The 72,089-nt window shown below is 36.5% G+C and overlaps 4 protein-coding genes and 1 long non-coding RNA gene across 12 annotated transcripts in view; 4 read left to right on the plus strand and 1 right to left on the minus strand.

Moving 5' to 3' along the window:
* The first annotated feature begins 10,053 nt into the window (after nt 1–10,053).
* On the plus strand, nt 10,054–19,798 carry LOC107818810 (uncharacterized). 7 transcript variants are annotated; one of them, XM_075234870.1, is made up of 6 exons: nt 10,110–10,650; nt 11,080–11,189; nt 11,282–12,123; nt 12,280–12,804; nt 18,229–18,711; nt 19,419–19,798. In XM_075234870.1, exons 2-6 carry the CDS (start codon nt 11,168–11,170, stop codon nt 19,737–19,739), a joined length of 2,193 nt encoding a protein of 730 aa, XP_075090971.1. In that variant the 5' UTR covers nt 10,110–10,650; nt 11,080–11,167; the 3' UTR covers nt 19,740–19,798. The 7 variants fall into 7 exon arrangements, with proteins under 7 accessions (XP_075090968.1, XP_075090966.1, XP_075090967.1 ...); XM_075234867.1 differs by lacking the exon at nt 11,080–11,189 and having other exon boundaries at nt 10,054–10,650; nt 11,190–12,123; nt 18,262–18,711; XM_075234865.1 differs by lacking the exon at nt 11,080–11,189 and having other exon boundaries at nt 10,055–10,650; nt 11,190–12,123.
* A 1,725-nt stretch (nt 19,799–21,523) lies between these two features.
* On the plus strand, nt 21,524–23,793 carry LOC107824684 (stem-specific protein TSJT1). Of its 2 annotated transcripts, NM_001425949.1 has the most exons (5): nt 21,524–21,845; nt 22,031–22,271; nt 22,818–22,938; nt 23,021–23,243; nt 23,571–23,793. In NM_001425949.1, exons 1-4 carry the CDS (start codon nt 21,640–21,642, stop codon nt 23,218–23,220), a joined length of 768 nt encoding a protein of 255 aa, NP_001412878.1. In that variant the 5' UTR covers nt 21,524–21,639; the 3' UTR covers nt 23,221–23,243; nt 23,571–23,793. The 2 variants fall into 2 exon arrangements, with proteins under 2 accessions (NP_001412878.1, NP_001412877.1); NM_001425948.1 differs by lacking the exon at nt 23,571–23,793 and having other exon boundaries at nt 23,021–23,436.
* Nucleotides 23,794–23,825: 32 nt separating this feature from the next.
* LOC107824681 (anther-specific protein TA-29) lies at nt 23,826–24,791 on the minus strand. Its single transcript, XM_016651477.1, has one exon. The coding sequence runs from the start codon at nt 24,789–24,791 to the stop codon at nt 23,826–23,828; it is 966 nt and encodes a 321-aa protein (XP_016506963.1).
* A 40,806-nt stretch (nt 24,792–65,597) lies between these two features.
* Nucleotides 65,598–70,146, plus strand: LOC107824685 (monothiol glutaredoxin-S17-like). Its single transcript, XM_016651483.2, has 3 exons — nt 65,598–65,852; nt 66,658–66,732; nt 68,628–70,146. Exons 1-3 carry the CDS (start codon nt 65,673–65,675, stop codon nt 69,816–69,818), a joined length of 1,446 nt encoding a protein of 481 aa, XP_016506969.1. The 5' UTR covers nt 65,598–65,672; the 3' UTR covers nt 69,819–70,146.
* Nucleotides 70,147–70,822: 676 nt separating this feature from the next.
* The window catches only part of LOC142171609 (uncharacterized), a 2,427-nt gene continuing 1,160 nt past the window's right edge, over nt 70,823–72,089 (plus strand). The window contains exon 1 of the long non-coding RNA XR_012701416.1: nt 70,823–71,002. This is a non-coding gene — a long non-coding RNA (uncharacterized LOC142171609). The remainder of the gene's footprint in view (nt 71,003–72,089) is intronic.

Genomic DNA, 72,089 nt, shown 5'->3' on the forward strand with positions numbered 1-72,089 from the left:
AAAGCCTCAAATGGTGCCATCGGAATGCTAGCATGATAGCTATTGTTGTATGCAAATTCTATAAGTGGTAAATAATCATCCTAACTACCTTTGAAGTCCAGCACACAAGCACGCAACATATCCTCAAGCGTTTGAATAGTCCGATCTGCCTGTCCGTCAGTCTGCGGGTGAAAGGCCGTACTAAGATTTACCTGAGTACCCAAACCTTGCTGAAATTTCTTCCAAAAATTAGCAGTGAATTGTGCTCCCCGATCAGAAATGATAGAAACTGGGGTGCCATGCAACCTGACTATTTCTTTGATATACAACTGAGCATACTGCTCCACAGTGTTGGTGGACTTAACCGGTAAAAAGTGTGCAGATTTCGTGAGTCGATCCACAATTACCCAAATTGAGTCAAACTTGCGCGGAGTGCGCGGTAATCCTACCACAAAGTCCATATTAATCATTTCCCACTTCCACATTGGAATTTCTATGTTCTGTGCCAACCCACCGGGCCTTTGGTGTTCGGCCTTCACTTGCTGACAATTCGGACATCTTGCCACAAAGTCCGCCACATTTCTCTTCATATCATTCCACCAATAGACTTCCTTAATATCATGATACATTTTTGTAGAACCTGGGTGCACAGAATACCTCTTATTCTGTGAGCTTCAGTCAAAATTCTTTAACGGAGACCCAAACTAGCCAATCGGTGGACTTCTTTGGATAATGGCCTTTGATATGCCTCCAAGTGTGCTAAGCTACCCATAGATTTTCGGTTGAGAGCATCTGCCACAACGTTAGCCTTCCCTGGATGGTATAAAATATCAATGTCATAATCCTTGAGTAATTCAAGCCATCTTCTCTGCCTCAAATTCAATTCCTTCTGTTTGAAAATATATTGAAGGCTCTTATGGTCCGTGAATATATCCACATGGACCCCAGATAAATAATGACGCCAAATTTTCAATGCAAATACCACCGCCGTAAGTTCTAAATCATGTGTTGGATAGTTCTTTTCATGATTCTTTAATTGACTAGAAGCATAAGCTATCATCTTTCCATGTTGCATTAATACACACCCAAGCCCGATTCTTGAAGCATCACAATATACCACAAATCCATCTATACCCTCTGGTAGAGTCAACACCGGTGCCGTAGTCAATCTTAGTTTTAATTTTTGGAAACTCTTTTCACAAGCATCTGACCATTGGAACTTAATTGCCTTCTGCGTCAGTTTAGTCAATGGAGAGGCAAGAGTAGAAAATCCCTCCACAAACTTTCTGTAATACCCAGCTAAGCCTAAGAAACTGCGAATCTCTGTTGGAGTTGTAGGCCTCGACCAATTTTTCACCGCTGAAATTTTCTTAGGATCAACCTTTATTCCCTCACTAGAGACTACATGACCCAAGAATATAACCGATTCAAGCCAAAATTTACACTTTGAAAACTTTGCATATAACTGGTGCTGCTGCATGGTTTGCAAAACTACCTAAGATGATCGGCATGATTTTCTCGACTATGTGAATATATAAGAATATCGTCAATAAACACTATCACAAAGAGTCGAGGAATGGCTTAAAAATTCGATTCATAAGATCCATGAAGACTGCTGGGGCATTTGTTAGCCCAAAAGACATCACCAGAAATTCAAAATGCCCATACCGGGTCGTAAAAGCTATTTTCGGAATATCCCGCTCCCTGATCTTCAATTGGTGATACCCGGATCGTAAATCAATTTTGGAGAAATACTTAGCACATTGCAATTGGTCAAACAAGTCATCTATCCTTAGCAGTGGGTACTTATTTTTGATTATTACCTTATTAAGCTGCCGATAGTCAATACACATACGTAGTGACCCATCTTTCTTTCTTACAAAGAGAACAGGTGCGCCCCAAGGCGACACACTAGGTCGGATGAAACACTTTTCTAACAAATCTTTCAATTGTTCCTTTAGATCCTTCAATTCTGCCGGTGCCATTCTGTAGGGTGGAATAGATATAGGATGTATGTCTGGCATCACATCAATCCCAAAATCAATCTCCCTGTCTGGTGGGATCCCAGGGAGTTCATCCAGAAAGACTCCCCGAAATTCATTCACAACAGGCACAGACTCAAGTGTAGGTGCCTCGACATCGATGTCCGTAACCCGGATCAAATGGTAAATACATCCCTTGTTGATTATCTTTTTGGCCTTAAGGTAATAAATAAACCTACCCCTCGGCACTATATAATCGCCCTTCCACTCAAGAACTGGCTCATTTGGAAATTCGAACTTAACAATTCTGGTTCGGCAATCAAGCTTAGCAAAACATGAATAAATCCAATCCATCCCCATTATCACATCAAAATCGACCATTCTCAATTCAATAAGATCGGTCACGGTGTCTCGACCACGCAATGTGATAACATAATCCCTATAAACCCGCACGGCCAAAATAGACTCACCAACCGGAGTAGATACAGAGAACGGCTCATAAAGCTGTTCTGGTTCTATCCCAAATTCCATAGCAACATAAGGTGTGACATATGACAAAGTGGAACCGGGATCAATAAGAGCATATACATCATGAGATTGGACAGTTAATATACCTGTGACAACATCTGGAGAAGCCTCTGATTCCTGACGTCTCCGCATAGCATAAAATCTACTGGGTCCTCCCAAATTTTGTGCACCACCTCTAGTTGCACCATGCCCTGCGGGTGCTGGGGTGCCTCGAGCTAGAGGTGTTGTGGATGTAGTAGCTGCAGAATTAGTTGGTTGTGTCGTGCCTCTGCCCATATTTCGGCGGGATGAGCGGCAATCTCTCTGAATGTGACCCCGCAAACCACACCCATAGCATACTGGTAGGTCCATGAAACAGGACCCAAAGTGCATCCTCCCATACTTAGAGCATGGACGCCTCCGCTGCTGAAACCTTCTGTCGGGCCGACCCTACTGGTGGGGTCCCCTATTGACCTGACTGGATCCAGATGACTGTGCACCCATCGAAGACTGGGCGAATGATTGGGATGGTCCAGATGACGCTCCCCTGAATGCTGACCTACCACCACCACCGGGAGAACCACCAAAGTTGCCCGCGGACCGGGCCTTGCTGCTACTCTGACGCTCCATTCTATTCTTCAATTTGCGGGTCTCTGTGGCTTGAGAAAATACCACCATCTTACCATAGTTCATATCAGAATTCAAGGCAGCTGTAGAGTCCTCATTGATAACCAAGGGGCTAAGGCCATGTACAAACTGGCGTACTCTAGCCTCCATAGTGGGCAACATGTGAATAACATATTTGGACAGGCGCGCAAACTCCATATGATGCTCCCACACATTCATATTGCCCTGCTTCAGGCTTTCAAACTCAGCGGCACGAGCTTCCTTAGTTTTGGCAGGCAAGAAATGATCCATAAAGGTATCTGTGAACTCACCCCACCTTGCTGGAGGGCTTCCCTCCTCACGGGATTCCTCCCACAACTCAAACCAAGAATAGGCCACCCCTTTCAGGCGGTAAGAGGCCAACTCTACTCCCTCCGTCTCTGTAGCATGCATAACCCTGAGAGTTTTGTGCATCTCATCAATGAAGTCCTGGGGGTCCTCCTCGGGATCAGTACCCGTAAACACTGGAGGATCTAATTGAAGAAACTTGTTCACCCTAGAACTAGCAGATTCCCCTGGATGACTGGAAGAAATAGGCCCAACACTCGATCTCTGGACCTGAGAAGCCACTAACTGTGTCAACATTTGTATGGCTCCCCTAATATCAATATCAGACACACCAAAATCGGAAGTTGGAGCTGGAGGTGGAACTGGAATATCAGTTGGAGGAACTGTTGCACCTTCTGTAGGTGTAGGGACAGGTGTGGTCTGATCAGTTGTAGTAGAGTCAGGCAATGTAGTAACTGGAGGAATATTCTCACTCCTCGGGTGCTCACCCGCATCATCAATTATAGGGTCAACTGTCACTCCTAGGGTGACATTGGCTTTTTGGCTAGTTCTTGCCTTCTTCTTAGGTGCCATGTACTGAAAATTAGAGCAACGCAGGAGTTAAAGGAGGAACAATCTTATAACCAGTTTTATTGCACGATCAAGAACATGAAAGAAGGGTATTATTCCTAAATGCCCAAGTAGCATCCTAATTATAGATGTGGTCGACAACACACCGATAATAAGGACTTTACCAGACACGGCTCTGAGACATCCTAGGACACTTTAAAACCTTAGGCTCTGATACCAAGTTTGTCACGCCCCAAAACCGAGAAGCGCGACCGACGCTCAACCGAGTGAACCCGGCCGAGCAAGCCTATATATATATATATATATATATATATATATATATATATATATATATATATATATATATATATATATATATATATATATATATATATATATATATATATATATATATATATATATATATATATATATATATATTAATCAAACAATAAAGTGATCACGTCTGCAATACCAATTCATTTCCAATAGCTTCATCATTTTTAAAGTCTCAACGGACAGGTAATACAACCACAACATAACATATTTTGTCTTCCCCAGCACCAATACACAACCCACACTATGTCTACAGAGCCTCTATAGATAAAGAAGAGTACAATGATAATGCCGGCAACAAGGCCCCGGCTATACCCCAAACAAAATACACAAAGAACAAAGGATTCATGACCCCGGAATGAAGTGGGGCTCACCAAGTCAGCTGGGAAGAAGGTGTACTGCTATCACTGATCAATGTCTCCTGATGTGGAACCACCTGCATCCATTTAATAATGCAGAGCCCCCGGCAAAAGGGGGACGTTAGTACCGTCGAATAGTACTAGTATGAAAACTAAACACCAATTTAAGAATTTAAAAATATAAGATAATTATGATGAACCAGTGCGGCAATAAAATAATATAGATAACTGTCTCAACCATAGCAAGCTTATTAAAAGCTATCAACAACATTTATAGGATTTAAGATGAGATCCTATGTAACCATCTTCACACAAAGCGGTCCCGCCGCCTCACCCGATGTATGCAGATGGAGGTGTACATACAATACTACAACTCTAATCAAGCGGCCCTGCCGCTTCACCCCAATGTATGCGGGTGAATGTGTAGCCACAGTACCAAGAACCTACACAAAGCGGCTATGACGCCTCACCCCAATGTATACGGGTGAAAATGCATCAACGATACCAATACCAACACAAAGCGGTCGTACCGCCTCACCCCAATGTTAGCGGGTGGAGGTGCAGTCCTACAATACCATAATCCCTACACAAAGCGGTCATGCCGCCTCACCCCAATATATATGCGGGTGGAGGTGTATCACAATCATAATCTCTATACCATAATCCCTACACAAAGCGGTCATGCCGCCTCACCCCCAATGTATGCGGGTGAAGGTGTATTACAATCAAAATCTCTACACAACTTGGCATAATACCTTTCACATAAATCACGACTAGAAATTATAACATATGGATACGTAATCCATAGTTTGGGACACATCCTCAATTTATAATGCAATATGATAAGAGCATTTGAAATACAAATTGGACATATATCTTCATCACAAAACTTATCGGAATACTCGATTTATAATCAACATCTTGGAACTCACAAGGATAATGAAAATTCCAACTCTTAAAGAAGAGTTTAGCCAACATACCTCAAATTCTTCCCTTAATAATACTACAACGAAGCACTACACTAATCAACTTCAATCTACAATAACAACATCCAATGAGACCAATATTAGTAACAAATCCCATAGATTCAATGTATTAATAAATTTCATCGCCAAGATTACCATTCACCTTCTCCCTTATTTTCTCAAAAGTACCATTCATGCCATGAACTAGATTTTTATAATCCAATCTTTCAACCCTTAAAACTTACAACAAATGCTTCAAATACTTATAACTACTCATATAAAATGAGTTTGAAGCATTAGAATTACCTCTAGTAGATCAATCTTGAAAAATTATAACTTTGGTAATTTTTGTGTTCTTGAGGATTTGATGATGAAATCTTGTATTTGGATGTAAGAATGATGTTAGAAATCATGTATATTGAGTAATAATCAACCCAAAATATCATTAACAGCTTACCTTGGTTGATTGGACTTGATTTGAGCTCAAAATCGTCCCTTCACCTCAAGAACCCTAACCCCCAAATACTCAAAATATCCCTCTTCCCCGACCTTGTATTTATAGGCCCAGATTTTTGGGTTTCGGATGCGGTCCTGGATGCTTCGCATCCCCACTTCACTCCTCTTTGAAGCTCAGATGTGGACCTGGACGCTATGGCAACACTTCACTGCCAGCCTCTCTTTCGGACGCGGCTTCGGATGTTTCGCATCCGCAGGCTCTTCCGTCAGCCTTTGGTAATTTGATCATAACTTTTTGTAGGAATGTCCGAATGACGAATGGTTTGAAGCGTTAAAAACTAGACTCAAATGGCTTTAATTTTATAGGTAGATAACCTTATAAGTCGTTATACTTTGGTAGCAGAATACGTTTGAAGTAGGATCTTATACGAATTGAGACATCCTTTCCACTTAATGTATCCTACTTGTTCCACACGAATTCTTTCCATTCACAAAACTCCTTATTATGTTTCAACACACCTTAAACATATACATTTCATTTCGAAATAATGTGGTTCTATCCCATAGTTCTCCTTTAATACTCTAACACGTTATTCCCAAATACCGTTGGCGTACTTTAAAATATTAAATCGTTAGAAAATTTTTTTGGGGCCTTACATTTTTCTAGTAAGGTTTTGACGAGGCATAATACCTTTTAATGAACATCCAAGGGGGAGTGCTATGAAAATAATTATATTGTGGATGTCCATTTATTCCGCTATAGATAATCATTCTGAAGAAGATTATCCATTTAGTACTCTGTTGAAGTTTATCTACAAGCAACTGATGCAGGCAGGTTGCAAGCAACTCAATGAAATGATATGCAACAACTTCTTATTAAACAGGCAGATTGCAAGCAGCTCATGCAGACAGCTTACAAGCAGCTAAAGAAAAGCCTTGCAGCTGCTTCCTGAAAAGTCTCGCAACTGTTTCCTTTCTTCTATAAATAGAGGAGTTTTCAGTTCATTATATACATAAGTTTGAAGTTTGAATAATATATTAGTTTCTCTCTATAATTGTCTTTACTTTACAGTTTTTATTTTATAACAGAACTATAGTTAACCGGATTTTATCATATAAAGGGAAACTTTTTAGTTGTTCTAGAATTCTAAATATTAGGACTTCCTACCTGGTTTAATTAGGAAAGATTTATAAAACTAAAATTTTAGTTGATTCTAAATTACTAAATATTAGGAAAATAACTTAAATTATAGTTTTTTCACATGTGAAATTTATTTTTAAAGGGTAAAAAAGGCGAACGACATTCCGTTAAGGAGTTTCGTGCTTTTATTATAGTACTAGTTTCTATGAACGTGCGTTGCACGATAACAATTGCACGTTAATTTTCGAGCGCTAAAATTTTGGTATTCATACTTTTCACGTAAATTCTCAATTAATTATTTATATATATTAAGGAACCAAAAGTTAAGTTTACCTAAAATATTATATATATGAATGCAACAGTTGATGTGAAAGAAAATGTAACAATCTTCAAATGTTATTACACTTACATTATACTTGAATTTAAAATAATTCGACATCACGTCTGAACTTGCAAATGATATATGTATTAATAGTATAGACATAAAAAATATAATCGTATCTTACCTTATACTTTTTTATATACGATATTTTTGGGTTTGTTCCCTTATGATATTTTGGCTGCTTGTTATGATTGAAACTCTTATTGTCGATATTGATATTCTTTTTGAAAATGCGACATATAATAGTCAATGTAATAAAATATGTTGCATCAAATATAGTCCAACACTTAAAAATATTTGGCTATGTGTTATTTTCAGACAAATTTAAGAGGATATCATTCATTTTCTGTAGTAAAAGTTGAATTTTATATAAGGTTCCCCATAAGTATTTCGTCCCAAATAACTAATTCTGCTTCAATATTTAGCACCACCACTCTATTATATTGTTGGCATCTTTTTTGTCCTTTTGATATAAAAAAGAGTTGTTACAAATAGTATTATAGAAAGAATAAAATGAACATAATCTGCTCATAATAGTCTAGAAGTAATATTCCTACATAACATATAAAAAGATCAATTTCAGAACGTGTGCATGCGATATACATTGAAAAAAACCAACGAACCTTTGAACAAAAGAGCAGAAGCTGGATAGTATTGCCAGAGAAATTGCCTATATTTGTAATCTTAGAGCTCCACATGGAGTTAGGAACATAGTACAACAACTTATGTTTTAGCAATAGCTTTCTGTTAGGGATGCTATTTGAGTAGTTTGGATAAAAGTTGTGATCGCTTAGCTACGGTTATGTATTTTTTTATGGTGATTAATAAAATAAATTTAATTACCAAAAAGAGATCAATTTCCTTTTTTTTTAATGCAAAAAGACTATTATAAGACAAAATTAGAGCAATATGAATATAGAGCAATTGAATTTTTCTAAAATATTTATTTCATATTTTTTCAGAAATAGTTCACAAAGTTTTAAATAACATCCTAAAGCTGTACAATCAAAATTTTGATTTGTAAAATATATTTCTTACATCAAAATTTGGTTTTGATTCATTTGCAATGTATTATAACTGTTTGATTTTTTTGACTTTCTTTCACTCCAATATTAATTTTATATATTTCCATTCATTTGTTCACAACACTAATCGCAATAAATGAACAATAATGTCAAAAATTGAATTAAACATAGTTATATTCCTACAGTGTTTGATCTCGATTTTCATAATTTAATTTTATTGAAGTAAAATATTGTCATTTTAAATTTTAAAAATAAATAAACAAATAACGATTAAGCCAAGCGTATTAGATTTTATGCTTATTATGGTTAGATTATAAATTGAGTAATAAATATAGCTTGGAGAAATTTTTTGTCTTGTTTTATTTTGGTTTGAACGGGTTGATTTCTTAGAGTTCAAAGGCAATTGGTATTTGGTAGTAGAAATCAAATTATGATTAGGATGGTATAAAGGAGTATTTTATCCAATTATGGAATTGTTTCTTTGAAGTAAAATTTTATATTTTAGAATAGATTGAGTCCCAACAGAAAAAAGGTTACATAGTCATAACCCAAAATTATATTTATACCCATCATTAAATTGCTACAAAACGAAAATATTAACTTTAAAGGGCAAAAAGGTCGATCAATTTGTCGGGGATATTTTCGTCTCTCAACATTTAGCTTCCTAACATTCGTGCTTTTATAATAATATAGATAGATAGATAGATATAGATATATATAAATATAAATAGATACATTTATATCTACTATCTATTCCAGTTTTAATAGATTTTTATATATGATTCTATGTTGCACATAAAAAATTATGGGTTTATTCGAACCGAGTATTAGAATACTAGATCCGCCACATAATATAAGTGTAGGATTTCGTCCATACCAAAATTTACCCGCACATGTACTTCAACACCTCGACAAAAGAGTTAGTTTCACTTGTACAAAAGTGCTCAAGAAGAAAGTGTATACTAATTAAATGTAAAAAAGTTATCAAATTCGTTAATTTTATGAATTAAATTCAAAAGAAGAGAAATGCTTAAAAGAAGTTGGACATGTAACCTAATATAGAAGTGATATTCTCAAAGGTGCTCATGTTTTCTACATTCTCTTTCTCCGTTATTCATGGATGAAAAAAATTAACTCATATTTACATCAATTCAATAAAATACATAATATTTATATGCATCATATCATTTAATCTTAATTAATTATATACCTTCTCACCTCAATTTGATCACATAATCATCTAAATTAATACTTATAATTTAATGTAAAAAACTAAGTTGAATAAGTGTTTTTCCATTCATGCGCCAACTTGTACACCAGATATTAAAAAGAAAAAGAAAAGGAAAAAAAGAAGAAAGAAGCCTACGGGAAAAAAAAAAATTGATAACTCACAGTACCGCTGTGTATCTAAACACAGAAGATCCAAACCCAGCCTTCCCTCCATTTTAGAGCAACTGGATAACACAACACACATAACTCAGCAAAAAAAAAAAAAAACAATTCAAAACTCAATCTTCAATGAACCTCTTAAACTGCAAATTCAACAACACTCTCCTCACCAATCATCTTCCTCCACGTCATACCTCGCTCTACAACCCTCGTGCAACTCGGTTCTCCGTCCGCTTCTCATCCGAGTCAACTCACAGAGTCAAACTCGCCGAGTCACTCCAATCCGAGACCCTGAAGCTTCTAGAATGGCCCGCCGTCTGTCGCCAGCTCTCCGCCTTCACTTCCACATCCATGGGCTTCGCTGCCGCACAATCTGCTCTGATTCCGGTGGGTAAAACTCCTGAAGAGAGCGGGAAACTCCTCTCTCAGACCTCCGCCGCCGTGGCAGTTCCTCGGCCGTTGGATTTCTCCGGAATTGAGGATGTTTCCCCTATTGTTAATGCTTCCATTGCCGGCGGAGTACTCTCAATTCGTGAGCTTTGCTCTGTGAAACGGACCTTGGGAGCGGCGAGGCTTTTGCTCCAACAGTTGGAGGAAATTGCTTCGCTGAGTGATTTTTCTGACAGGTGTATTGCTGTATTTGATACTCCACTTAACTATTGACATACGGATTTTTTTTAATTATTTTTTTTGATTTTTTTGGCTCATGTTTCTCACATCATTGCATGATATCTTTTCGCTCTTAATTAAAAGTCTCGTCTGAAAATTGAGAATCTTTTCGGAAGGAGTGTTTCACTCCTCCTCAATGAAAATTCGAACTAGTCGGACACTCGGACCATTGAATTTCGGATATTAAAGTAAACAAAAAGTTCTTTCCTTTTGTATTGGTGGTTCATTTTTTCCCTTTTTAAAAAAAATGATGTTTGAAACCCAAGAATTTCTTGATTATGAATATGAGTTCTTATAAAGTTAAATCCAAAGATGAATTCACGTAGAGTGTGCTTGCCCTTTATTTTCTATGCCTTCTGAGAATGCCTTCCTACTCCCAATTGCAGTTAACTCAAAATGGCGAAGCTTGTCTCATGTGGTAGTGATGGATTCTCATGAAGTGCCATTTAAATAGTATTGAGCAGTTTCATTAGAATGTCTAATTATGTTCAAACAGGTACTCTCCTCTGAAGGAAATTCTTCACAATTGTGATTTTCTTGTGGAATTGGAGCAAAAAATAGAATTCTGTATTGATTGCAGCTTTTCAGCAATCCTTGACAGAGCTAGTGAAGATTTGGAAATTATAAGGTCTGAGAGAAAACGGAACATGGGAAATCTAGAATCATTGTTGAAGCAATTATCAACTCAAGTTTTTCAGGGTGGGGGATTTGACAGACCTTTAGTAACCAAGCGCCGTTCAAGACTGTGTGTTGCTGTCAGAGCTTCCCATAGATCTTTGCTTCCTAATGCCGTAATCCTAGATACGAGCAGTAGTGGATCTACATATTTCATGGAACCTAAAGAGGCAGTTGAGTTGAACAACATGGAAGTTAAGCTTTCTAGTTCTGAGAGGATTGAGGAGCAAACAATTTTGAGTTTGCTTACATCGGAAATAGCTGAATCTAATATGAAAATAAAACACTTATTAGATAGAATATTGGAAATTGATCTTGCATTTGCAAGAGCTGCTCATGCTCAATGGATAGGTGGTGCCTGTCCAGCTTTAAGTTCAAGAAATTGTAACAATTCCCAATCTGAACTTTTATCTATAGATGTAGAAGGGATACGGCATCCATTGCTTCTTGAGTCCTCTTTGAGAAACTTGTCCACTGATGTGTTCCCAAGGTCGCCTGATTTGGATCAGGGAAATGGTGTCATGAATTTTGAAACAAAATCTAGTGCACATTTCCCTGTGCCCATCGATATTAAAGTTGGTCATGGAACAAAGGTTGTTGTCATCTCGGGCCCTAATACTGGAGGGAAAACGGCTTCAATGAAGACTCTAGGACTGGCTTCTATGATGTTGAAAGCCGGTATGTATTTGCCTGCCCAAAATCAACCACGGCTTCCATGGTTTGATCTCATTCTGGCAGACATAGGAGACCAGCAGGTACTTGGTTTTGCTATACACCCATCTTCCCTCTATCACCCATCTCTGCTGCATATCTTTTTCAATTTAACCCAGTTGAGATTTCCTTTCCTTCTTCATTGTCTTGTTTTTTTTCTTTCGCGCCAAAATTGAACTTTTTTATTTTGCCTGCTGAAGTCTCTGGAACAAAGTCTGTCAACCTTTAGTGGGCACATTTCACGGCTTCGTGAGATTCTGGAAGTCGCTTCTAGAGAATCTTTAGTTCTTATTGATGAAATCGGAAGTGGGACCGATCCTTCAGAAGGTGTAGCACTTTCAGAAAGCATTCTGCAATATCTCAAGGACAGGGTTAATTTAGCTGTTATAACTACCCACTATGCAGATTTAACTCGCTTAAAAGAAAAGGACAATCGGTTTGAAACTGCAGCAACAGAGTTTTCCTTGGAGACTCTACAGCCTACCTATCGGATTCTTTGGGGAAGCAAGGGAGAATCGAATGCCTTAAATATTGCAAAATCAATGGGCTTTGATGAAAGAATAATTGACCGAGCAGTATTATGGGTGAACAAATTGACACCGGACAAGCAGCAGGAGCAGAAGGGATTACTTTATCGTTCACTAATTGAAGAAAGTGACAGACTAGAATATCAAGCAATGGAAGCTGCTTCTCTTCATTCAGATATTATGAACATTTATAATGAGGTATATTCTGAAGCTTTTCCTGAATTCATACTCCCATTCATATAAGTGGGGTACAAACTCAACGAACTCATAGCAGATGCCAAGTGATTACTAAATCCTGGAGCTGGTCAATTTGATGTTTGAACTTTGTTTTGTTTTTCGAATAAAAACCGCCATGATCAGAATTTGTATAAGATCAAAATTTGTGGCTGCTATGATTCTCCCCCCCAAAAAAAAAAAAAATCACATCTAGGTGGCTTCTTGATCTTCCATCTTGGCTGTGTCAAAGGCCCTACAAAAGTCAAGGTTGAGTCGGTACATATGATTTGTATGCACCGGCTTGAGGGGGAGTGTTAGTTTACAGCATGTATATAGTGTAGTATTGTCCCACATTGGTAGAAGAGTAGTATGTCCTTGTATAGTATAGCTATAAATAAGGACCTCTTGTATTGTATTGTTCATCCAATATCAATAACATATTTTCTCCCGTGCCTTCTCACATGGTATCAGAGCAATTGTGAGAGACTTATCGCTGTGCATAAAATTCCAGCGATTCCGGGAAAGAGAAATCGCTGTGCATAAATTCCAGCGATTCCGGGAAAGAGAAATCAGTACTTTTTTAAGGTTGTTTTCTACCTGCTTCATTTCTGTCAGTGTTGTGCAAAATCCAACACTACCACAAGAGTCGTCACTGTCCGGCGACCAAACCCCAGTGAAAAACTCCGGCAGCAGCCTCCTCACGCGCCTCCACGCGCCACCAGAAGCTCACGCGCGTGAGCTCACGCGCCGGCGCGTACGACCACTTCCGGCCATTTTTTGAAAATCTTCCTTTAGAACAGTTGGGTCGCCTGGTAATTCCGATCCTACCTCTACTGTTTTCATTTCATTCCGACAATTTTGAGTTTTTTCCGGCAGCTACAGTACTATTCCGGCAGCTACAGTATTTCAGTATTCTGTTTCTGTGTTTCCGTACACTGTTTGAGTGGATTACAGTTGATTCTTTCTCCTATTTGGTAATAATTTGCAACAATGTCTTTGGGATTTGATGCTTTTGGATCTAGAAACATGAGTTCTGGAAGCTCTAGTGCTATTATTACCTCGGAACCTTTAATGGGAGGTTCAAACTACTTAGCTTGGGCTTCATCTGTCGAGTTATGGTGTAGAGGTCAAGGTGTTCAAGATCATCTAATCAAACAGTCTAGCGATGGAAATGAAAAGGCAATAGCACTTTGGGCAAAAATCGATGCTCAGTTATATAGTATCTTGTGGCGATCTATTGATTCCAAGTTGATGCCTTTGTTTCGTCCATTCCAGACATGTTATTTGGTTTGGGCAAAGGCACACACCTTATACACTAATGACATATCTCGCTTCTATGATGTGATATCACGGATGACAAATTTAAAGAAGCAGGAATTGGACATGTCTACTTACTTGGGTCAAGTACAGGCAGTCATGGAGGAATTTGAGAAGTTGATGCCAGTTTCTGCTAGTGTGGAAAAACAACAAGAGCAGCGACAGAAAATGTTTCTCGTTCTTACCCTCGCTGGACTTCCTAATGATCTTGATTCAGTACGCGACCAGATTTTGGCTAGTCCGTCTGTCCCGACAGTTGATGAATTATTCTCTCGATTACTCCGCCTTGCTGCAGCACCAAGTCTACCAGTAATCTCATCACAGATACTTGATTCCTTTGTTTTTGCATCCCAGACAATGGATGTTCGGGCATCTCAAACTATGGAGCATAGACGAGGAGGAGGTCGTTTTGGAAGATCTAGACCCAAGTGTTCTTATTGTCACAAACTTGGACACACTCGTGAAATATGCTATTCCTTACATGGTCGTCCACCCAAAAATGCTTACATTGCTCAAACCGAGACTCCAGGTAACCAAGGATTTTCTTTATCTAAAGAAGAATATAATGAGCTCCTTCAGTATCGAGCAAGTAAGCAGACATCTCCACAAGTAGCCTCAGTTGCTCAGACTGATACTTCTGTTACTGGTAATTCTTTTGCTTGTGTTTCCCAGTCTAACACTTTTGGCCCATGGGTCATGGACTCCGGCGCTTCTGATCACATCTCTGGTAATATATCACTTTTGTCAAATATTGTATATTCACAGTCTCTTCCCACTGTTACTTTAGCCAATGGATGTCAAACTAAGGCAAAAGGAGTTGGACAAGCTAATCCCTTGTCTTCTATCACCCTAGATTCCGTTCTTTATGTCCCTGACTGTCCTTTTAGTCTTGCATCTGTTAGTCGTTTGACTCGTGCCCTCCATTGTGGTATATATTTTATTGACGATTCTTTTATTATGCAGGACCGCAGTACGGGACAGACAATTGGTACAGGACGTGAATCAGAAGGCCTTTACTACCTTAACTCACTCAGTCCTTCCACAACATGTCTAGTTACAGATCCTCCAGATCTAATCCACAGACGTTTAGGACATCCGAGTTTATCCAAACTTCAGAAGATGGTGCCTAGTTTATCTAGTTTGTCTACATTAGATTGTGAGTCGTGTCAACTTGGGAAACATACCCGAGCCTCCTTTTCGCGTAGTGTTGAGAGTCATGCAGGGTCTGTCTTCTCCTTAGTTCATTCTGATATATGGGGTCCTAGTAGAGTCAGTTCATCATTTGGATTTCGTTATTTTGTCAGTTTCATTGATGATTATTCAAGATGTACTTGGCTTTTCTTAATGAAAGATTGTTCTGAGTTATTTTCTATATTCCAGAGTTTCTGTGCTGAAATCAAAAACCAATTTGGTGTTTCTATTCGCATTTTTCGCAGTGATAATGCCTTAGAATATTTATCTTCTCAATTTCAGCAGTTTATGACTTCTCAAGGAATTATTCATCAGACATCTTGTCCTTATACCCCTCAGCAAAATGGGGTTGCTGAGAGAAAGAATAGGCACCTTATTGAGACTGCTCGCACACTTCTAATTGAATCTCGTGTTCCGTTGCGTTTTTGGGGCGATGCAGTTCTCATAGCTTGTTATTTGATTAATCGGATGCCTTCATCTCCCATCAAGAATCAGATTCCGCATTCAGTATTGTTTTCCCAGTCACCCTTATACTCTCTTCCACCTCGTGTTTTTGGGAGCACGTGTTTTGTTCATAACTTAGCCCCTGGGAAAGATAAGTTAGCTCCTCGTGCTCTCAAGTGTGTCTTCCTTGGTTATTCTCGTGTTCGGAAGGGATATCGTTGTTATCCTCCAGATCTTCGTAGGTACCTTATGTCAGCTGACGTCACATTTTTTGAGTCTAAACCTTTCTTTACCTCTGCTGACCACCATGATATATCTGAGGTCTTACCTATACCGACCTTTGAGGAGTTTACTATAGCTCCTCCTCCACCTTCGACCATAGAGGTTTCATCCATACCAACTGTTGAGGAGTCTAGTGTTGTTCCCCCTAGTTCCCCAGCCACAGGAACACCACTCTTGACTTATCATCGTCGTTTGCGTCTTCCATCAGGCCCAACTGGTTCTCGTCCTGACCATGCTCCTGCTGCGGACCCTGCTCCTAGTACACCGATTGCACTACGGAAAGGTATACGGACCACCCTTACCCCTAAACCTCATTATATCGGTTTGAGCTATCATCGTCTGTCATCTCCCCATTATGCTTTTATATCTTTTTTGTCCTCGGTTTCTATCCCTAAGTCTACAGGTGAAGCGTTGTCTCATTCAGGATGGCGACAGGCTATGAGTGACGAGATGCCTGCTTTACATACAAGTGGTACTTGGGAGCTTGTTGCTCTTCCCTCAGATAAATCTACTGTTGGTTGTCGTTGGGTTTATGCAGTCAAAGTTGGTCCCGATGGACAGATTGATCGACTTAAGGCCCGTCTTGTTGCCAAAGGATATACTCAGATATTTGGGCTCGATTACAGTGATACCTTCTCTCCCGTGGCTAAAGTGGCTTCAGTCCGCCTTTTTCTATCCATGGCTGCGGTTCGTCATTGGCCCCTCTATCAGCTGGACATTAAAAATGCCTTTCTTCACGGTGATCTTGAGGATGAGGTTTATATGGAGCAACCACCTGGTTTTGTTGCTCAGGGGAGTCTCGTGGCCTTGTATGTCGCTTGCGTCGGTCACTTTATGGTCTAAAGCAGTCTCCTCGAGCCTAGTTTGGTAAGTTCAACACGGTTATCCAGGAGTTTGGCATGATTCGTAGTGAAGCTGATCACTCTGTGTTTTATCGGCACTCTGCTTCAAGTCTCTGTATTTATCTGGTAGTCTATGTTGGTAGTCTATGTTGATGATATTGTTATTACTGGCAATGATCAGGATGATATTACCAATCTGAAGCAGCATCTCTTCCAGCACTTCCAAACTAAGGATCTAGGCAGATTGAAGTACTTTCTAGGTATTGAGGTTGCCCAGTCTAGCGCGGGTATTGTTATTTCTCAAAGAAAATATGCTTTAGACATTCTTGAGGAGACGGGGATGATAGGTTGCAGACCTGTTGACACTCCGATGGATCCGAATTCTAAACTTATGCCAGGACAGGGGGAGCCGCTTAGCGATCCTGCAAGTTATAGGCGGCTGGTTGGAAAATTAAATTATCTCACAGTGACTAGACCCGACATTTCTTATCCTGTGAGTGTTGTAAGTCAGTTTATGAATTCTCCCTGTGATAGTCATTAGGATGCAGTTGTCCGCATTATTCGATATATAAAATCGGCTCCAGGCAAAGGGTTACTCTTTGAGGATCGAGGTCATGAGCAGAATATTGGATACTCAGATGCTGATTGGGCAGGATCACCTTCTAATAGACGTTCTACGTCTGGATATTGTGTTTTAGTAGGAGGAAATTTGGTGTCCTGGAAGAGCAAGAAACATAATGTAGTTGCTCGGTCTAGTGCAGAAGCAGAATATCGAGCAATGGCTATGGCAACATGTGAGCTAGTTTGGACTAAACAATTGCTCAAGGAGTTGAAATTTGGTGAAATCAGTTGGATGGAACTTGTGTGCGATAATCAAGCTGCCCTTCATATTGCATCAAATCCGGTGTTCCATGAGAGAACTAAACACATTGAGATTGATTGTCACTTCGTCAGAGAAAAGATACTTTCAGGAGAGATTGCTACAAAGTTTGTGAGGTCGAATGATCAACTTGCAGATATTTTCACCAAGTCTCTCACTGGTCCTCGTATTGGTTATATATGTAACAAGTTCGGTACATATGATTTGTATGCACCTGCTTGAGGGGAGTGTTAGTTTACAGCATGTATATAGTGTAGTATTGTCCCACGAGTAGTATGTCCTTGTATAGTATAGCTATAAATAAGGACCTCTTGTATTGTATTGCTCATCCAATATCAATAACATATTTTCTCCCGTACCTTCTCACAGATTTATTTTGGGAAGATGCTGCTGGACAACCTTAGAGATATTGTTGTTAACCATTATTTTGAATTTGACTATTATCTTCAGTATTTTCTTTTTTCCTTTTTCCATGCAATGAAGATCAACAAGGAAGCACAAGATCTAGAGGGACGTGAAGAAGCCATCAAAGCAAAGGAAACGCATGAAATCCAACAGGAAGTGAGGACTGTGAAAAATGAGATCCACACTATAGTAGAGAAGTTTGAGAGCCAACTCAGAAATGCAAGTGCTGACGAGATTAATCCACTTGTGAAAAAAGCTGAATCTGCTATTGCATCGATAGTTGAAGCTCATCAGCCTAGTAAAGATTCTCTATTCAGAGAAATAGGCCAGAGCCTTTACACACCTCAGATCGGAGAACAAGTATATGTGAAGGCCTTTGGAAATAAGTTAGCCACTGTAGTTGAGGAACCTGGGGATGATGACAGTATCCTTGTTCAATATGGAAAAATCAGAGTCCGCGTGGGCAAACGTAGTGTAAGACCCATTCCCCCTGATGCTTCTTCCGGTGCAGCTGTCCTGAAAACCCAGGTTTGCCAACTCTGAGTTCTTTCTTCTCTCTTTCTGTTGTAAGTATAAAACTATAAATATATATACTACATAATACACCATACACATACATGAAACATAGGCACCACTATGAGACTGGTGATTGAAAGTTTTTAAAGAAACGAGGTAGACCTAAAATCTCAGGGAAGAAAGTAGACCTACAATCTCTTGGATTCCATGTGGACTTATCGAAAAGTAAGGTACAACGGAAGATTTGGATTCATATAGGTGATAGCAATTAGTTTTGATTGAGATTTAGTCATGGTGGTATGCTACTTTAGCTCCAACTTTTGGTAGGAGTCATTTAGCCTCATAGAGATTATGCCAGCAGAAAATATAGAGAACGTCAGTGCTAGAAAACCTAACATCTTAAATATTCAACTGAGACCGGTAGAAGCGGTGTAACATAAATTGATTATCAATTATATGCATATGAGGCTAGTTTTTAAGTATATGACAATCAGGTAGTTCATTTTTGAGCTTGGAACTTATAATCCTAGCTTAGATACTTGCCTTATCTTATAAAATGAATGGAGTTGCATGTTTTAGTAAAGACGAGTATCTTGAGAATTTCGCATGTGAGTTAGGTTCGTTTCACATATATCTGATATATACTCGTGCTTGGCTGTTTCTCACTTGGTAAAAACATGGGGAATGAAAGAAAAAGTTAATCATGATCGATGATGTAGGTACAGCGGATCAAGAGTCTTAGGGACCTTGGAAGTCTTGCTGAAGCAGGCAAAAATCAACAGGATTCTTATGGCCCTGTGCTGCAGACATCTAAAAACACCATAGACTTGCGTGGCCTGAGAGTGGAGGATGCTTCGCACCAGCTCAACATGGCTATTGACTCAAGAGCGCCTAATTCTGTTCTTTTTGTTATTCATGGGATGGGCACTGGGGTTGTAAAAGAATCTGCACATAAATTACTAAGAGATCATCCTCGTGTTGTTAAGTTTGAACAGGAAAGTCCTATGAATTATGGTTGTACAGTTGCTTATATCAAATGAAACACTTCTCAAAACCCAGGTAAAGGTAATATACACACTGAATGGTGTTTATCTGACAATTCTTGTCTTGTACAGGCTTATCTTTTGGGCTTGTTCTCTCTTTCTCTTAAAAACCCAGAAGCACACTCGTGAAATGTTAGTTCAAATTATGATCTCTTAACCGTTGAACTATTTCATTGGAATGCGGAAGTGTTCTCTAAATAAATTGCTGTATTTCCAAAACTTGCTTGCCGCTCTATTGAAAATTTCTAATTCAACACTCGCTGTGGGTTTATTAGTTTTTGTACTGCGCACAAAGTTACTCGAGCAGCTTTCACTGTGAAAATTAAAATGTATAAATAAGAAAAACAAATGCTTTTCCATTGATAACGAAGAAGGAATCTTTGATACAAATTGCATTAGAAGACTGAGCTAGCGTTTGGCCATAGATTCTCAAATTTGTTCTGAAAAATCTGATTTGGGCGAAGTTTGGTTTGAAGATGAAAATGTGTTTGGACATCAGTTTTCAAAACATATTTTTCAAATTTATTTTGAAAAAATATGAAATATGATTTATACCCACAAGTTTTAAAAACTATTACAAATACCCAACATTACCATTATCAATAACATTCATTATATTATCGCAAACCATAGTATTGAACATGAATAAATTTGATACAAAATTATCATTTTTATAATGAACTGCATGATACACTATCACGTGATCGAGAAGACGAAGTAACATTGTTACAAAATAATAAATAGTGGGCTCTTTTATAAAATACAAAAGTTTGGGGCAATTTTTAAAAAATGTAATAGTGATATTTTGGCTCAAAACCAGCTCTTGATTTTACCGAAATGTAGGTAAAATCTATGGCCAAACATATGTTTGCCAAATAAAATCCAAATTTATTTTGACAAAATCTATGGCCAAACGGGTCACAAGCTAATCTCGTTTGCGGGGGTAACTTTCAAACAAAAAACCATTCTTTTCTCATTTCCGCTAATGGTTATGTCCCACAGATTTTGCTGTTTTCAAATAATGTCTCAATCGGGAATTACATTATCTTATTATCTCTTCCTATTAGTCAAATTACATCAAAATAATGCATACATGAAAGATACCTTGACGTCGACCTCCACTGAAAAAAAGCTTAATTAGTTTCATCATTGAAAGAACAGAAAGCTTGAAATAGCATTATTACGTGCTTTCTGAGACTTCGTTGCATAGGCAAATAATTTTGGGTTTAAGTGGATCAATTATTTAGAAGAGTCCAGTATTGCCTGCTTCTCGAAGTGCGTAAAGTCATATACTGCTAGCTTCAGCCTTCTGTATTTAGATAAAACTTTCTTGGCTTGTTTCTACTGTCATATTCATGATCTAAAATCCAGACACAAATTCAAGATTTAAATTTTATGGGTTCAACTTTTAAATTTTTTTAGCGTTGAACCTAAAGTTATGAGTTTATATTCATTATTTTTATAATTTTAATAAACTTTTACTCCGCATTAAAAGTTATACATTCAATTGTTAACCCACTGCATGTATGCACCTTTCTAAAACTACTAGTATATCATATTTTCTGGTACTTCAAAACCATGTTCCAAGACATCTATCCCATCAATGAAAGAAATAAAGAAATTTTGTTTACAAATTCCCAAAGTAATTATTCGCCCATAAAATATTAAAGTAGTACCATCTTGAACAAAGGAGAGTGTGACAGATGCACTATCACTTTGTTGATGCCACGTCAGTACTTTGTTTTCAGTTACAAGAGTCTTTTGGATAAGCATGTCAGCTGCAAGTCTTCTATATTATAAGTACATAGAATGTGCTTTCCTGGGATTTTTATGGTTCTTGAAAAAAGAAATTAGCTTGGGATTCTTGAAATTTTTCTAGCTTTTACTTTGTCCAAACATGTTGGCTGTGTTTGAGCAATCCATTGGTAGGCCACCTCCAGAGTTGAGCCTTCCTCAAGCAGGTATACAGAAAAAGGAGGCTAAAACAAGGGAAGAGATTGCAGAAAGTTTCAAAACATGGAAGCAAGACTCAACTTTTTACCACCTTTTCAATGGGAATTTCATGGCTTTTTCTCATGGAAATGAAAACCCTTTACAACCAAGGTATTGATGTTTAGTACTAGTAATAGTAACATGTTTTGTTTTTTTCTTTTTGGGCACATTGATTAGTATACTAAAAGGGTGAACTTTTCTTAAAAACTAGTGTAGTATTTCAAGATTGAAGCAATAGCAAGGTGACTATAAATGAAGTTGTCTGAGCTTGTTTTGTTTTGTTTTGTTTACATTAGGTCTATTGTTGTGATGGATGATGTCTTCTGCATATTCTCTGGGGCTTTAGATAACACTTTTGATTTGAGAAAACATTATGGTCTTTCAAGACAAGCCACAGAGGCTATGATTATGGTTGAAGCTTACAAAGTTTTAAGGGATCGGGCGCCATACCCTCCTGATCAAGTCATCAAAGAACTTGAAGGCAAATTTGCTTTCATTCTGTTTGACTCAAAAGCTTCTACTCTTTTTCTTGCCAGGGTGAGTCACAATGCTTTTTCTCACATAATTGATCTCTTTCTTAGCTTATTGAACATTCATATTAACCATTTCCATGATCCATAACTTGGTCTGTTTCTTTAAACTTAACTATACACCATGATCAACATAGTATTTTTAGAAGAGTTTAAGTTTGGTGCCCTGACGACATAAAAAATGTTTATACAATCATGTCATTTATAAGGATTAAGGGCAGCCCGGTGCACTAAGCTCCCGCTATGCGCGGGGTCCGGGAAGAGCTGGACATCAAGAGTCTATTATACGCAGTCTTACCATGCATTTCTGTAAGAGGTTGTTTTCATGGTTCGAACCCGTGATGTCCTGATCACATGGTAGCAACTTTACCAGTTATGTCACTTATAAGGTAATTACATGATAAACATTAGTTGGAAACCGGGTAAAAGTGGTAACTAACCTTCTATCACATGTTAAACTAGGTTAAACTACACTAAAAAAATCTTTATATTGTCAATGTATATAACTTAAATCCTTTTTAGGATAAACTTAATGTTGCTCTAAGCAATGTAGGATCGCGATGGATGTGTGCCGTTACACTGGGGAACTGCTGCAGATGGGTCTTTAGTATGTTCCGATGATTCAGAGTTCATTCAAGCTTCTTGTGGAAAATTCTATACCCCATTTCCTCCAGGTTTCTTAATCAAATCCTCAAGTTTGATTCAATCTTTTTTGGATATCAAGCAAAATTTAATGTATAAAAGCTGATTGAACAGGGTGTATCTTCATAAGTGACACTGGACTAATAAGCTTTGATCATCCACTGCACAAAGTAAAAGCAATTGCACGCGAAGATGATGAAGGAAACATCAATGCTGTGATTTTCCAGGTGGATTTGTACACCAAACTCCACAGCATTCCACGCCGGGGAAGTGCTGCCAATTGGGCAGGTGCCACTGTGGTTGAAGGAGACTGAAGGCTTAAAACTTTGTTTTGAGGGTAAATTGACAATCTTCCTGAGTTTGAGTGTAATAATGTTAAATTACAAATGATATGCTACTTTATGGCCATCTTGTTGAAATAATCTTAAATCATATGTTGCTCCTACGAAATCAATCCAATCATCTGATCAATAGCTTTCAGCATTATGTTCATTCATTTCACATTTTCCCAGTTTGCTTCCTTAATTTGATAAATCAAAAAGTTCTGTGATTCCTATAGATTATTTTCCTGGTACTATTAAATTGTGACTGCTTCGCGATCTTTAAATTATTTCATCCTTTAAATATGAGTTTCCTGATTCTTCCTTTCATTTTCTAACTACAGAGAAATTGCTGAATGCTGATTGACATTAGGCAAAGTAACAACAAATATATTCAGCATTATATTCCAAATACTAGTAGCAAGTCTATTTTTACAGTGCATGAGGAGGTTTAGCAAATTGTCCAACTGATTATATCCCAATCCACTGTAAACTAGTTTTATTTAAGTTCGTTGGAAGTGAGTATTCTTAGACAGTGTATACAGTTTTTTGGCTGAAGCTACATATATAGTTCCTTTTTTTTTGGTTTGTGGGAGAGCCTAGTTTATGATGTCTTCGTCTTTATGCTGCTTTGACTGATGATGCGCTTCCTCCTCATCACTCCTTTCTACTATATGATCATGTCGGTTCTCATGTTTGTGTTGCATTGGAGAAACAAAGTGTAGAAGAAGTTCATTACAATCTTCACTTTCACACATATCTGGCCTACATCTGTAAGGTCCATCGAATCGTGATAATCCTGAGATATGGAATTCAGTTATTCCTCCACTAGGATTGTTGGCAGGACATGCATAACCACAGCCCGGGGGACAGCCAAAACCAGGGTCACAGCCATCGTTACTACAACCAGGGGCATCAGAACCACCACCTCCTCCGCCACCACCACCACCCCAAGCACCAAAACCAATTCCAAAACCGCCAACTCCTCCCACAGTGAGACCTATACCTCGGCGTCCTCCATATCTTAGATGTTCTTGTTTATTGTCATGTTTGTCTTGCATTGGGAAAACAAAGTGTAGGAGAAGCTCATTACAGTCTTTACTGTCACACATATTTGGCCCTGGCTTGCAACGGTATAGTCTAGCGGATTGTGATATTCCTGTGATTTTGGATTCAGTCATTCCTCCAGTAGGAATATCGGCCGGACACACATAGCCACAACCAGGGGAATAGACTGGGACACCAAAGACAGGTTTAGGTAGGAAACCAAAGCCAGGGACAGTGCAACCATGGATACTGCAGCCAGGGTTATAACCGTAGTTAGGGGTGTCAGAACCACCACCATCTCCACCACCTCCACCACCACCGGCCCAACCACCACCAATGCCAAATCCACCGCCTCCTCCAAAGCCTTTGGCGTCGATATTACTCAGAGTGTGAGCTTTGAGGTTGTCATGATCAGCTTCCTTAGCCTTAATTGCATCAGAGGTAACAGGCTGGCCAGAGCATATTGCTAAGCTTAGCAAAATCATAAAAGAAATGAAAACCCATTTTGGAGCTACCATTTTAGCTAATTTCTTTAAGTAAAAACTTTGATTTGAGTGATGATGTTGTACTGTTACACTTGCACCACAAGGGCATATATAGAGCACAAGACATACACAACAACTTGCAAAACTAACTTTTGTTGGAGCATTTCGAGGAAAATGGGGAGTAGCAGGCTAATCTGAGGGTAACATTAAGGTTTCATGTATTAATTTGTTGCAAACATGGACTTAGTGTGAGGAAAAAGTACCAAAATTTTGTCTCACCCTGATTTCAGTTATGGAAATTACATTATGAAGCTGTGCTAGAGAAGATGTTTATTCTAGTCCAGCCACCCACCTTATGCAAGTCTGCTTTTAGCTTGATTCAAAAACTGATTTAATTTACATTGCTAAATGTGCATACTTCGAGCCTATGTCGCTTTAATTCGAGTAGGATGTATATATTAGTACATAAAAAATCATGTTTGAATCATCTTTCATAAAGTGACAAGTCAATTGTCCCTTCTTGTTTGGCACTATATTCAATCTGTTAATGCAAATTATCCAGTTATACTTAGCTAGATATCCAATTTTGAATAAAAATAGCTCTTGATTAGTAAACCGGATAGTGACAAAGTCACATATCCATCAAACTTCTGGTGCTCGTGGCTAAGTTCTGATCGACATGGGGTTAAAATTTAAATTGGGACACATAAATAGCCTATTTGTGCAAATCTCCCCATCGAAAATGACAGATTGTTACATGGAAAACAAAAAGTCCTCTGATAGAAGTCGCAAAGTATCACAATTTTCTATCGAGAGATAGATTGAAAGAAGTGCAGGGAAGCGGTTAACTGGAACATAACACAATGTCTAAATTAATTGCATTCGCTAACCAAAAAGTGTATTACTCTCTCCGGTCCACAATAAGTTATTTTTTGGCCCTTTTTTTATGGTCCAAAATAAGTGAGTTTTTTAGATTTCAAAAATGATTTAATTATTTTTTTACTACAGTGCCCTTGGAGTAAATGGTGTTGGAGTATGTGTTAGAAATGTTTATGTGAAGAAATAGTAAAGGTTAATATGATCAATTTCATTGCTATTTAATGTTAAAATGTGAATTTCTTAATCTGTGTGAAAACAACCAAAAAATCACTTATTGTGGACCGGAGAAAGTATATAAATATATATTTGGAAGCGACTAAAAATAAACTTTTCTCATATTATACGAACCTAAAAACAGCATATGGTAGTTTCTAGGGAATCTAAATCACTAAAATTAATAAAAGAAGCAACAAGTATCAATACATATGATTTACACCGTCAAACACGAAATTCGTAAATATTTAATATAATAAAGAATTAATCCAAATAGCCTCCCACCCTATAACTTAAACTAAAAATAACCAGCGAATGTATATTATATGCATAATTTATATATTAAATGTGTATAATCATGTATAATCAATGTATAATCTATGTATATGGTTAGAAAAAGTAAACAATTAATATAGCCGGCTATTTGTGTAAAAATCCCTAATATAATCGATATATTATTAAAAGGAGAGGACAAAGCCCTCTTCTTAAGCCAAGTGACAACCTAGAAAAAAGCCACATGGCATAAGTAGCTAATAATTAGTTATTGGTTATTGTTTTTGAATTTACATATCTATAAAATAATAAAATAAAATATTTTATAATAAAAAATGAAAAAAAAATGTCCATTCAAATTGTAGAATAGTTTCAAGTTGGAGTTTTTAATTTATTTTAAAATAAAAAACTAAAATTACAAAAAATAAAAACTGCCAATTCAAAATTTCTTTGTTTTTTTAAAATAATTTTTGTTTTTCTTTTTAAAAATAAAAAGTTTATTTATTCAAAAAATATTATTGAGAATAATAGAATAAAATATAAAATAAAAAAAATATTTTCTATTATATTACAAAAATAAAGTAGCATACAAAAACCTAAATAAAGTAATATGCTAATAAAAGTTTCTATTAACAATGCAATAATACTAAATATTGGATAATATAATAAAGAAAAATACATAACATAAAAGTTATTCGATGCCTATATAAGTATCATTAATTTAATAGAGATTTTATTCATTAAAATTCAGATAATATTATTGAGAACAATCTATATCTATCTATATATTATTAAAAGGAGAGAAAAAAGCCGCATGATATAAGTAGTTAATAATTAGTTATTTAGTTAATAATTAGTTATTGGTTATTGGTTTTGAATTTAAATATCTATAAAATAATAAAATAAAATATTTATTAATAAAAAACGAAAATTAAAAAAATATCCATTCAAATTGGAGAGTAGTTTCAATTTGGAATTTTTAAACTATTTTAAAATAAAAAACTAAAATTACAAAAAATAAAAAACTGCAAATTCAAAATTTCTTTGTTTTTTTTTAAAGAATTTTATTTTTCTTTTTAAAAATAAAAAGTTTATTTATTTAGAAAACATTATTAAGAATAATAGAATAAAATATAAAATATAAATATATATCTCAATAATATCTAAATTTTAATGAATAAAATAATAAATATTTTATATTTTATATTTATTGTTTTTGATATTTTAAATAAATATATATAAAATAATAAAATAAAATATTTTATAAAAAAAACGAAAAATTAAAAAAAAATATCCATTAATTGGAGAGTAGTTTCAAGTTGAAGTTTTTAAATTATTTTAAAATAAAAAACTAAAATTACAAAAACATAATAACTGATTTTATTCATTAAAATTCAGATAATATTATTGAGAATAGTAGAATAAAATTTAAAATAAAAGAATATTTCAAAAGTAATAAAATATATATCTTCTATTATATTACAACAAGAAAGTAGTAGACAAAAATATTAAACAAAGTAATATGCTAATAAAATTTTCTATTAACTATACTAAATATTAGATAATATAATAAAGAAAAACATAACAAAAAAATTATTCGATAACTATATAAGTTCCTTTAATTTAATAGAGATTGTTTTCATTAAAATTCAGATGATATTATTGAGAACATCAGAATAAAATAAAAAATAAAAAATATTTTAAGATTAATAAAATATATATATTCTCTTATATTACAAAAAGAAAGCGATCAGACAAAAATATTAAACAAAGTATTATGCTAATAAAAATTTCTATTAACAATGTAAAATTATGAAATATTGGATAATATAATAAAAAAAAAATATAGAACAAAAAAGTTCTTCAGTGGCTATATATCGTATTAACAAATAAGATGACAATTTTAGTTTATTAAAGCAATACGATCTAATATGTTCAAACAGGCACGATCACAATTTAATTTAATTAATATTGTTTAATATTGACTGCGAATCGCGCGGGTATGACTACTAGTATATTTTAAGGGAGTGTAGAAGGGGTTTTAGGCCTTCATGGCCCTTTACAGTGTTGAATTTAAGAAAATATCTTTTTTAGGTCTCATACGTATAAAAGAAAGATCTCTTATGTGTAAAAACAAATCTCTCATGTACAAAAAAAAAGACGGGGTCAAAAAACTAAATACAATCTTGTAATGGTTGGAAGCCAATTATTCAAGTTGTATAAAATGATTATTCATTTCATTATAGGTGAGCAGTGAGCTCCCTCAGTTGTTAAGAGAACCCAACTACTCAAGTTGTATAAAATGATTATTTCATGATTAGGTGAACTCCCTTAGTTATAAAAAAGTGGAAGTCTATTTTGTATAGAATATCAATTATATTGTAAAGCAGCTCTGTGTGCACCTGAATCTTACATAGACTAATTAAGGTAACACTTACAATCATCTAAGAAACATTTTAGAAATTATTAATCTACTCTTCTAAGCAGTATTCTTTTATCAAATTTGGTATTTAATTTAGTCTTCCTTGGACCCAAATATTTTGGTACTTACTAAAATACAGAGAAACATGAAAATATTTTTTTTTTCAAGAACAAACAATAGATTAAAACTTTGTGGAAATTTATATAGGCTTTTAGATCACTACGTCTTAATAGAGAATTTCAAGTTATACAACTTTACACTTACTTAAATTGAGTTGTGACTTTCCTTATTGAAACATTCAATTCATTTTAAAGAATCTTTACAGCAATAGGGTGTGTTTTCTATTTTTATCTAATACATAATACTTTAGTAAATTATTTACGTTTGTGCCTAGTTCTACTATCCGTCCAAAGACGTCCCAACCGTTAAGAAAGTAAACAAAATTGCCCCTAACCCTAACAGAGATCTAACATGGCACCGGGACCTTCTCTTTGACTACCAACTAGGCACATTAAAAAACCCAAATTCAAAAGACCTGTTATCGACATGATTAGCCAAAACCCTTGTTTCTATGGAAAATCAATAGCACAAAAAAATTTGAATTTTTAACACAAGAATACTAAGAACCCGAAAAAGGCCTAGAGGCCACTCTTCCTCCTCAATATTAAACCTGCCCAATTTCCCATCTCATTTCAAAAGAGTTCCATTAGAATCAATTATCACCTCCGCAATATATCCACTCTAATCTATATATATTCTCCACGGTGTTGTTAAAAATTCCGATGGCACAATTCAACGTCATTTTTTCAAAAACTTTTTTACAGTCTGAATGGACCAATCTTCCTCTACTCACAACCCGATTTTAGAGCCCTATAACCATCGAGATTTCACTGGCGTTCTCCCCAATAAATGTTTAGCCAGAATTTTTCAGTACTTTACCTCCGGTGACCATAGAAAATGCTCCTTTGTCTGCCGGAGATGGCTTTCAGTTGAAGGAAAAAATCATAAAAGACTCCCTCAACGCAAAGGCTGAAATAATTCCGGTTTTACCCGCCATCTTCTCTTGTGTCACGACCCGAAATTTCCGTGATGACGCCTAACATTTCAGTTGCTAGGCAAGCCAACGTTAGAATAATATTATCTATTTTTAAAATAATTTTTAAATTTATTAATAATCAAAGAATAAATGCGGAAGTAAAGTCTGAAATGTAATGAATAATCCATAAAAATAACGGTGTCTAAATTCCATCCCAGAATTGGTGTCACAAGTGTACGAGCTTCTAGAATAATAGAAATAAAGGTCTGAATAAAATAAAGCTGTCTGAAAATAAACACACAGCTAAAGTAAAATAGACGGGGACTTCAGAACTGCGGATGCCATGCAGTTATACCTCAAGTCTCCTCCGAGTAGCTGAAATCCGAGCAAGTTTATGGCACGCCGCTGGGACCAACTCCGAAATCTGCATAAGAAGTGCAGAGTGTAGTATCAGTACTACCGACCTCATGTACTGGTAAGTGCTGAGCCTAACCTCGACGAAGTAGTGACGAGACTAAGGCGAGTCACTTACATTACCTGTACGCAATATTAGTAACAACAACAATAATAAAAATAAATCAGGTAACTCGTTTATAATAATTAAAGCCAACTCAGCAGTTATAACTAATTATCATTTCCATCAATTCTGTTGCAGCGTGCAACCCGCTCTCATAATATATTCACATTCAATTCTGTTGCAGCGTGCAACCCGCTCTCACAATATATTCACATTCGGTTCTGTTGCAACGTGCAACCCGCTCTCACAATATATTCATTTTAATCAAGTCTGTTGCGGCGTGCAACCCGATCCCCCAATATATATATATATATATATATATATATATATATATATATATATACAATATATATATATATATATATATGTATGTCGACTTTTAAATAAGTCTGTTGCGGCGTGCAACCCGATCCTCCAATATAGACTTTTAATAAGTCTGTTGCTGCATGCAACCCGATCCTCCAATATGGACTTTTAATAAGTCTGTTGCGGCGTGCAACCCGATCCTCCAATATGGACTTTTTAATAAGTTTGTTACGGCGTGCAACCCGATCCTCCAATATGAACTTTTTAATAAGTCTGTTGCAGTGTGCAACCCGATCCTCTAATATATTCATTATAATCAATTCTGTTGCGGCGTGCAACCTGATCCTCCAACATATTCATTTACCAATTCTTATAGAAGAAGTTTTTCCAATAAATACAATAATTAATATAAAATTATATGACAACAAGCATACAATAATTATGATTTAATTATAAAACAAACAAAGGTAAATAACAAATTATTATGGAAATCAGAGAGAAAATATGCAGTTTAATATTTAATATGCTAAATGTCAAATAATAATTAAGGCACATAATTCAAATAGTATGTAACAATTAATGCAGGAATTCAAGAATTAATATTTGACAAAGAATAGGAGAGAAACAATTATTATAATAATTAATTCATGATTTAAAATAATTTATGATTTTCAAGTAAGCAGGCAAACAATTAATTTGACGACATATAGATACTCCTCGCCTCACCTATACGTCGTTCACATGCAATTCACATAACAAATAATTTAAGGGTTCTATTCCCTCAAGTCAAGGTTAACCACGACACTTATCTCAATTTCGCAGGCCACTCACTGCTCAAGTACCGCTTTTCCTTTAGAATTCACTTCCAACCCACTCGTATCTAATAATAATTAGTTTAGTATCATCAATTACTGCTAAAGGAATTAACTTTAATGCATAATTACAGTTTTCCTAAGTTTTTCCAACAAAAGTCAAAAATCGACCCCGGGCCCGCTTGGTCCAAACTCGAGGTTCAGACCAAAATCCGTTTACCCATTCTCCCCCGAGCTCGGATATATAATTGATTTTGGAATCCGATCTCAATTCGGGGTCTAAATCCCCAAATTTCGAAATTCCTAAGTTCTACCCAAAATTTCTAATTTCACCATAAAAATTCTAGATTCTAGGTTGAAATCTTGTTATAAGATGTAAAAGATTGAAAGAAAAGAGTTATAAATTACTTTCCTATGATTTTGGGAAGATTTGGTCTTTGGAAAATCGCCTCTTGAGGTTTAGGATTCGAAAAATTGAAGAATGAATAAAAAATCCGTCTAAGTCTAAAGTTATCAGCTGCAGACGTCGCATTTGAGACCTGAGCTTCGCAATTGCGAAGCTCGCAAATGCGAGATCCTTCACATTTCCGCTGCCTTCTCATTTGCGAAGAATATGTCACATTTGCGACAATTGGCCCATCGCATTTGCGGGCAGAAATTTGCATTTGCGAACATACCCTTCCCCATACCCCCATCGCAATTACGAAGAAAATCTCGCAAATGCGAGAACATGCTGGACTAGGACTTCTTCACAATTGCGATAGATACCTCACAATTGCCAGGCCCGCTTAGTTCGCAATTGCGCTACAGACACCAGTTACACCAGCAATTCTCTAAGTTCTAAAATTACTTCGTAGCCTATCCGAAACTCACCCGAGCCCTCGGGACTCCAAACCAAACATGCATGCAAGTCTAAAAACATCATACGAACTTTCTCGTACGATCAAATCACAAAAATAACACCTAAAACTATGGATTTAGCACCAAAACTCATGAATTCCTCAAGAACATTTCAAAACTACTATCTTCTCAACCAGACGTCTGAATCATGTCAAATCAACTCCGATTTCTATCAAATTTTACAGACATGACTTATATATTATATTAAACCTGTACCGGGCTCCGGAACTAAAATACGGGCCCGATACCAATAAAATCAAACATTAATCAATTTCTTTAAATCCATACAATTTGAGTCTTACAATTTTCATCAAAAATTCATTTCTCAAGCTAGGGACCTTGAAATTCGATTCCGGGCATACGCCCAAGTCCCATATTTTACTACGGACCTTCCGGGACCGCGGAACACGGGCCCGGGTCCGTTTACTCAAAATGTTGACCAAAGTCAACTAAAAATTAATTTTAAATCCCAAAAATTATTACTTCATAAATTTTCACATAAAGACTTTCCAGATTTACGCCCGGACTACGCACGCAAATTGATGTGAGTAAAAATAAGGTTTTTAAGGCTAACAGGCCCGGAATAGAGTCTTAATTCACAATATGATCCTTTGGGTCATCACATCTTGTTTCGATTTTATCAACAAACTCGCTCTCTGTTGTCACAGAAATTCGGTTAGAATAAACAACGAAGGCTCTATCCTTATCTCTCTTAAGTGCGTGAACCTGACTTTGGAGATTTTGCTTTTGGTATAGGTTCCTGAATGCACAGATGCTAAGTTGTGTATTTGGCTAGGCATAGAAGTTGTTGAGGAAGCTTCACATTGATGGAAAATCATTTGCTTTAGGATTGTGATGGTGTCATTTTGGGTGGAGTGGAAGAAAAAACGGGTTTTAAGAGGGAAAATGGGTTCGGCCGGGTAGTGGGTTATTTGAATGGGTATGGGTTTTTTAATTTGCCTTGTTGGCAGTCAAAGAGAAGGGTCCCAGTGCCACGTTAGATCTCTGTTAGGGTTAAGGGCGATTTTATCTACTTTCTTAATGGTAGGGACGTCTTTGGACGGATAGTAAAACTAGGCACAAACGTGGATAATTTACGAAAGTAGAGGAACAAATCTGGCCTTTTTCCCTTGTTACTATCTGATCTGAAATTGACTTGTCAAATAAATAAGAAAAGAAAAATAGAAGAGTTTTCTACACGCTTGATCCTTTTTAACTATTATTTTAAAAAAAAATAGCATCATTTATTGTTTATTCCATAAAGAGCACTTTTTTTCATTATTAGCATATTATAAAAATTAAGCTCAATATTTAATAAGTTAACTAACTCACTAATCACGGGAAGTACTTTTTTTGTCCATATCCCTTCTCCCTTTCCAACATTCATCTTCTTCACTTCATTTTTGAAAATCTAATGCATATGTGAATGTCACCTAAATTCAAGATGTATTGATTTATACGTGTAACGATCCAGCCAGTCATTTTGAGTATTACAACTTCGTTCCCTATTTACTGCTTTATTTGTGCTTTATACCTGTATTATGACCTATCGGATTAGTTAGTTCGGGTCCGGAAGGATTTCGGAATGAATTGAGATACTTAGTCTCATAATGGAAAACTTAAGTTGGAAAAGTCGACAGGATATTGGCTTATGTGTAGACGACCTCATATTTGAATTCTGATGATTCCAATAGCTCTGTATGATAATTTTGGACTTAGAAGCGTGTCCGAAAAATTATTTGGAGGTCCGTAGTGGAATTAGGCTTGAAATGACGAAAGTTGAATTTTTTGGAAGTTTTACCGAGGAGTCAACTTTTTGATATCGGGGTCGGAATCTAATTCTGGAAATTGGAATAGGCCTGTAATGTGAAATGTGACTTGTGTGCAAAATTTGAAGTCAATCGGACGTGATTTGACAGGTTTCGATGTCGTTTGTAGAACTTAGGAATTTTGAAGTTTCTTAGGCTTGAATCCGTGTGTAATTCGTGTTTTCGATGTTGTTGGAGGTGATTTGAATATTCGACTAAATTCATATGATGCTATAAGACTTGTTGGTATGTTGGTTGAGGTCCCGGGGGCCTCGGGTTGATTTCCGGTGGTTAACGGACTTGATTTTGAGTTGATGAAGCAGCTGAAGTACTGCTGCTACTGGTATAACCGCACCTGTGGAGTGGGCACCGCAGGTGCACGCACGTAGAAGCGTGGAATGAATCGCAGAAGCGACCTAGGAAGGGCTGGGTAGAGGTCACAGGTGCAAAGACATTCCCGCATATGCGATGGTCGCAGAAGCGGGCTGAAGGGCACAAAAGCGAGGTTGAGCCGCAGGTGCGATGGGTTTTCCGCACCTGCGATAGGCGCAGATGCGGTCCAAATTTCGCAGAAGCGAAAAGTCTGGGTAGAACCCTTTAAGTTCGGGGTTTCACTATTTTTCACCATTTTCGGATTTTGGAGCTCGATTTGGACAAGTTTGGAGAGGAATTTTTCTACACAACTTAGAGTAAGCGTTCTTAACTCTCTTGTGATTTTAAAGGGGAATTGGTTGATGAATTTAAAGGGGAAATTGGGGGTGTTGGCCTAAAGTTCATAAAATAAATTTCTGAGTTTTGAACATCGATTTGGAGTCGGAATTGAGTAAAATTAGTATGACTGAACTTGTAATTGGACGGGTTATCGGATTTTGTGAGTTTTGTTGGATTCTGAAACGTGGGCCCCAGGACGATTTTTGGAGTGTAATTTCGGATTTTTGTGGAAAACATTAGAATTTTGATACGGAATTAATTCTTATAAATTGTCTGGACTGAATCAACTTTATTGTGGCTAGATTCGAGCCGTTCATGAGTTGATACGCGAATAATGGAATTTCTGGAGCATTGTTTAGCTTGCTCGGCATTGGATTCGTCTTGTTCGAGGTAAGTAACTCTTCTAATCTTGGAGCTGAGGGTATGTGTCACACCCCAAACCTGAAGGGGCGTGGCCGGCACCCGGTACCATACTCGGCCCGAGCGTACCACTCTGTAAATGTGAACTCTAGAGGAATAACCCTCAACCTAGGCTGATGAGGCCATATTCTGAATCATCTGAAAATATCGTATGTCTCATCTAAGGGGTAAACATACCCCAAAACTCATATAGTGTTATACAAACTATACAGGACTTGTCTACAAGCCTCTAGAGATAGTTGAACTGTATCATGGTCGGGACAGGGCCTCGACCTACCCATCAAACCTGTATATATATAAAACGGACTCCAAGGTCTAGACCTGGTAACTCCGGGAAAGTGGAGCTTACCAACCAAGCTGATATTTGGCTCTGTCTACTGGGAAGGTCTATCCAGCTGTCTATCAGGACCTGCATGCATGAAATGCAGCGTCCCCAGCAAAGGGACGTCAGTACAAATAATGTACTGAGTATGTAAGGCAACAAAATAGCTGAAAGCTGAAACTGAATAGAAGATATAATAACAGAATGTAACTGGGAGTCAAAAATAATCTGAAGATATGCTTACCTGCTGATACTGACTCAACTCTCTCCATATAGTATGTAAAATAGTTATCCGGCCCTATAAGGCTGAGTATGTGTAACTGCCCTGCCGTAGTAGGCTCGCTCATAGGCGCTCGGCCATACCGGGCTCTATATCTCGGCCATTCTGGGCTCGCTCATAGGCGCTCGACCATAGTAGGCTCGGTATATAACTTACCATCTGATCAGAGGTTGCCCAATAGGGGCCTGCCCATCGATTATAGCTCGATGGTAATAAAAATACTGTAATATTGTATATATAGTCTCTCTGCTCTTTTAACTGGAAGAAGACAATACTAAATTGAATATAGAGTCTCGATAAGGAATAATATTGTAACTTATGAGACTAGAATAATGTGAATAAATTCATGAATACGAACTTCTCTTTATGTCTCATTACTAACATATGTAGCTACGAGATCATGCCAAAATGAAGGAAGGCTTAGCCTTAACATACCTTATCACAATCTTTCCAATCACCAACTTGAACTCGCCTCTTCTCACCTTAATCTACAACAACGATAATAATACTATCATTAAGTTACGAAAGGTACAACTAACGCACAACGAACGACAAGCTTATTTTGTATTAAAACGGACAACATCTCCCCTATAATCCTTACTTCCTCCAAAATTCAAGATAACACCACAACACCAAAACAACAATAACAACATATATACATTAGTTTCCAACCTTATTCACACCACACAATACTACAAAACAGCCCAACACAACCCAATCTCTTCATACACAAAACGACCACCGTAGTAGTGTCAACAACCCGACATTGTTACGATGAACGACCAGCCCAACATCCTTCATTTATGTGGTGTTTCTCCACACACTTCCTCCTCCAAAACTCCACAAAATAGTAGTAAAACACGCTGCCCAACAGCATCACAAAATAGTCCATAAAACATTCCACAAAACAGTCCGCTACAAGTGAATAACTCAAACTCACGGCTTTCGATCACCGTCCCGTGAGTTCTTACAAATATATAACGACTTACTATGCATATACAGAAGAAAAATATGGATGAAAGAGAGCAGTAAAATTACCTTATTTGTTGGATAACTCAGCTCCTATCTTGGTTCTTCAAACTCTAGGCTTTACCTCCAATTAGAACTTGAAAGGGAGAGAAAATCAATTTGGGTTTGGGGGAAATTTTTGGGAGGAGTTTTGCAGAGATTAATTCTGGTTATTTTTCTCTATTATCAACCTAATATATGAAGGGGATAAGACTTTAAAAAGTCCTCTTTGAATGACCCGAACTGGCCCATTTTTGGATTTTCGTTTAAGCAAGTAGGTGACAGTCTGCGCAGTCTCGGAAAAACTCCCATATCTCTCTACTCAGATGTCGTATTGAAAAATGGTTTAATGCGTTGGAAAATAGACTCATAGATCTTTAATTTGATGGATGGAACACCCCATAACTCTATGTATATTGGGAGAAAATGTCAGTTACATTGGACCCAAAGTTTCAGTAAAACTTATGAACGTAACTTGTGATGACTTTCATCGACTTTTGTTCCACCACTCGCTTGACTTCAAAATATAACACACGACTAACATAAATCATAACATAGCCTCCTTATCATGTTAAACACCCTAGTCTCACTCCAAAAGTACATGCTATAACATTCCCAATTTGTCGATTTTCGACGAAATATTATGTTTTTCAATTCCTTTAGCTTTTGAATCTTCCAACTATATTTGTACTTGTTGTTCATGATCTTCAATATTTGTAACCTCCGAGGTAATATGATTAACTTACTTTGTAAACTTTTCAAATATTATTTCATTTCTGAGCTTACATCAATTGACTTACGACGTACTCGTACGTACGAAAACATGGGTTGTAACAGTATGAACCCTAATTATACGTGTTATGTATTTGGTATTGAGGTGACGCACATGCTAGGTGACGGGCATGTGGGCGTGCACCATGTGAATTGGGACTCTGTTATTTCCATGGCACTGTATAGTAGTTCTACTTTGTTGATGTCCGTGTTTTCACCATGTGATAAAGTAATTGAGCTGTCAATCATTCTAGATATCATATTTTAGGCTTTATGACGATACTGCTAGGACCCATAGTGGTCGTTTCTTGCTGTCATTTCACTGATTTCATTGATATTTCGTACTCAGTCATATTCATGCATTCATATCATATCTCAATCTCAGTTGTTATTTATTGATACATCATATCATTGTTATCGGGCTACTTTCATGACATTGTGAGCCCGTGAGTAAGACTGGAGAGATAGATGACTGAGTGAGGCTGGGGGCCTGTTTGTGAGGATATTGATACTTTAGTACATGAGTTGTCCGTGCAGCACGTGAGTTGTCTGTGCGGATCCAGATATTGATATTATTGCATGTGAGTTGTCCGTGCAGCACGTGAGTTTTCTGTGCAACACGTGAGTTGTCCGTGCCGATTATAGCGCTTGGGTTGTAGGAGCCCCTCCGGAGTCTGCACACCCCCAGTGAGCGCAGTTGTTATTATTGAGGGATGGATCTTCCTTGGACATGGATCTTGTCCGAAGCATTATATACCTGGAGATGGATCTTCTCCACGGGCTGGATTGGCCCTACTCGGTACTGAGTGACTGATGATCAGTTGATGTGTATATTCCGAGATGGATCTTCCCTGGGCCGGATTGGCCATATATAGTACCGAGTGATTGAGCATGATGAGTGAAATGTGTGAGAAAGTGAGATTGAGTAGTCTGAGAGTGCGAGTACATGAGTTCATCTCTGAGATACATTGCATTGACATGCACATATGACATACAAGCATCGAGATATATTTTCCTCATATTGTACGGTATTACATTATTCATGATTTCTCACACATGTTTCCAGATGGGCATAGTGATGCATTTGTTCTACACTGGTTATCTAGAAAGAAAATAAAACATTTTATTTATTATTATTGAAAGGATTTTTGGAAAAATTATTGTTTTTAAACTTATTCATATTTTTGGGAACTTCGGTAAACGATTTGGGTTTTCACTGATGTACTTGAAAAGGCAGAACTATTTTCGGAAATCATGATTTTGCTGAGCATCTTATCTCTGAGTTACTTCTTGTATTATTTGCTTTACGTTGTTATGAACTATTGTTTTGGTTATTGAAGTTGGGACCCGACCTTGGTATAAGCTCGTCACTACTTTCAACCTAAGGTTAGGTTTTCTACTTATTGAGTACATGGGATCGGTTGTACTCATACTATACTTCTGCACCTTGCGTGCAGATGTTGGCTGTTGATGTTGCTGTGTTTGTTGGTAGCTGGATCTGAAGATGTACCTGTGTTCCGGTTGTAGCTGCCTCTTGTTCATGGTAGCCTTAGATTCATAAAACTCTGTTTATGTACTTTTCAAACAGATGATGTATTTACTTCATACCAGTTTTGTAAACTCTATTTTTAGAAGCTCATGATTTGTACTACCAGTTCTTGGGGGATGTATAAGATTAAGATGTTTATTCACTTAAATTGCTTTAATAATTATTATTGGAATTGGATAATTGAAAGTTGGCTTACCTAGCGGGTTGGGTTAGGTGCCATTACGACTAGTTGGATTTTGGGTCGTGACACAAAGGTGAGCAAAAATGATGAAATCATAAACAGCCCCTCGGGCAAAGCATCACTCATATACAGCGAAGTGCCATCAAAAGCGGGCTGCATGTCAAAATCGGACTCCCTATCAAAATCGGACTCCCTGTCAAAAATCGGGCTCCTTGTCAAAAATCGGGCTCCCTGTCAAAATCGGGCTCTCTGTCAAAATCGGGCTCCCTGACAAATCGGGCTCCGTGACAGATCTGTAAGTTATAAAAATAGGGGATTTCGTTCCATTTGTCATTTTTGACGAATTGGAGTTTGAGGAGAGGCGATTTTGATATATTTTCAAGGAAAAACATGAGGGTAAGTGATTCTAACTCAGATTTGGTCAATATACACGAATATATCATTGTTTTCACCATTTAATTAGTGTTTTGAGATAGAAATTTGAGAAACTTTTAGAAATCTCATAGAAACGAATTTTTGAGATTTGGTGTCGATACGAAGTCGGATTTGAATGAAATTGGTATAGTTGGACTCGTAATTGAATGGATTGTCGGATTTTATGAGTTTCGCTGGATTCCGAGACATGGGTCCCACATGCAATTTTTGAGCTAATTTCAGATTTTATTAAAAAATATAGTATTTTCTTATGAAATTGATTCCTATAATTTTTGTTGACTATATCGAATTAATTATGACTACATACGAGTCGATCGGAGTCGAAAAATCGAGAAAAAAGCATAATACTTAGTTAAATTGGAGCAAGTCGAGGTAAGTGACTTGTCTAACCTTGTGTGGGGAAATTTCCCCTAGGATTAGTATTGATGTGATTATTGAAATGTGTTGAAAGTCGTGTACACGAGGTTGACTGTGCATTATTTGAAGGTTGATTTTCTTTAAATTAAATATTATTAATATGAAGTATTTGACATTTTAAAACTTGATATTGAAGCAACGTATTAAAGATTTTGAAATATTATTTTCCTGAATTATTTATTCCTGAATATTTTTGTAAGATTTTCGTACTCATTGTGATGGAGCCGTGAGCTCTTTATTGTGCAAAAATATTATTGATGATTTATTTTGTCATGAGCCGTGAGCTCTTTATTGTGAAAAAATATTGTTATTGAATTATTTTGGCAAGTTAAATTATCTGAGCACTTGAGGTGCAAATTGTGATATATTGTGATATTGATACGCATGCGGTGGTATAAGGTTTGGGTATTGAAACGCATGCGATGAGATAAGGGTGGCTTGCTACGCGTGGCTAGTAGGGAAACTATTAGAAGTCATGCGGTGTGATAAGAATGGCTAAATCGCGGGATGCTATTTCGGAAAAAATATTTTCTTTCACATAAATTGTGAAGGCTCCTGCGGTGAGATAAAGAAATGAGATATTGTGAATTTATTTATAATTTGGGACTACGAGGCGGCACCTCGGGAGTGCCCTTGTTGATATTGATTTATGGCCGCAGTTGCCTTTGATTATTATTGTGATTTTCTTAAAGTTGAAAAGAATTCTGTTTTGTTTTTCCGCGAGGTATTAATTACCATTATTTGGTGTAATTAAATGGTGACACACTACTTGATTCATTTTCATTGTCATTTTATCTATTATATTGTTAAACATTTTACCATGTCATTATTTATTTTCCAGTAGGGCCTGACCTGACCTCGTCACTACTCTACCGAGATTAGGCTTGGCACTTACTGGGTACCGCTGTGGTGTACTCATAGTCTCATACTACGCTTCTGCACATCTTTTTGTGCAGATCCAGGTACTCTTTACCAGCCCCGACTTCAGTGAGTTACCTGTGCACGGAGACTTCGAGGTATATCTGCCAGCGTCCGCAGACTCATTGAGGATAAAATTCTTAGAAGCTTGTGACTTATTTCTACCAGGTTTTGGGAGTTGTAATTATGTAAAGTTTCAGATTTATTTATTTCAGATTTTTATTTTTATTCCGTATTGATAGGCTTACCTAGTTTTAGAGACTAGGTGCCATCACGACATCCTGCAGAGGGAATTTGGGGTCGTGACAATTAATTATTAATATTCCTATTTTAATGGAATTGTGTTCTAAAAATATAAATATTTTCCTGCCACAACTGTAATATTGGATTTCATGCTAAGAATTTATTATATTTCTTTTAAACTGTAACAGTTATGTAAAGTTACAAAAATAGAAGGCAGCCATAGTTTCATCTATTTTCTGCATTTGGTTTCTTTGTCCTTAAAGAGAAGTTGAACTTCCTTTTAAACATTGGTATTTAAATATGGTCTTTTGATTAGTCCATGGCAACATTAAACGTAAATGATTGAATGAAAGTTGTTAGCTACCTTGTATTGCCAATACAATGAAACAATAAATTCTGTTACTTAAAAGTTTGATGAGGTCTTTTCCTGTTTGAATTTTTCTGAATTATTTGAAATTCAAATATCTCATGGCAATAAGCTTGTGAAGAAATATCTTCCAACCAAAGAAACAACGTCCATATGCATAAGATACAAACTCTGAAAAGAAGCTCAAACGACGTGATGCATGTGGAAAGATATCTGCTGATTAAAAGAGGCAATGTTATTACAACGACGCATCTGATATTCCGGGGCGGCTCAAGCACACGTGTGACATAAAGCCAAAGTTTAATATAAGGCATAAATCTTTCATAAATGATTATAATATATATTTTTAACTTGAAGTCCGTTCTTGTAGCTTTTTGAGATGAAAAGTTATTAATATTTTTTTTTATAATTGATTTCTTCCAATAATTCCTTTTCAATTGATAATATAGGATGCTCATTTAAACTTTATTGTGTCATTGTTGATCTTAGCTAAAGTTTTATTAATTTTAATTTTGAAAAATTTCTTTCCATTGAGGCAACTATTATAGGAACTACTAACGTTATTTTATAAGAAATATAAGCATTTGGAAACGAATCAAGCCTTTTTATTTGATTGAGTATATAGTATCTTCTACTTGTACTATTTTCCTCGTTAAATCAATTCCAATTCACACATTAAAAAAAACTATTCATACTACCCATTTTTAAGTAAGTCAATCGGTTACTTTATTTACATATGTAAGAAAATTTCTTTTGTTTTATATAAAAACAGGTTTACTTTTGCACTAAAAGAACTAAATTTTATTTTATTTAAATTCCTATAAATATTATGCACAAATTTGGGGGCTTAAGTCACAAGCCTTATTAACTACAATATTAGAGCATCCCCTGCTGATATCAAAATCAATCTAAAGTAACTATGTTAATGTGCCAATATCCTGTATAGTTCATGTTATTTCGATATTGAGATTAGACAATAATAGGAGATTTTATTCAATTTGAAATGTTTAATTAATATAATTCCTAGCATGGAAATTTGAATATGTTTTGTTGTAACGACACGACTTGTCATTTTAAGAATTAACGTCCCGTTCAGTGACTTAAGGTCTCGAGCAGCTTCGTAATATGTATTATGACCCGCGAATGTGGTCGAGTTTGATTTTTGCAAGATTCGGAATTTAATTAAAAGAACAATTCTCATTTTTGAAGCTTAAATGAAAAAAAAATTTGACCGGAGATTTGACTTATGTGTAAACGACATTAGATTCGAATTCTGATGATTTCAATAGCTCCGTATGGTGATTTTGGATTTAGGAGCGTGTCCGGAAAATTATTTGGAGGTCCGTACTGGAATTAGGCTTGAAATGCCGAAAGTTAAATTTTTGGAAAGTTTGACCGGGGGGTTGACTTTTTGATATTGAGGTCGGAATTCGATTTTAGAAATTGGAATAGTTTCGTTATGTCATTTATGACTTGTGTGCAAAATTTAAAGTCATTCCGGGTTGATTTGATGTATTTTGGCACAAGATATAGAATTTGAAAGTTCAAAGTTCATTAGGCTTGAATTGAGGTGTGATTCGTGGTTTTAGTATTGTTTGATGTCATTCGAGGTTTCGACTAAGTTCGTATGATGTTTTAGGACTTGTTGGTATATTTGGTTGAGGTCCCGAGGGTTTCAGGTGAGTTTCGGGGTGGTTTCAGATCATTTCTAGGCCATTTTTAATTGTTGGTTTCTGCCTACAGAGGTGTGCATCGCGATCGCGAACTTTTAGTCGCGTTCGCGAAGAGCAAACAACAGGTTGGGGCCTTGTGAATCGCAATCGCGGAAGCTCTTTCGCGATTGCGTAGAACAAATCTATGTTGCACTGACCCGACTTTGAAAGCTTATATCTCGCAATCTATAAGAAATTTGGAGATGATCCAAAAATAAAAGTTGTAGTTCTTGATGTCTAGTTGTCAGCAAAGTAAACCATTTGTCATTTGGAGTTGTGTACAAAAAGTTATGGTGGATATACTATAGGCTGTCTGGGAAGAGTTTGGAAATCTCTATTGCACAGGGCTGACTTTGGAAGCATATATCTATAAATCTATAAGGAATTAGGAGATGAGTAACAAATAAAAGTTATAGTACTTGGTGTCTAGTTTTCAGAAAGTTAAATCATTTTCAATTTGGAATTATATACAAAGAGTTATGACCATTATACTATAGGTTATCTGGAAGAGTTAGGGGAGTTTGTTCTTCGCGATCACGATTGGTTTTCCGCAATAGCGAAGAGCAATTTTAGGGCTGAAAATTTTTGTGTTTCGTGATCGCAAAGCATTTTTCGCGATCGCGAAGAAGTAAATACCTGAGCAGTAGCTATATTTTGAGGTTTCAACTATTTTTGACATATTTGGAGCTATGGAGCTCGGATAGAAGTGATTTTCACCATATGGATTAGGGTAAGTATTCTATATTTTAAAGTAATTATATTTCATGAATCTATGATTATATTCATCATTTAATTCGAATTTTTATGGAAGAAATCAAAATTTTTGTAAAATCTTCCAAAAACGAAAATTTAAGATTTGGAGGTTGAGTTTTTATTGGAATTCAATAAAATTGGTATGGTTGAACTCATATCGGAATGGGTATTCGTATTTCATGAAAATTATGTCGGGTTCAGAGGGGCGGGCCCCGCGTTGACTTTTGTTGACTTTTTAGAATAAAATTTTAAGTCGGCGTATTATTATCCGGAATTATTTCCGATGAATTTTAATGAAATTGTACAATTAATTTGGGTAGATTTGAGCTATCCGGAGGTCAATTCAAGCAAGAAGTCTATTTTGGAATATCGGCCTAACTTCAAAAAGGTAAGTGTCTTGCCTTACCTCGAGTGGAGGAATTACCCCTTAGGCATCGAGTCTTATGTGCCGTTTGTGATATGTGAAAAGCCGTGTACGCGAGGTAACGAATACGTACACGGGCTTGTATATGCAAAATATATTGGGTTTAAGTCTTAGGCATATTGTGTAGTAAATTGAATAATTATTGGCATTTATTTAATCATCTATTTGCCATACCTAAATCCTTGTTGGTTGTAGGTTTGATAATTCTTGGAATTTAATTTCATTTTGAATTTTTCCTATGCAAATAATTAATTAAGCAAGTTTAAGAAAAAGCGTTAATATAATGATCTAAATTTGCATTAATGAAGGCTTTGCTTTATGCTGAGTAATTTCTATCTGTATTGATTATTTTTGGGTGTTATATATATTGTGTGGAGCCTTGGGTTATTTGTTGTGAAATTAATTGATTTTGTTATATCTTTGGAATTTAGTTGTGGCCATTGTGCAAATTGTGATATGAATTGATTTTATTATGTTGCCGTATTAATTTTTCGTGTAAATTATTGTATTGTGTGAGTTATTATTTTGGGGAGATAAGGGTGGCATTTCATCGTTGATATTATGTGGGTATAAGGGTGGCATTTTACTGTTGTTGTGTTTGTTGGAATATTATCTGGGCGGAGCGATATGGGTAGCTATAAGAGCGATAATGGTGAAAATAGGAGCGATAAGGGTGGCTATAGGAGTGATAAGGGTGGCAATAGGAGCGATAAGGGTGGTTATTGTCAAGGACGATATGTGATGATGTGGGGTTGTGGTGTTGATAATTTTCATGTGATGTTGTGATTTTCTTGTGTTTACTTTTATACCTTGTACAATTTATGTTGTTGTTGGTAAATTGATAACAATCCGATTTATGTTGTAATTGAGAGCCTGTGGCTATTGCCAGGCTGATTATAAATTGAAATGTGGGCACAAGGTGCCGTGAGTAAATAATGAGGATATTTGGCACGTGAATTATCCGTGCAATTGGGATATGAAATGTGGGCACGAGGTGTTGTGATGAAATGATGATGATAATTGGCACGTGAATTGTCCGTGCAGTTGTGATATGATTTAATTATGGGCACGAGATGCCGTGGAAATATGAAAATAGGTTGAGACCCGTGTTTATAAAAAATATGAAAATGGGTTGAGACCCGTATTTTTTATGATTATGAAATGAGGTGTCACATGGTGACTTTTTAATTAAAAAAATTATATTCAAAATATTTATTTGGAAGGATTTTTATTCAAAAAGAATTATATGAAAGAATTGTATTTGAAAGATATTTATTTGAGAAAATTATATTTGAAAAGTTTTATTGAAAGAATTATATTTAAAAAATAATTATTTTAGAAAACTACATTTGAAAGAGAGTTATTTGGAAGAATTTTATGTGAAGAATATTTATTTGAAAAACTTGAATTAATTAGGCGTACATGTATTATTACTTGTTGAGTGATGTTTATGGTATTCTTGTTGTCTTACTGCGCATACCACTGGTTGTTTTATCCTGCCCTTATTTCTATCTGTTTCCTAGTATTTTGTATATTATATTGCACAGGTTATTAGACTAGTGAGTGTCTTGACTGTACCTCGTCTCAACTCTATTGAGGTTAGTCTTGATACTTACTGGGTACCGATCGTGGCGGACTTCTGCACATTTTTGTGCAGAGCCAGGTATTGGAGATATCGAACTTGAGCAGAGTTAAAGCGGGATCGTAAGGATTCAAGGTAGAATTGCTTAGTCGTCGCAATCCCTTGGAGTCTTTTCATTTCATTGTACTGTTAATTTGTAATCAAACAGTATTGTATATTCGGTCCTCGTGATCATTCCATGTATTCAGTTAGAGTTCGTGACTCAGTACTCACATGGTGACTTTTTAATTGAAAGAATTATATTTAAAATATTTATTTGGAAGGATTTTTATTCAAAAAGAATTATATGAAAGAATTGTATTTGAAAGATATTTATTTGAGGAAATTATATTTGAAAAGATTTATTGAAAGAATTATATTTGAAAAATAATTATTTGAAAGAGAGTTATTTGGAAGAATTTTATATATAAAGGATATTTATTTGAAAAACTTGAATTAATTGGGCGTACATGTATTATTAATTGTTGAGTGATGTTTATGGTATTCTTGTTGTCTTGCTACACATACCACTGGTTGTTTTATCCTACCCTTATTGCTATATGTTTCCTATTATTTTGTATACTATATTGCATAGGTTATTAGACTAGTGAGTGTCTTGACTGTACCTCGTCTCAACTCCATTGAGGTTAGTCTTGATACTTACTAGGTACCGACCGTGGCGTACTCATACTACACTTCTGCACATTTTTGTGCAGAGCCAGGTATTAGAGATATCGTACTTGAGCAGAGTTAAAGCGGGATCGTAAGGATTCAAGGTAGAGCTGCTTGGTTGTCGCAGTCCTTTGGAGTCTTTTTATTTCATTGTACTGTTAATTTGTAATCAGACAGTATTGTATATTCGGTCCTCGTGATCATTCCATGTATTCAGTTAGAGTTCGTGACTCAGTACTACCAGTCTTGGGAGGTTGTATATTGTAATTATTTCCGTTGTTAGTTTTGATTACTTATAAAAAAAATAGCTTCAAAATGTAACTGAAATCGGCTTACATAGTTTTAGAGACTAGGTGCCATCACGATGCCTGTGGTGGGATTTTGGGTCATGATAAGTTGGTATCAGAGCTCTAGGTTTATAGGTTCTATGAGTCACGAACGAGTTTAGTAGAGTCTTGCGGATCGGTATGGAGACGTCTGTACTTATCTTCGAGAGGCTACAAAACTAGTAGGAAAAATTAACTTCTTTCATTCCTCATCGTGCGGCATTTATTCAGCTTGAAGCATATATCTTATGTTCTTTTGAATCCACTCGTGTATGAAATTACGCACTCGGTATCAACTATGCGCCAACGGTTTGTGATACTACAGAGGGGTTATAAGGGTGCTAGGGTTGTTCAACCATTGTTACAACGTGTCATCCAGATCGAGGATGCGGAAGTATTTAGAGATCATTCAATTCTGCACATTGGGGTGCAGCAGGTTCTGACATCTGGTTAGTAAGTATGATCTTAAGAAGGTCAACTCTAGCTGAGAAGTTGAGTCACCCGGGTGCAACAGCAAGCACCAGTTTAACTTGGGGGGTGGTGATTTAGTGGCAGTGGGTGGCAAGGTGGCTTTGTTGCCTATTCCATTAGGAACCGCGGATTTCCTGGTACATCACATTCATGCATTTACGATTTATGATAGAGTATAGCAGGAAATTAAAGATAGTTGGTGGTGTTAGAGATTATGTAGTTCGTATGGGATTTCTATTTAGCGAAGGCACTGGAGAAAGCGAGTTTCACTGTCACGAGGATGACATGCGCCAAATAAATGACTTGAGGTATCTTATGACCGGTGTCCTACGAGCGATAAGGTTAGTATTGTGGATCATCAGAATGTGTCCTATGGCTTCGCGCCAAGTGAGGGGAGTCCACTATCAACGATCAGATTGGTGGGTCATGTGCTATTTCAGTTTGGGCCTGAGATGTATTTATGTGGTATTGAAAGATTCTTCGAAACTTGTATATGATTAAGAGGTGAGATTTGTATGGGATGATGCTAGGGCTTGCGGTATTTCCGCGTCCTTAATAATTCTACATTTTAGTACCAACAGGGTCACAAAAATAATTTCAGAATATTCGAGGTGCTACAGTAAGTTCTTTTAATGCACCACCAGCACGTGGTTCTTACAGTGGCTATTTCAGTTATCCGGCAGAGATTAAGTATGAGCGGTCGTGCCCGCAGAGGGGTTGTTATGAGAGTAGTGATACTAGACACATCAAGAGAAATCGTCCCAGACTTGGGAGGGGTAGATTTCAACATAACACTCAGGCTACAAGCTTTATTCCAGTTAATACTCCACGTGCATAGCCAGTTAGGGGTGGAGGACAGACGGGTAGAGGGCGCCTAAGAGGTGGAGGACCGACCCGTTGATATAATTGCTATGAATTAGCTAAGGCCGATACACCAGATGGTGTAGTTACATGTATGATATAATTTATAATAAAAGGAGCACCATTCTTATTTTGATTTGATTCCGATTATCGAGGTGAGGACTCCTTTCATGCTCCTTATATATGGTGGATTAGTGAATTGGTACTCCACTCCCGTGCTTATCCCTGTTGGGAGATTTTATGGTGTTAGCCCGTGTGTACCATTTTTGTTTTGTACATTATTGTGCGCTATGAGTCCAAAAGTGACTTTCTATTACTCTCTACAATGGGTTTCGATGTGATTTCGAAATAATTGAATTCAATTTTATGAATTATATGCCCTACCGGTATGAGGGTTAATTATGTATTGAGAAAAATTCTTTACGAAATTTATTGAAAAGAAGAAAGAAAGGAAATTAAAAATTTCAGTGGGCACAATGTGTAAAAATACTTGTGATTCGGAATTGAGGACGAGATCCTCGCATTTTTTTATATGGTGTGAAATAATTAAACTGGGCTATAAGCCGCGGTGGAAATTATATAAGGACGAGGTCCTTGTGGTAAAAAACTTATGAGTTTAAATTCTCCTTTTGTGAAATTAAAATTTGTACTATAGTATTAATAAGGAATCATGCCTATTAGGCTTATTTGATAATTCTTTTATGTGTTTCTGTGCATATTTATCCATAATTGTGAGGAAAATATTGAGTTTTAGCCCACGAGGTGAGTGCCCAGGCGGCGTTAAATGTGTCTCGTTAAGTCGGGTAAATAGTTATGAGGTCTTCATGCCTCACATTTTGCTGTCAGTGTTGTGAAAATTCGAAACAAGGTTTTGGTTAATATGAGGTTAATTGGAGATGTTGTAATCGATTATGAACAACTATTAAGACCAGAGATGTGGTGATGAGTATACATATGATGTACTTCATGTCCTGATATCATTATGATAATGCAGTGCTTGTAATGATGAGATTGTTTTATTGATATATATATTGTGGATGTGTTGTTAGGAGTTATTTTGGTGTTACTCTGGCAGGTGGTTAGGCCTAATTACAGAGGAGACTCTGCTGAAATTTCTGAAAAATTTGGGAGTTAGTAAAAAATTTAGGAGATTGAGACGTGCAAAGAAGAGACAAAATTATGTTATGTGTTTGAGGGCGAATGATCCTAAGTGGGGAAGAATGTAACACCCCGGAAAATTTTTGAAGTACTTCAACACTATCAAGAAAGTTGATATGCGTAGGCACGAGTTGCTATAGTCAGGTGAGACTAATACCGTGCGTTGATGTGAAAATCAGGCCTTTTGAAAATGTTTGGAGTGTAAGAAATTGGTTTCAAAGATTATAAATGTGGATCAAAGAAGTAATCTCAACTGAGATGGTATTGTCGAACCCCTATTAAATTTATGGTGACATAGAATCACCCGCGAGTATGTGTGCAGTAAATACATTCAGTAAATTAAGTCTTCAAAACGATTCTTGGTACGTTCGAGGACGAACATATGTTTAAGAGGGGGAGAATATAACGACCCTACTTGTCGTTTTAAGAATTAACGCCATGTTCAGTGATTTAAGGTCTCGAGCAGCATCGTAATATGTATTATGACCCGCGAGTTTGGTCGAGTTTGATTTTCGGAAGATTCGAAATTTAATTAAAAGAACAATTCTCATTTTGAAGCTTAAATGAAAAAAATAATTTGACTGGAGATTTGACTTATGTGCAAACGACATCGGATTCGAATTCTAATAATTTCAATAGCTCCGTATGGTGATTTTGGACTTAGGAGAGTGTCCAAAAAAAATATTTGGAGGTTCGTAGTGGAATTAGGCTTGAAATGCCAAAAGTTGAATTTTTGGAAAGTTTGACCGGGGGGTTGACTTTTTGATATCGAGGTCGGAATTCGATTCTGGAAATTGAAATAGCTTCGTTATGTCATTTATGACTTCTATGAAAAATTTGAAGTCATTCGAGGTTGATTTGATGTATTTCGGCACAAGATATAGAATTTGAAAGTTCGAATTTCATTAGGCTTGAATTGAGGTGTGATTCGTGGTTTTAGCATTGTTTGATGTAATTCGAGGCTTGGACTAAGTTCGTATGATGTTTTAGGACTTGTTGGTATATTTGGTTGAGGTCCCGAGGGGCTTGGGTGAGTTTTAGGATAGATTCAGACCATTTCTGGGCCATTTTTAATATTGGTTTCTGCCTACAGAGGTGTGCATCGTGATCGCGAACCTTTGGTCGCATTCGTGAAGAGCAAACAACAGTTTGGGGCCTTGTGAATCGCGATCGCGGAAACTCTTTCGCGATCGTGTAGAACAAATCTATGTTGCACTGGCCCGACGTTGAAAGCTTATATCTCGCAATCTATAAGGAATTTGGAGATGATCCAAAAATGAAAGTTGTAGCCCTTGATGTCTAGTTATCAGAAAAGAAAGCCATTTGTAATTTAGAGTTGTGTACGAAACGTTATGGTAGATATATTATAGGCTGTCTCGGAAGAGTTTGGAAATCTCTGTTGCACAGGGCTGATTTTGGAAGCTTATATCTAGAAATATATAAGGAATTGGGAGATGAGCAACAAATAAAAGTTATATTCCTTGGTGTCTGGTTTTTAGAAAGTTAAACCATTTATAATTTAGAGTTTTGTACAAAGAGTTATGACCATTAAACTAGAGGCTATCTGGAAGAGTTGGGGGAGTTTGTTCTTCGCGATCACGATTGGTTTTCCGCGATCGCGAAGAGCAATTTTAGGGCTGAAAATTTTTATGCTTCGCGATCGCGAAGAGTAAATACCTGGGCAGTAGCCGTGATCGCAAAGAGTAAATACCTGGGCAGTAGCTATATTTCGAGGTTTCAGCCATTTTTGACATATTTGGAGCTATGAAGCTCGGATAGAAGCGATTTTTGAGGCGATTTTTACCATATGGATTAGGGTAAGTGTTCTACATCCTAAAGTGTTTATTTTTCATAAATCTATAATTATATTCATCGTTTAATTCGGATTTTAAAGAAAGAAATTAAGATTTTTGTAAAATCTTCCAAAAACAAAAATTTAAAATTTGGAGGTCGAGTTTTTATTGGAATTCAATAAAATTGGTATGGTTGAAATCGTATTAGAATGGGTGTTCGGATTTCATGAAAATTATGTCGGGTTCCGAGGGGCGGGTCCCGCGTTGACTTTTGTTGACTTTTTGGAATAAAATTTTAAGTCGACGTATTATTATCCAAAATTATTTTCGATAAATTTTAATAAAGTTGTACAATTAATTTGGATAGATTTGAGTTGTCCGGAGGTTAATTCAAGCAAGAAGTCTATTTTGGAATATCGGTCTAACTTCAAAAAGGTAAGTGTCTTGCCTAACCTCGAGTGGGGGAATTATCCCTTAGGCATCGAGTCTTATGTGTCGTTTGTGATAAGTCAAAAGCCGTGTACGCGAGGTGACGAATACGTACTCGGGCTTGTATGTACAAAATATATTGGGTTTAAGTCTTAGGCATATTGTGTAGTAAATTGGATAATTGTTGGCATTTATTTAATTATCTATTTGCCATACCTAAATCCTTGTTGGTTGAACTTGTTTTTATATAACAATTTGATGTGATTTTTATTTGAATATTTATGTAATTCCGTGAGTTTGTTGGTTTGATAATTCTTGGAATTTAATTTCATTTTGAATTTTTCCTATGCAAATAATTAATTAAGCAAGTTTAAGAAGAAGCGTTAATATAATTATCTAAATTTGGATTAATGAAGGCTTTGCTTGTTTTTGGGTGTTATATATATTTGTGGAGCCTTGGTCTATTTGTTGTGAAATTAATTGACTTTGTTATATCTTTGGAATTTGGTTGTGGCCATTGGGAAAATTGTGATATGAATTGATTTTATTATGTTGCCGTGTTAATTTCCCATGTAAATTATTGTGTTGTGTGAGTTATTATTTTGGGGAGATAAGGGTGGCATTTCACCGTTGATATTATGTGGGTATAAGGGTGACATTTCACTATTGTTGTGTTTGTTGGAATATTGTCTAGGCGGAGCGATAAGGGTGGCTATAGGAGCGATAAGCGTGGCAATATGAGTGATAAGGGTGGCTATTGATATTGTCTGGGTGGAGCGATAAGGGTGGCTATAGGAGTGATAAGGGTGGCAATATGAGCGATAAGGGTACCTATTGATATTGTCTGGGCGGAGCGATAAGTGGATATATGAGTGATAAGGGTGGCAATAAGAGCGATAAGGGTGGTTATTGTCAGGGACGATATGTGATGATGTGGGGTTGTGGTGTTGATAATTTTCATGTGATGTTGTGATTTTCTTGTGTTTACTTTTATACCTTGTGCAATTTGTCTTGTTGTTGGTAAATTGATAACAATCTGATTTATGTTGAAATTGAGAGCCTATGGCTATTGCTAGGCGGATTATAAATTGAAATGTGGGCACGAGGTGCCGTGAGTAAATAATGAGAATATTTGGCACGTGAATTATCCGTGCAGTTGCGATATGAAATGTGGGCACGAGGTGCTGTGATGAAATGATGATGATAATTGGCACGTGAATTGTTCGTGCAGTTGTGATATGATTTAATTATGGGCATGAGGTGCCGTGGAAATATAAAAATAGGCTGAGACCCGTGTTTATGAAAAAATATAAAAATGGGTTGAGACCCGTATTTTTTATGATTATGAAATGAGGTATCACATGGTGACTTTTTAATTGAAAGAATTATATTTAAAATATTTATTTGAATGATTTTTATTCAAAAAGAATTATATGAAAGAATTGTATTTGAAAGATATTTATTTGAGGAAATTATATTTGAATAGATTTATTGAAAGAATTATATTTGAAAAATAATTATTTGAAAAAACAACATTTGAAAGAGAGTTATTCGGAAGAATTTAATGTGAAGGATATTTATTTGAAAAACTTGAATTAATTGGGCGTACATGTATTATTACTTGTTGAGTGATGTTTATGGTATTCTTGTTGTCTTGTTGCGCATATCACTGGTTGTTTTATCCTGCCCTTATTGCTATCTGTTTCCTACTATTTTGTATATTATATTGCACAGGTTATTAGACTAGTGAGTGTCTTGACTGTACCTCGTCTCAACTCCATTGAGGTTAGTCTTGATACTTACTGGGTACCGACCGTGGCGTACTCATACTACACTTCTTCATATTTTTGTGCAGAGCCAGGTATTGGAAATATTGGACTTGAGCAGTGTTAAAGCGGGTTCGTAAGGATTCAAGGTAGAGCTGCTTGGTCGTCGCAGTCCCTTGGAGTCTTTTCATTTCATTGTACTGTTAATTTGTAATCAAATAGTATTGTATATTCGGTCCTCGTGATCATTCCATGTATTCAGTTAGAGTTCGTGACTCAGTACTACCAATCTTGGGAGGTTGTATATCGTAATTATTTCCGTTGTTAGTTTTGATTACTTTTAAAAAAAAATTACTTCAAAATGTAATTGAAATCGGCTTACATAGTCTTAGAGACTAGATGCCATCACGACTCCTGTGGTGGGATTTTGGGTCTTGACAAGTTGGTATCAGAGCTCTAGGTCTATAGGTTCTACGAGTCACGAATGAGTTTAGTAGAGTCTTGCGGATCGGTATGGAGATATTTGTATTTATCTTCGAGAGGCTACAGAGCTAGTAGGAAAAATTAACTTCTTTCATTCCTCATCGTGCGATTTTTATTCAGCTTGAAGCATATATCTTATGTTCTTTTGAATCCACTCGTGTATGAAATTGCGCACTCGGTATCAACTATGTGCCAACTATTTGTGATACTACAGAGGGGTTATAAGGGTGCTAGGGTTGTTCAACCATTGTTATAACGTGTCATCCAGATCGAGGATGCGGATGTATTTAGAGATCATTCAATTCTGCACATGGGGGTGCAGCAGGTTCTGACATCTGGTTAATAAGTATAATCTTAAGAAGGTTTAATTAATTGCCTAATCGAAACAATCGTGGTAGGGTCACGAGGTGGATGTAGATATGAAGATAGTTGGTGGTGTTAGAGATTATGTAGTTCGTATGGGATTTCTATTTAGCGAAGGGTACATACTAGCAGCCAAGGCACTGGAGAAAGCGAGTTTCACTGTCACGAGGATGACATGCGCCACATAAATGACTTGAGGTATCTTATGACTGGTGTCCTACGAGCGATAAGGTTAGTATTGTGGATCATCAGAATGTGTCCTATGGCTTCGCGCCAAGTGAGGGGAGTCCACTATCAACGATCAGATTGGTGGGTCATGTGTTATTTCAGTTTGGGCCTGAGATGTATTTATGTGGTATTGAAAGATTCTCCGAAACTTGTATATGATTAAGAGGTGAGATTTGTATGGGATGATGCTAGGGCTTGCGGTATTTCCGCGTCCTTAATAATTCTACATTTTAGTACCAGCAGGGTCACAAAAATAATTTCAGAATATTCGAGGTGCTACAGTAAGTTCTTTTAATGCACCACCAGCACGTGGTTCTTACAGTGGTTATTTCAGTTATCCGGCAGAGATTAAGTATGAGCGGTCGTGCCCGCAGAGGGGTTGTTATGAGAGTAGTGATACTAGACACATCAAGAGAAATTGTCCCAGACTTGGGAGAGGTAGATTTCAACATAACACTCAGGCTACAAGCTTTATTCCAGTTAATACTCCACGTGCATAGCCAGCTAGGGGTGGAGGACAGACGAGTAGAGGGCGCCTAAGAGGTGGAGGCCCGACCCATTGATATAATTGCTATGAATTGGCTGAGGCCGATACACCAGATGGTGTAGTTACAGGTATGATTTAATTTCTAATAAAAGGAGCATCATTCTTATTTTGATTTGATTCCGATTATCGAGGTGAGAACTCCTTTCATGCTCCTTATATATGGTGGATTAGTGAATTGGTACTCCACTCCCGCGCTTATCCCTGTTGGGAGATTTTATGGTGTTAGCCCGTGTGTATTATTTTTGTTTTGTACATTATTGTGCGCTATAAGTCCAAAAATGACTTTCTATTACTCTCTACAATGGGTTTCGATGTGATTTCGAAATAATTGAATTCAATTTTATGAATTATATGCCCTACCGGTATGAGGGTTCATTATGTATTGAGAAAAATTCTTTATGAAATTTATTGAAAAGAAGAAAGAAAGGAAATTGAAAATTTCAGTGGGCACAATGTGCAAAAATACTTGTGATTCGGAGTTGAGGACGAGATCCTCGCATTTTTTTATATGGTGTGAAATAATTAAACTGGGCTATAAGCCACGGTGGAAATTATATAAGGACGAGGTCCTTGTGGTAAAAAACTTATGAGTTTAAATTCTCCTTTTGTGAAATTAAAATTTGTACTATAGTATTAATAAGGAGTCATGCCTGTTAGGCTTATTTGATAATTCTTTTATGTGTTTCTGTGCATATTTATCCATAATTGTGAGAAAAATATTGAGTTTTAGCCCACGAGGTGAGTGCCCAGGCGGCGTTAAATGTGGCTCGTTAAGTCGGGTAAATAGTTATGAGGTCTTCATGCCTCACATTTTGCTGTCAGTGTTGTGAAAATTCGAAACGAGGTTTTGGTTAATATGAGGTTAATTGGAGATGTTGTAATCGATTATGAACAACTATTAAGACCAGAGATGTGGTGATGAGCATACATATGATGTACTTCATGTCCTGATATCATTATGATAATGCAATGCTTGTAATGATGAGATTGTTTTATTGATATATATATATATATATATATTGTGGATGTGTTGTTAGGAGTTATTTTGGTGTTATTCTGGCAGGTGGTTAGGCCCAATTATAGAGGAGACTCTGCCGAAATTTCTGAAAAATTTGGGAGTTAGTAAAAAATTTGGGAGATTGAGACGTGCAAAGAAGAGACAAAATTATGTTATGTGTTGTAGGGCAAATGATCCTAAGCGGGGAAGAATGTAACACCCCGAAAAATTTTGAAGTACTTCAACACTATCAAGAAAGTTGATGTGCGTAGGCACGAGTTGCTATAGTCAGTTGAGACTAATACCGCACATTGATGTGAAAATCAGGCCTTTTGGAAATGTTTGGAGTGTAAGAAATTGGTTTCAAAGTTTATAAATGTGGATCAAAGAAGTAATCTCAACTGAGATGGTATTGTCGAACCCCTGTTAAATTTATCGTGACATAGAATCACCCGCGAGTATGTGTGCAGTAAATACATTTAGTAAATTAAGTCTTAAAAACGATTCTTGGCACGTTCGAGGATGAACATATGTTTAAGAGGGGGAGAATATAACGACCCGACTTGTCCTTTTAAGAATTAACGCTCTGTTCAGTGACTTAAGGTCTCGAGCAGCTTCGTAATATGTATTATGACCCGCGAGTGTGGTCGAGTTTGATTTTCGGAAGATTCAAAATTTAATTAAAAGAACAATTCTCATTTTTGAAGCTTAAATGAAAAAAACAATTTGACTGGATATTTGACTTATGTGTAAACGACATCGGATTCGAATTCTGATGATTTCAATAGTTCCGTATGGTGATTTTGGACTTAGAAGAGTATCCGGAAAATTATTTGAAAGTTCGTAGTGAATTAGGCTTGAAATGCCGAAAGTTAAATTTTTGGAAAGTTTGACCGGGGGGTTGACTTTTTGATATTGAGGTCAGAATTCGATTCTGGAAATTGGAATAGCTTCGTTATGTCATTTATAAATTCTGTGAAAAATTTGAAGTCATTCGAGGTTGATTTGATGTATTTCGGCACAAGATATAGAATTCGAAAGTTCGAAGTTCATTAGTCTTGAATTGAGGTGTGATTCGTGGTTTTAGCATTGTTTGATGTGATTCGAGGCTTCGACTAAGTTCGTATGATATTTTAGGACTTGTTGGTATATTTGGTTGAGGTCCCGAGGGGCTCGGGTGAGTTTCAGGATGGATTCAGACCATTTCTAGGCCATTTTTAATTGTTGGTTTCTGCCTACAGAGGTGTGCATCGCGATTGCGAACCTTTGGTCGTGTTCGTGAAGAGCAAACAGCAGTTTGGGGCCTTGTGAATCGCGATCGCGGAAACTCTTTCGCGATCGCGTAGAACAAATCTATGTTGCACTGGCCCGACTTTGAAAGCTTATATCTTGCAATCTATAAGGAATTTGGAGATGATCCAAAAATGAAAGTTGTAGCCCTTGATGTGTAGTTGTCAAAAAAGTAATCCATTTGTCATTTGGAGTTGTGTACAAAAAGTTATGGCAGATATACTATAGGCTGTCTCGGAAGAGTTTGGAAATCTCTGTTGCACAGGGCTGATTTTGGAAGCTTATATCTAGAAATCTATAAGGAATTGGGAGATGAGCAACAAATGAAAGTTATAGTCCTTGGTGTCTAGTTTTTAGAAAGTTAAACTATTTATAATTTAGGATTTTGTACAAAGAGTTATGACCATTAAACTAGAGGCTATCTGGAAGAGTTGGGGGAGTTTGTTCTTCGCGATCATGATTGGTTTTCCGCGATCGCGAAGAGCAATTTTGGGGCTGAAAATTTTTGTGCTTCGCGATCGCGAAGAGTAAATACCTGGTCAGTAGCTGCGATCGCGAAAAGTAAATACCTGGGCAGTAGCTATATTTCGAGGTTTCAGCCATTTTTGACATATTTGGAGCTATGAAGCTCGGATAGAAGCGATGTTTGAGGCGATTTTTGACCATATGAATTAGGGTAAGTGTTCTATATCCTAAAGTGTTTATATTTCATGAATCTATGATTATATTCATCGTTTAATTCAGATTTTAATGGAAGAAATTAAGATTTTTGTAAAATCTTCCAAAAACAAAAATTTAAAATTTGGAGGTCGAGTTTTTATTAGAATTCAATAAAATTGGCATGGTTGAACTCGTATCGGAATGAGTGTTCGGATTTCATAAAAATTATGTCGGGTTTCGAGGGGCGGGTCCCGCGTTGACTTTTGTTGACTTTTTGGAATAAAATTTTAAGTCGACGTATTATTATCCGGAATTATTTTCGATGAATTTTAATGAAGTTGTACAATTAATTTGGATATATTTTAGCTGTTCGGAGGTCAATTCAAGCAAGAAGTCTATTTTGGAATATCGGCCTAATTTCAAAAAGGTAAGTGTCTTGCCTAACCTCGAGTGGGGGAATTATCCCTTAGGCATCGAGTCTTATGTGCCGTTTGTGATAAGTGAAAAGCCATGTACGCGAGGTGACGAATACGTACTCGGGTTTGTATGTGCAAAATATATTGGGTTTAAGTCTTAGGCATATTGTGTAGTAAATTGGATAATTGTTGGCATTTATTTAATCATCTATTTGCCATACCTAAATCCTTGTTGGTTGAACTTGTTTTTATATAACAATTTGATGTGAATTTTATTTGAATAGTTATGTAATTCCGTGAGTTTGTTGGTTTGATAATTCTTGGAATTTAATTTTATTTTAAATTTTTCCTATGCAAATAATTAATTAAGCAAGTTTAAGAAGAAGCGTTAATATAATTATCTAAATTTGCATTAATGAAGGCTTTGCTTTATGCTGAGTAATTTCTATCTCTATTGATTATTTTTGGGTGTTATAGATATTGTGTGGAGCCTTGGGTTATTTGTTATGAAATTAATTGATTTTGTTATATCTTTGGAATTTGGTTGTGGCCATTGTGCAAATTGTGATATGAATTGATTTTATTATGTTGCCGTGTTAATTTCCCGTGTAAATTATTATGTTGTGTGAGTTATTATTTTGGGGAGATAAGGGTGGCATTTCACCGTTGATATTATGTGGGTATAAGGGTGATATTTCACTATTGTTGTGTTTGTTAGAATATTGTCTAGGCGGAGCGATAAGGGTGGCTATAGGAGCGATAATGGTGGCAATATGAGCGATAAGGGTGGCTATTGATATTGTCTGGGTGGAGCGATAAGGGTGGCTATAGGAGCGATAAGGGTGGCAATAGGAGCGATAAGGGTGGTTATTGTCAAGGACGATATGTGATGATGTGGGGTTGTGGTGTTGATAATTTTCATGTGATGTTGTGATTTTCTTGTGTTTACTTTTATACCTTGTGCAATTTGTCTTGTTGTTGGTAAATTGATAACAATCTGATTTATGTTGAAATTGAGAGCCTGTAGCTATTACCAGGCAGATTATAAATTAAAATGTGGGCACGAGGTGCCGTGAGTAAATAATGAGGATATTTGGCACGTGAATTATCCGTGCAGTTATGATATGAAATGTGGGCACGAGGTGTTGTGATGAAATGATGATGATAATTGGCACGTGAATTGTCCGTGCAGTTGTGATATGATTTAGTTATGGGCACGAGGTACCGTGGAAATATAAAAATAGGTTGAGACCCGTGTTTATGAAAAATATAAAAATGGGTTGAGACCCGTATTTTTTATGATTATGAAATGAGGTGTCACATGGTGACTTTTTAATTGAAAGAATTATATTCAAAATATTTATTTGGAAGGATTTTTATTCAAAGAGAATTATATGAAAGAATTGTATTTGAAAGATATTTATTTGACGAAATTATATTTGAAAAGATTTATTGAAAGAATTATATTTGAACAATAATTATTTGAGAAAACTACATTTGAAAGAGAGTTATTTGGAAGAATTTTATGTGAAGGATATTTATTTGAAAAATTTGAATTAATTGGGCGTACATGTATTATTACTTATTGAGTGATATTTATGGTATTCTTGTTGTCTTGCTGCGCATACCACTGGTTATTTTATTCTGCCCTTATTGCTATCTGTTTTCTATTATTTTGTATACTATATTGCATAGGTTATTAGACTACTAAGTGTCTTGACTGTACCTCGTCTCAACTCCATTGAGGTTAGTCTTGATACTTACTGGGTACCGACCATGGCGGACTCATACTATACTTCTGTACATTTTTGTGCATAGCCAGGTATTAGAGATATCGGACTTGAGCAGAGTTAAAGCGGGATTGTAAGGATTCAAGGTAGAGCTGCTTGGTCGTCACAGTCCCTTGGAGTCTTTTCATTTTATTGTACTGTTAATTTGTAATCAAACAGTATTGTATATTCGGTCCTCGTGATCATTCCATGTATTCAGTTAGAGTTCGTGACTCAGTACTACCAGTCTTGGGAGGTTGTATATCATAATTATTTTCGCTGTTAGTTTCGATTACTTATAAAAAAAATGGCTTTAAAATGTAATTGATATCGGCTTACCTAGTTTTAGAGACTAGGTGCCATCACGATACCTGTGGTGGAATTTTGGGTCGTGACATTTGCCTATTAAAAGTACTTTTGTTTGTTTTCTTCAAGATATTTTCAATATTTTCATATTGATGATCTTCCTTGTGTTAAATTTGATTGTGACATTCAAACTAGATTTTTCGAATAATTTTTTGTTTAAAAAAGTGTAAAATCATGGAAGCACTAAAATTACTCTTGAGTAATGTGAATACAAGTCCATCTTTGACTTTCAAAGCAAATACATTCCACATATCAAATTACAATAGGGCATTCAAGCACTTATGTGTAGTAGGGTTCTTTCTTTTATTAAGCTTAGTAATATGTTCGACATTTATTATTTCATAAATTTATATCATTTTTATTTTTATTTTTTTTTATAATTTAAATATGTTTTAAATAATATTTACGTAATATTTTAAAGTTTTTTAGTCATTGCTAAAGGAAAAATTAGTATTTAATTAATCTTGCCTGTCCACTTAGAATAATTTAGCATAGACATACAATCCTACTTAGTTTTAAAATCCGAAAGGGAATGACATTATGTGGATCTCGAAAGGTGCCTAAATAATTTAGCATAGACATTGACGAATGCCCCAGCAACATTTATGGATTTGATGAATCGGGTATTTAAGCCCTATTTGAATTCTTTTGTGATCGTATTCATTGATGCTATCTTGATCTACTCCTGCAGTCGAGAAGAGCATGAGCAGCACCTTCGGGTTGTACTTCAGAGCCCAAGAGATAGTAAGTTATATGCCAAGTTTTCAAAATATGAATTTTGGTTGGATTCGGTTGCCTTTTTGGGGCATGTTGTATCTGCCGAGAGCATTAAAGCAGATCCTAAGAGGATTGAAGCAGTTCAGAACTGGTCTAGACCTACTTTACCTATAGAGATTCGGAGTTTTCTAATTTTGACGGGTTATTATCGCCGGTTCGTGGAGGGGTTTTCATTTATTGCGGCCCCATTGACTAGATTGATTCAGAAGGGTGCTCTATTCAAGTGGTCCGATAAGTGTGAGTTGAGCTTTCAGAAGCTCCTTCTTTCGAAATAATTTAAATTGTTACCTTTTTTTACGACACAAGTATCATATTATTCTCATTTTGAACAAAAACAGTCAACATATGAAATCGAGAACACGTACTTCTAGAATTTCCACATCATCACGTAGGGCTTTCATAACACGCTTAGCCTTCTAAATCTTCGTCGTCTGCGAAGCTGAGGAGGCTTTTCCTGGCGGAGGCGGTGCCTCGAGGTCGTTTTGTTGCGGTGGTGTTGTCCTCTTCGCCGCCATCGTTGTCGCTGCCGCGACGTTGAAAATTTCGGGCTTTGGAGCTCATGCCTTTAATCTTTTGAAAATGGATTAGACCATTAATAAAATAAATTATAATATAGATGTCCTAATTCATCATAATAATTATTGGGTGGCGCCTCATCTTTAATATCATTTGAGGTTGTCACCTTTCGAGCTCCGTCCTAAAAAAAGAGTGCAACACATTGAGTTCATTACTAAAAGTAGAATCTTTTTATGCTCTTTCCCTTCATGTCAAGGGGTGTCTTCGTGTATATGATTCTTTTGACAAGTATGTTGAATCAAAATAACTTACTGATGATAATCAATACAGTGTCAAGGAATACAGGCATGGGGATGCTCTAAGAGATTTAATTCTTTCATCGACTCCCTCTCGTGCTTTTAACTGCAATTGTTACCATTTTATTTTTCAAGGGGTATTGCAACCAAGACAAACGACAAATTTGAGTACCCGTTGCAACTTAATCTTGGCAAGTATGTGATAGGGCAGATAAAGTGGTTCATAGTTTTTATTCACTTTACAGTGTTTGTGGTTCACATGAGAGGTGTTCATGGTGGCCATTACTATACTTATGTTAGGTGCTCTAATGGATAGTATAAATTTGACGATGGATTCGTGGAAGAAGCATATCATGAAATGGCTTTGCATGGAGTGTTTGGTGATGGACAAGGGGGTGGGAGCGTATATATTCTTGTATATGTTCGTTAGAGTAAGAGAAAACATACTTTTTGTTATGTGGGTGAGATGGACCTTCTCACACATCTCTCGGCAAGAGAGAACATTTTCTGTTATTTGGGTTAGATGGACCTTCCCATGAATCTTTTAGCAAGATTGAAGGACAAAGGAAGGAGGGTGGTACTTGAACCCGCACATATATATATACCCGTCTGCTCGTCTCATAAATAATCAAAATCTCGTGACTATACTCCAAAAGGTTTATCATAATACCCACTGTTAGTTGGCGCCAATGATTAAAAAAATGGAAGAAGTATGAGTGTATGACAACGAGTATACACAGCACACAATTACTTTTTCATCTGAACATAATCTGGTATCGTTTAGTCTTTATTTAATCTGCTTTATTTTTTTATTCGCTTGACAATGCAAACAACAACAACATCCCAGTAAAATTCCACTAATGGGGTCTGGAGAAGGTAGTGTGTACGCAGACCATACCCCTACCCCGACGGGGTAGAGAGGCTGTTTCCGCAAGACTCTCGGCTCAAAAAGAAACAAGAATACAAAAGGACAAAAAGGAGACAATATTAGTATCACAACAATAATCATATGATAAATAGAAACACCATGAAATCCAGAAGAAGGATGCAAAGTAAAGGGAGACAATATTAGTAAATATTAATATCACCACGACAATCATAAGAACAATAGGAACACCATGAAATCTAGAAGAAAGATGCAAAGAAAAAGTGATAGCTAGTAAATAAGACATGCATTGAAAAGCGAAATAGTAATCCACAACATTGCCACTAGCTATCTCAGACAAAAACCCTACATGACTAGTCCCACAATGGTACGAAGTAAGGCACGACTCAACTACCTCCTAACCTATAACCCTAATACTCGACCTCCACATCTTCCTATCTAGTGTCATGTCCTCGGAAATCTGGAGTCTCGCCATATCCTGCCTGATCACCTCTCCCCAATACTTCTTAGGCCGCCCTCTACCTCTTCTGGTGCCCTCCACAACCAGCAGCTCACACCTCCATACCGGAACATCTAGGCTTCTCCTCTGAATATGTCCGAACCATCTAAGTCTCGCTTCCCGCATCTTGTCATCAATAGGAGCCACATGCACCTTCTCCCGAATATCATCATTCCTAATCTTATCTATCTTAGTGTGTCCGCACATCCACCGCAACATCCTCATTTCTGCTACTTTCATCTTCTGAATATGTGAGTTCTTAACGGGCCAACACTCAGGCCCATACATCATGGCCGGTCTAACCACCGCTTTATAAAACTTACCTTTGAGTATCGGTGGCACTCTCTTGTCGCACATGACTCCAGATGCTAACCTCCACTTTATCCATCCTACCCCAATACGGTGTGTGACATCCTCATCGATCTCTCATCCCTCCTGGATAACCGAACCAAGATACTTGAAGCTGCCTCTTCTCGGGATGACCTGCGAATCAAGCCTCACATCCACGCCCACTTCCCCTGGCTCAGCGCTGAACTTACACTCCAGGTATTCCATCTTCGTCCTACTCAGCTTGAAACCCTTAGACTCAAGAGCCTGTCTCCAAACCTCCAGCCTCTCGTTAACACCGGCTCGCAACTCATCAATCAGAACTATGTCATCGGCGAATAGCATGCACCATGGCACATCCCCTTGAATATGGTGTGTTAACGCGTCCGTCATCAAGGAGAATAGGAACAGACTGAGCGCAGAACCTTGGTGTAACCTCATTACAACCGAAAAATGCTCAGAGTCGCCTCCTTCTATCCTAACCCGAGTCTTAGCCCCATCATACATGTCCTTAATCACCATAATGTAGGGAACCGACACACCTTTTGCCTCCAGGCATCTCCAGAGAATTTCTCTAGGAACCTTGTCATACGCTTTCTCTAGGTCAATAAACACCATGTGCAGATCCTTCTTCCTCTCTCTGTATAGTTCCACCAACCTTCTAACAAGGTGTATAGCTTCTGTAGTCGAACGACCCGGCATGAACCCGAACTGGTTGTCGGATACAGACACTGTCATCCTCACCCTCGCTTCAACCACCCTCTCCCACACTTTCATTCGCTTGACAATGCATACATATATATTTTAGGGAAAACATTCAAAGTTTGTTCATGTACTCTTTCATATTGTTTAATTTTTTCATTTATTATATTTTTGTCGATTAATATCTTTATTGTTAGCAAATTGTCTAAATTATTCAAAAAAAATAATCTGAATTTACCCTTCCATTTTTAGTTATGAATACACTTGCCAAGAGAAAAAGATCTCATGGTCTTGTGTGCACAAAAAGGAGAAAATGAAGAGTTACGAGATGCACAAAGAGTTTTTTCGAGGAAAATATGGAAGAACAAATGGTAATGTCAATAGAAAGGATAATATTATACTTATCGTATAACTAATTAATACCGTAAAAGTTATATGGTTATATAGTAATTAATTTGATATATTCAGAAACTTTAAACTTGTTCTACAAATAGTTATTTTATTAGAATTTTTCCTTTTTATCTTTTTCAGCGGTGGAATTTGATTAATATACAAGTAAATTGTTATTTAAACACATTAAAAATTCGATTACATATTCTCACAATGTGACACAAATATAAGACAATCAACAATATATGGAAAGAAATAAACTATAATTGGAATTGACTATATATATATATAACTTATTAAATATCTCTTTTTTCATTATGCAATCTCATTTTACTTTTAAGGCCAATTTACATGGGGAAATGTGAGTTAGGGATAGTGACGTCAACAAAAAATGTTAGAATCAACAAAAAAAAAAAAAATTCTGCTGACAAAACAAGTAGAATGTCTTCAAAAGTAGGTTGTCTAATTTATTTATTTTTTTAAAAAGAGGATATCATAGAAAAGGAAAAAAGAAAAAGAAAATAAGCCTAATATAAAAGGGCAGAAAAGAGGAAAAATAATTCCTGTTTGGTTTGCGGTATTCAGTTCACACTTCTATAGAGATTAGAGAATATTGAAAGAAGCGAGGATGGCCGGAGGAGGAGGATCAGTGAAGGAAGTTGGATCAAAGAGAGAGCTCGACAAGATAGTCGGCGACGGGTCACCGGCGATTTTGCACTTTTGGGCAACATGGTGTGAAGCTTCTAAGCACATGGACCAAGTCTTTTCTCACCTTTCTACTGATTTCCCACACGCCCATTTTCTCAGAGTAATCAAATCTTCTCCCTTTTTTGATATACATGTGCTTATGTGAAAGAGAAGCCCATAAAGTGTATTTATTGATCGATTTCTGGTATTAATTTTGCATATATGATACTGCTTATATGGAATTTTAATGAACTATGAAATAAAGTGATGATTTATTGATAGATTTTCTGCTTGATATGTTCTTGTTGTTTGGAGGGGGGTTGTTTAGATTTGTTTTTTGTAACTTTGCTATGAAGGGTTTAGGGTTTTGTAAACTTTTTGGCCTCATGGTGTATAACTTTTAAGCGTATGGACCAAGCTTGAATTTTTTTTATTTATTGGTTGATTTCTGTTATTTTTATTGAATATAATTCAAGATAGCTTATGGAACTTTGAATGAACTGTGAAACACCCTGAGTGGTTATCGATATGCTCTTTGGGAATAATTTGTCTCCCTTAATGGGCACAGAGAAAAAAAGATGTGTTCTTGTGGTTAGATAGCTATGTTACATGAATATGAAGAATCTGTGACACGGGGAAATTTGGGGGTTGTTGCTCTCCTCGATTTGCTGCAGTCTTACCTTGATTTGGCACTTCTAATTAGTTTCAAATAGAAATTGGAGAACCCTGCATATACTGATATAGCTGTTTTATTCTAACATTGTGAACTTGGAGCTGGACTTTTCTTCTATCGTAGTTGATGTTATTGTAATCCCAACTACTTAATGGATTATGTTTCAAGTACTACTGGAATATGCTCATTATTCGTTCTGAAGAGCTAGCTTGTCTCTGATTATGATTCTTTTTCTTCTGTCTTTATATTTCAGGTTGAAGCTGAAGAACAGCCTGAAATATCTGAGCTGTACTCTGTTTCTGCTGTTCCTTACTTTGTGTTCTTCAAGGTAACTCACATGGGAATTTGCTTTCCTTGTCCATGTACTGTTTGTATAGCTGCTTGTGTTTGTAAACCTTACTCTCCTGCTGGATAGACGGTGAAATGAATGTAGACCACCCTCTGCTTATGTGAGTTCTACCTGCATTTTATTCTTACCTAGCTTCCTTCTGAATCCCTACGAGCCCTTCTATGATGTTACTTTTTTGGACTGTCAGCAGCACAAGGGAGAATCTGCTCATGCATCAGTTATCCGAAAGAACTTCTACTATTGGAAATGATTTTGAGAATCATGATGATATTACTGCTAGTTGTTTGCATAGTTATCTTGTTTCTTTATGCAATAAACTCAGTGAAACTTATCTGCTTTTTGCCAACAAGTAAATTGTTGGATTGAGGATTTCTGTTTCGACCTCTTTTACACTCCATCTACCACATAATTTCCATAATTTTATTCTCTAATCACAGTATATCTATTGATAGGAGACCTTTTACATAGCAAATGCATGTCTTAAATAAATAACAAGTAAATTAAGAAGATACTCTAAAGTAATCAACAGCCTAACCACTTTAAGATATTTTCCTAACAAATGTTCAGAGTTTTTTCCCTTCTTTTTCTTCTAGATATTACTTGAATATGGACTCTGTCTCTCATGGCTTCATTATTTCTTCAAAGACAATGAGTGTGCTCTGTCTGCCCAAAGGGCAGCCCGGTGCTCAAAGCATCCCGCATTCATGCAAGGTCCGGGGAAGGGCCGCACTTCTAGGGGTGATGTAGACAGCCTATCCTAATGCAAGCATTAGTGGCTGCTTCACGACTCGAACCCTTGACCTATAGGTCACACGCCCAAAGATTCTTTATATATTTGTAACCCATTGCAGTGTCAATTCTTGAACGGGAGAATGCCCCTTAAAATAGTGAACAGCTCGTCATATTATGCCAAGGCCATGTCGTTCTTCGTGCTTGCAATCTTCTTGAAAACCATATGCACCTTAAGGCTTGCATGACCCTATGAGATCCATCTGCCTCTTCTATTTGCTGACTACATGAGGTATTGCTACTATTTGGAGGCATATTAAGCTAAGGACAATTGGAATATTGGTCATCGCTTTGCAAAATGTATAAGCTTTATTTAAGGGGCAACACCACTATCTTTCTCATTTAACTTCATATACTTTCTTCTGGAAAAATCGCTAAATTGTTAAGTCTTCAGTAAACTCTACTAGTGCAGTCGGATGTACAAGCCCCAAAAATATCTCTCACTTCCTCATTTCCCTCTTGTATGACATGCCAGTGATGGGCATTTGCAGATATCACTGTCTTCTGTCAGTCTGATTTGAAAAGCTTTCTGATTATCCATGAAAATCACGGTGTAATTGGGTTGACTGGTTGATGTCATTTTTTCTGGTCACTTATCCTACTTCGGAGGATTCCACTGTCTTTGCCAGTATCCTTAGGTGAAACTGTGTGAGTATCAAAGTACTTAGGCTTATGCCATGGTGAAATCATCAATATGGCTTTTCAAAAATTTGAGTTATTTACCTCTTTAAAAATGGGATCGAAATATTCGTAGCTACTTATTGTGAAAAGATGAACATCTGTCAGCAAGATCAAGAAATATTAAATTCAGTAGTTTTCGCCTGACAAATATAATGGGTGGTCATGAAAAGAATTGCCTAGAGTCGTCGTCACACAAATCCAATATAAAATTTTTAAAAATTATGGAAAGGTGATCAATTGTTGAGTAAGTTTGATAAGAAATTTTGTTAAGTTCCTTCCCATTAGTTGTATTAATCAACACTTTCAACTTTGATTCCTTGTTACGTTTGAACGATTCCTTGACATGAAGCTCTCTTTTTGCTTGTTACACTACCTATAACATGCTATTCCTTTGCTTATTTTAGGATGGTAAGGCTGTTGATACGTTGGAAGGGGCTGATCCTTCTAGTTTGGCCAACAAGGTTGCAAAAATTGCTGGGTCAATAACTCCTGGGGATCCTGCTGCTCCTGCTAGCCTAGGGATGGCTGCAGGTCCCACTGTTCTTGAAACAGTTCAGGAATTGGCTAGAGAAAGTGGCGCTCCTCAAGTTGTAAGTTCTGGTCTTGATGATCGGCTGACAAAGCGACTTCAGCAGCTGGTTGCTTCTCATCCAGTAATGCTTTTCATGAAAGGAAACCCTGAAGAACCCAAGTGTGGTTTTAGTCAGAAAGTTGTCGATATTTTGAAGAAAGAGAATGTCAAATTTGGAAGCTTTGATATTCTGACCGACAATGGGGTCCGTGAGGGGTTGAAGAAATTTTCCAATTGGCCAACATATCCTCAACTGTACTGCAAGGGTGAACTTCTTGGTGGTTGTGATATTATTATAACTATGCATGAGGGTGGTGAACTTAAGGAAGTTTTCAAGGATTACGGGGTAGATACTGCTGGTGAGAAGGGTGGCATCTCTGAACCATCTGGCACGAGTGCTGCTCTGACTACTCGTCTTGCGGATCTGATAAATTCTAGCCCGGTTATGCTGTTTATGAAAGGAACACATGATGAACCCCGGTGTGGATTCAGCAGAAAGGTGGTGGATATTCTTAAACAGGAGAAAGTAGAGTTTGAGAGTTTTGACATTCTTACTGATGATGAAGTCCGTCAAGGACTGAAAGTTTATTCCAACTGGTCTAGCTATCCGCAGCTGTACATAAAGGGTGAACTTATTGGTGGATCAGACATAGTATTAGAGATGCAAAAAAGTGGTGAGCTTAGGAAGGTTCTAGCTGAGAACGGGATTCACCAGAAAGACAGTCTTGAAGACCGTTTAAAGAATATAGTAAATTCTTCAACTGTAATGCTCTTCATGAAGGGTACACCAGATGCACCAAGATGTGGTTTCAGCTCCAAGGTTGTAAATGCTTTGAAGGAGGAAGGGGTTGAGTTTGGATCCTTTGACATTCTATCGGATGAAGAAGTGAGGCAGGGATTAAAGACCTTCTCCAACTGGCCAACTTATCCACAGCTGTATTACAAAGGTGAACTGGTAGGAGGATGTGATATCGTGCTGGAACTGCAAAGCAGCGGTGAACTGAAGTCAACATTATCTGAATAGAAGAACCAATGGACCAGGTTCCGTGTATCAGCCATAACATGTTAGCTGTTTCCCAGGTCTTATACATTTTGCGTCAACATGATTTCGTGGTGTCTGAACTGCCTGAGCTATGTATGTTTATCTCCACAAGAATTTCATGCTACTAGAGGAATAGAGTTACATTCTTAGAGATGGTTTGAATAGCAATATGCTTTTGTAGAGACCTTATCTTTCAATTTTTGGTTTTCTTTCCTTCAGCTATGCGATGAGTTTGTTATGACATTGAAGTTGTAGGTCAATTTGAGAATTTAGCTTATTGTTATGACATCTTATTTTGTTTGCCTTCAAACCGTAGCGAGGTTATATCTCCCAATAGATAGCTTCTGAGATGAAATAAAGAGCCTATAAAGGTGGAAGTAGCTACCTCTTGTCCTTTTTATTGTCACTTTAGCCACAAAAAAGAAAAAGTGGTCCAAAATATTTGTCACTTCATATAACCAAGAATGCATCAATTATTATTTTTTAAGTCCACCCTTACTACGGAGTACTCTCTGTATATAACTCAACTCACTGATGTTCTGGTGATCCTTAATTTGCTAACCCCCAGAAGGAACATATAGTTTGCTATCTTCTCTAGCGTTCAAGTAAAAATCAATAAAGATTCTAAATGTCCATAACTAAATTCATATAAGAAAACAATAATGTCCTCTAATGTATCCTGTCTCCATAAGGTCGAAAAACAAAGAATATTTAAGGAAGAATTGTAGGCAATCCAGGATTGAAAGATCTGAAGATTTGGATTATAATACTAATGAAGGCAGCTATAGACTGTGATTCCACAAAATTAGGAAATTAAGGAGTTTGATTTGGAGACAACCATTAAAATAATGATTTAGTTGAATAATTGTAATATATTATTATCAAAAGAATAATTCAGTCAGAAAGGAATTATTATTTACATAATAAGCCGCCTTATTTGTTAAATATGTAGTCTCTAACTCTATTATGCCCAAGTAAAACAAGGACTTGGGAGATTTATTTTTGGTGGAAAAGAAAAGAACTTAACCCAATTCACCCTAAAACAGGAAGTCCCGAAATTAGGGTTTGGGTATATATATGTAAGTCAGTCTTTGAACATAACAACAGTAGTTTGGGAAAACAGCTAGAAAGGCAGAGATTTGTGAAATTCTTACACACTTCAAGAGGTATTCTTCTGACTTAAAATCGATTTAAATCCGAAATACGTTGTCTATGCAAATTGATGCTGGAATGCTTCCGCTTTATACATATATTCCATCAGTTTCGATTCCTTTTTTTTTTTTTTACATCAACGAAGATTTTAACTCTCCACTATTGAAATTAAAGAAAGATATCAATAATGACTATTACTGCGTTTATTTTGACATTAAGAATATTTAAGGAGGAATTGTAGGCGATCAAGGAATGAAATTCCAAAACTAATGAAAGCAGCATAGATCGTGACTCCACAAAATCAGAAAATTAAGAAGTTTAACTTGGACAAAATCATGAAGCTTATTTAAGATAGAACACTGGATTAGGTACGATTCTTGTGATTCGTATCAGTATAAAAACTTGTCTCATTTACTTCCTGCAATGTATCTTCAGTCTCTTATTATAATCTGTAATTGAATAAGAATCTTACCTATGAAATTGTGTAGCTCTGTAAGCAGGAATTAGTTAACTTACACTCTGTTTGGATCATTGTTACCTATCATTTTTTATAATAGATTGTATTTTATTTTATGAATACAACTTGTATATTTGTTGTTGTTAAATAATATTTTTGTTGTTTGGTTTGACTGTATCATATAGTACCGTAACTGATAAGTTTACTAAAATACCCGCGTTGTTTTAAATAATTTATCAAGAATTACCCATAAAAATAATTTTAAAAAATCTTTTTTTACTAATGTATCACCAATTATGTAGCTTGAAAACAAGAGCAAAAACTTGAAAAAAAAGGTTAACTATCATTTAACAAAAAAAATCGTAGAACGATGGAAAGAAAAATAAACGTACGGAGATTTGGATGAAAAGAACGGCACGAACCAATTCTGGAAGGATGGACAAAGGCAAAGTAGGTCAAATGGGTTGGAGATTTGGAGTTAAAATTAAAAAAAAATAGAGTAAAGGGTAAAATAGAATTATGGAGTAATAAGCAAAGGCATAATTGAAAAGAAAAAATAGGAAACAATTCCTAGCACATCAAATCGACTGTTTCATAAAATAGAGCTTTTTGTTGTTCCGGAACAATGAAGTTAATAATACCAT

Source organism: Nicotiana tabacum, chromosome 17 (genome assembly GCF_000715075.1).
Source record: "Nicotiana tabacum cultivar K326 chromosome 17, ASM71507v2, whole genome shotgun sequence".
NCBI classification, from domain to species: Eukaryota; Viridiplantae; Streptophyta; class Magnoliopsida; order Solanales; family Solanaceae; genus Nicotiana; species Nicotiana tabacum.

Excerpts from the sequence above, each read along its gene's own strand:
- LOC107818810 (XM_075234865.1), top strand. The coding sequence starts at position 10,154 with ATGAACCTCTTAAACTGCAAATTCAACAACACTCTCCTCACCAATCAT. Across the intron at positions 12,124-12,279 it reads CAGACATAGGAGACCAGCAG|TCTCTGGAACAAAGTCTGTC; the intron begins GTACTTGGTTTT and ends TGCCTGCTGAAG. Across the intron at positions 18,712-19,418 it reads CAGCTGTCCTGAAAACCCAG|GTACAGCGGATCAAGAGTCT; the intron begins GTTTGCCAACTC and ends TCGATGATGTAG.
- LOC107824685 (XM_016651483.2), top strand. The coding sequence starts at position 65,673 with ATGGCCGGAGGAGGAGGATCAGTGAAGGAAGTTGGATCAAAGAGAGAG. Across the intron at positions 65,853-66,657 it reads CACACGCCCATTTTCTCAGA|GTTGAAGCTGAAGAACAGCC; the intron begins GTAATCAAATCT and ends TTTATATTTCAG. Across the intron at positions 66,733-68,627 it reads CTTACTTTGTGTTCTTCAAG|GATGGTAAGGCTGTTGATAC; the intron begins GTAACTCACATG and ends TGCTTATTTTAG.
- LOC107824681 (XM_016651477.1), bottom strand. The coding sequence starts at position 24,791 with ATGGTAGCTCCAAAATGGGTTTTCATTTCTTTTATGATTTTGCTAAGC.
- LOC107824684 (NM_001425949.1), top strand. The coding sequence starts at position 21,640 with ATGTTGGCTGTGTTTGAGCAATCCATTGGTAGGCCACCTCCAGAGTTG. Across the intron at positions 21,846-22,030 it reads GAAAACCCTTTACAACCAAG|GTCTATTGTTGTGATGGATG; the intron begins GTATTGATGTTT and ends TGTTTACATTAG. Across the intron at positions 22,939-23,020 it reads CTATACCCCATTTCCTCCAG|GGTGTATCTTCATAAGTGAC; the intron begins GTTTCTTAATCA and ends CTGATTGAACAG.